The 72,089-nt window shown below is 44.6% G+C and overlaps 1 protein-coding gene across 1 annotated transcript; it reads right to left on the minus strand.

The window, feature by feature from the left end:
• Positions 1–9,726: 9,726 nt before the first annotated feature.
• Positions 9,727–41,376, minus strand: LOC309857486 (conserved oligomeric Golgi complex subunit 2-like; the record flags this gene model as incomplete). Its single annotated transcript, XM_082750167.1, has 5 exons — positions 41,246–41,376; positions 21,957–22,118; positions 20,738–20,800; positions 13,166–13,254; positions 9,727–9,730 (listed from the first exon to the last, which is right to left on the minus strand). The coding sequence occupies exons 1-5, from the start codon at positions 41,315–41,317 to the stop codon at positions 9,727–9,729; spliced, it is 390 nt and encodes a 129-aa protein (XP_082606293.1). The 5' UTR covers positions 41,318–41,376.
• Positions 41,377–72,089: the final 30,713 nt, after the last annotated feature.

Raw genomic sequence — 72,089 nt, forward strand, 5'->3', positions numbered from 1 at the left:
TGTCTTCAAACGATTGTCCTTCAGTCTGTACTGTCTGTGTCCTAATCTCTTCTTCCTGTAAGCACACCAGTCCTGTTGGCTTGTTGCCCACCCCCAGTGAGCTCGTTTTCCCTTTATCACCTCTTTAAAAATCCTGTCTCTGAATACTGCCACATTCTGAGATGCTGGGTGTTAGGACGTCAACGTAGGAATCTGGGGGCATCCAACTAAGCCCATAACAATAGTCAAAACTGGATCCGAAACTGAAATTTAGACACATTTTAAAATGCTAAAAGTGTATATATATATAATTTTTGTGGTAGGCCTGAGATGGTTGGTAGGCTGAGATGTATTTGTAACCTTTGAGGGAAACATCCTTTGGAATGATCAAAGAGAGCTTCTATGTAATTCCATACATCCACAAGTAAACCCCAGAGCTTTTTAATTTGGAATTTGGCTGTTTTGTGCTTGGTGGTAACCAAAACCAGCCTAGGGCTTTTTTTTTGTTTTGGCAGAAAAGTAGGAGGCCGAGGACTTGAGCATTTAGACATCTTGCTGCTCTTTGGTTTAATCATACTCTACTGAGTTGCCCGAAACTAATGAAGCTCTTGGCTCTGTAGAGGAGAGATGATGTTCATTACATGTCATTGGCCACAATGTTCCTTTTTTAAATTGTTGTTAACATTTGTGTTATTTTTCAGTATAAGAGACAAGCTTTATCTTAGTTTGGGCTGATGTAACAAGAGCACCATAAACTAGGTGCTTTAAAGACATACTTATTTCTCTTAGTTCTGGAAGCTGGGAAGTCTACGATCAAGACCCTGGAAGATTCCGTGTCTGTTCAAGTGCCCACTTCCTGGGTCACAGATGACCATCTTCTCCCTATAACCTCCAAGGTGGAGGAGGCGAGGGATCTCTTTGGGGTCTCTCTTATGGAGACACTAATCTCGCCCATGAGGACTCCACCCTCATGACCTAAACATCCCCCAAGGCCCCCATCTCCTAGTTATGTCCCTTTGGACATTGAGTTTTCAACTTATGAATCCTGGAGGGATACACTGTCTACAGTGAGCTTCGTCAAACATCTTTTATGTTCAAGGCACTGTTTTTTGGCAAAATTAATCATTTCCTACACATCCTTTGAAGCAAGAGTATTTCTGCACTTTGCCTTCCTTTAGAACCTTTCTCTAGAGAGGATCCTAAAAAGTTCAGAAAAGATGCAGAAGAAACCTGCTGGTTAGCTCGTTTTTCACAGTAGAGCAGAATTCATTTTGAAGTAGGTTAATCTTAGAAATCCAGGCAAAGACACTTCGCTTGAAAATCATCTCAAATGATCAGTTAGTTTTGTTAGTATGAGTAATAGTAACTATAAGATCAATAGAACAACTTTTTGTTCTACTGTGGGCCTACTGTGTGCTGGGTACCTCGGAGCACCTGAGTTGAACCATCTCGTGATCCTTTCAACAGCCCACTGAGGGTCACACTGTCTTCTCCTCCACGTTATGGATGAGCCTTAAGTCTGGGCCAGAAATGACACAACTTTCCCAAAGCCATATTGCTACTGAGGGGCCACCTTAGGGGACAGGCGCGTAGAATTCCAGTGGGATCCCGGAACAGAACCTAATTGGAGATTAGAGACCATTGCGGTGCAAAGCTTTTCTTTGAGATCGATAGAGGTGCATGTTATGCAAATATTAGCAAGTGTAAATTCACACTGTCTATTGAAAATTTATAGACTCATTATGGTCAAGAAGGCTGGAAGATAAGTAGATTTTGGGAAAGATTCAGGTAAATTCAGGGAGGTGGCAAATTACCCCAGGGAAAGTAGAATGGCTAAAGAGTATGGCCCAAACTTTTTAAAAAAATTTTATTCACTTATTTGACATACAGAGAGCCAGAAAGCACAAGTGGGGGGAATGGCAGAGGGAGAAGGGGAAGCAGGCTCCCCGCTGAGCAGGGAGGCAAATGTGTGGGACTCGATCCCAGGACCCTGGGATCATGACCTGAGCTGAAGGCAGACACTTAACCGACTGAGCCACCCAAACACCCCCTGGCTCCAACTTCCAAAGATGGTGTATGAGATACCTTTGGTGGGAAGGAATGAAGATCAGCAACTGTCCTTGATTCTGCTTCTCAGGAAGGCATTGTGATGTGGTGCCCAGGACTTTGGAGACACACACATGCTTGGTGCCCTCCGGCTCTGCCGCAAAAGCAACACCTTCCAGAGGGCAGCTGCAGGCACCGGGTGGCGTCACACAGGGTCAGACCCGGGAGGCACTCAGCCACGTACCCATTCCACCATCCTGCTGGGTTTGGAAGAGCGCTATCTAAGTCCCTGCTGCCGAAGGACCATCCAGAGTGACATGTCCCATGGGGCATGCCGGCATTCCTTTACCCCTTCAGGTTATTGGCAGCAAGGCTGTAAATTTTTTTAATTGCCTGGGAAAATGATAGCAAACAGCTCCAAAAAGGAGTTTCAGAACGCAGACTTCATACTATGTTTTGAGTACATTTCATTCATTTGGCAGGTACTGACAGGGTGCTTAAGTGCCAGGTGCTGCTGCATTAGAAACGGACTTGAGAAGTTAACAGGAGGGGGCTACAGCCCTCAACCAGCACAAAGTTGATCAATGGATGCATGTGACAGACAGAGCACTGTGACGGGGAGTACTAGGTGCTGTCATAAGAAGGGTATGCCTGGAGTTAAAGGAATACTCGGGGGGAGCCAGCACCAACACTCGGGGAGAGCTGTGGGAAATATGATGGATGCAGATGGCTCCAGGGGAAACCAGAGAACTGCTCAGATCCCTGCTTCTTAACAGCTCCAAGTGCCCGCTGCTTCAGAGTGGGGGCTGGGCGAGCAGGGAGCTGGGGTGGGCACAGCGATGCCTAAGTTCCGACCTCAAGCCCCTGCGCTGTTTCACCTGTCCCGTTAGGAGTACAATGACATAGGATGTCACCAACGGAGGATCTACCCCTGCATCCTGGTACTGGGAAAGCACGCGAGGGCTGTGGAGCTGAAAGCAAGAGTTGGTAGTTCCAGTAATGTGTGCAGGGTTTTAAAAAACTATATACTGGAAAATATCCGGTCTTATTTGCATGTGTTTGTATCATGCACAATTTTTAACTGCAATCCTCCTTTTACCTTCTTCCCTGTTGTTAAGACTCTCCTCTCCTCACCGCTGCCTTTGTCCCTATAATACCTGTTGACAGCCTGGTGCTCATCCATGAGCTCATTCGCCTCTATCCACGCACGCCTGGGGCTCTGTCACTGTTTAACAAATATGGGCTCATTTTATCTACCTCTTGATCTAGTGCTTCCCAGTTAATAATCCCTCCTGCATAACGTCCTTCTGTTTTTATCTTCATTTTTATAAAGAATGGCTGCTCACCTTTTATCAGGTGCCTTTATTTTTTTATCAAATGCATTTATTGCTATGGTCTTAAGAGTTTTTTCACAGTTAATTTAGTGATGAGGTAAATCTTATTGATTTTCTGGTCTTGAGCTCCCTTTATTTTCCTGGAATGAATCCAAGTTGGTCTCAGGATATAGTCCTTTGATAGATGCCTGACTTCTGTTATTTGCTAACATTAGTTCAGTTTCTGTTAACTAATCTGTCTTAAGCCAGATTTGTTAATAGCTTCCCCATTCCTCCCTCTCAGGTTTGGGTATTAAAATTGTGCTCAGCTTCATCAAGTGAATTGACTTATTATTGTTTAATTGCCTGTTGCCATTTAACAGTAGAATGACAGTTATCCAGCTGCAAACCTGTCTGATCTTGTAACTCATCTTCTTAATTTTCCATTCTTGAATCATTTGGATGATTTTGTTTTCCTAGGAAATCATCGTTTCTTCTAGGTTATCAAATTGATTAGTATAAAGTGCCTTGCAGTTTAGTGATTCTTTTATATTATGCATTTGCTTTTATATCTCTGTTCCCAATCCTTATCTGTTTTGCAACTCTCTCCCTCTCTCTGTCCCCTCCTCCCTGAAACCCCCTTTTGCCCATTCCTCTTCCCTCTCCCCACCTCCTCCCACATCCCATCTTCCCCCTCTCTTATCCTTAATAGCGCATGTGAAGTTTTTTTTTATTATTATTATTTCATTAGTTTTCATAGAAACAACTTTGAGTTTATTTGCCCCTGATATTTTTTATTAGTTTAAAAATTTATCTTTATTATAACTACTTCCTTTCTGTGGATTGAGCTGCCCTTTTCTGATGGGTTTAAATGAGTACTTTCTTTTATTTAAAAAAATGTTTGAAATTGAAGACATTTGACACTAAAGTCTCCTTAGAGTATAACTTCTGGTGTCTTCTGTAAGTTTTGGTATGAAATAGTCTCCTTTCCATTGCTTTCAAGATTTTCTTCAGTCGTCTTATGATTTCTTCTTTGACTGAAGACTGTATTTCTTAACTTGTATGTAGTTTCAATTTTTTGTTACCAGGTTATCTAATTCTGATTCTACCGGATTGTGATCAAAGAACTGTTCTTTAAATCTTTAATTTGGAAGGCTTGTAAAGGTTTCCTTTGTTGCCTAGTATGCAATTAATCTTTACAAATATGGCTTTCCTTATGTGTAAGAAAGAAATGTTTTCCGAGGGAAATAAGGATGTCTATTTTCTTTTTTTTTTAAAGATTTTATTTATTTATTTGACAGACAGAGATCACAAGTAGGCAAAGAGGCAGGCAGAGAGTGAGAGAGAGGAGGAAGCAGGCTCCCCGCGGAGCAGAGAGACCGATGTGGGGCTCGATCCTAGGACCCTGGGATCATGACCTGAGCCGAAGGCAGAGGCTTTAACCCACTGAGCCAACCAGGCGGCCCAGGATGTCTATTTTCTGTGTGTCCTTGTTTTTCCCTCCTTCTAGTAGATACTCCCTTTTGAAAAGCTAAAATTTTACCTTGTTATTGCATTTTTAGAGTCTTCAGGTATTATGTTGTTAGATGTATACCTGCTTATACCTTTTACATCTTCTTTCCAAACTCTGCCTTTAAAAATATCCCTCTTCATCTTAGTACCTATAACTTTAGTCCCAACTTGTCTGCGATGAATTTTGCCATTCCGGCTTTCTCTTTTGCATGGTATCTCCTCACCTGATACATTCTCAATCCCTTTTGCATTTTAAGTATGTTTCTTGAACAGCGTGGATCTGTAACCTCCTGATAGGCGCTTTAATAGAAAAAGTCAGTCTGTACACATTTAAATTAATGATAAACAGTCATAACTTTATTCCTCCCATCTTATTTTGTTTTTATTTTCCCCATTTTTGATGTTTTTAATCAAGTTCATTCTTTTTGTACTTGATAAAGAGAAGTTCTTTGCATTTTTCGATGACAGCTTAATTGAGATATAATTCACAGGCCATACCACTCACCGTCTAATGTGGACAATTTAATGGCTTTCACTATATTTAACTATACTATACTGAACTACCTACACATTTTCATCATCCTCAAAAGAAAACTTTAGCCATCACCACCAGTCTTAGGCAACCGCTAATCTACTTTCGGTCTCTGTAGATTTAGCTATTCTGGAAATTCCATATAAATCAAATTATGCAATACGTGGTCTTCTGTGACTGACTTCTCTCAATCAGCAGAATGTTTTCAAGGCTCCTCTGTGTCGTGGCACATATCAAAATTCTATTCCTTTTCAAGGCTGAATAATATTCCACAGGCTGGATGGATCACATTTTATTTATCTCTTCATCAGTTGATGAACATCAGGGTTGTTCTCACCTTTTCGCTATTACGAATAAACCCTAAACCTTCATGCACAAGTTTTTGTGTGGGCATAGTTTTTTTCTTGGCTCTATACACAGGAGTGATATTGGTGTGTCATATGGCAACTCTGTGTTCTGCATTTTGAGGAGCTACTAAACCATTTCTAATGTGGCTGCGCCATTTTCCAAGCCCACCAGCAATTTACAGGTTCCAGGTCTTCACATCCTTCCAACACCTGCTTTTGGGGTTTTTGATAGTAGCCATCCACGTGGGTGGGAGGTGGTATCTCACCATGGTTTTGATTTGCATTTCCCGAATGATTAGTGATGTTGAGCATATTTTCACGTGCTTATTGTCCCATATATTTTATATATACCTTATATGTATCTTTAAATATATATTATATATTTCATATTTTATTTATATTTAAATACATATTTAAGAATGTAAATATATTTACATAAATATGTTTATATAAATATATGATCATGTAAAATATATTTATATATACATTTATATATTAATGTATACATTTGAATATTAGAGAAATGTATATTCAAGTTCTTTGCTCATTTTTTAAGAGATTTTATTTATTTATTTGAGAGAGATTTATTGAGAGAGATCACAAGCAGGCAGAGAGGCAGGCAGAGAGAGAGGAAGAAGCAGGCTCCCTGCTGAGCAGAAAGCACGGGGCTCGATCCCAGGACTCTGAGTTCAAGACCTGAGCGGAAGGCAGCAGCTTAACCCGCTGAGCCACCCAGGTGCCCCTCTTTGCTCATTTCTTAACTTGGTTGTCTTTTTATTTGAGTTGTAAGAATTCTTCACACAGTCTGAATGCATGTTCCTTATATATGACCTGCAAATATTTTCTCCCATTTAGTGGCTTGTCTTTTGACTTTGTCAATGGGGTCCTTGGAAGCACAAAACTGCGATATTTTGGTTGAGTCCCATTTATTTGTTTATTATTTTTTTTAAGTTGCTTGTACTTTGGTGTTTGGCTGAGGAGCCGTTGTTAGATTCAAGACCACTAACATTTACCTTTGTGTTTTCTTCTGAAAACTTTATCATTTTACTTTATTTTTATTTTTTAAAAGATTTTATTTATTTGAGAAAGAGACAATGAGAGAGAGCATGAGCGAGGAGAAGGTCAGAGGGAGAAGCAAGCTCTGTGGAGCTTGGAGCCTGATGCAGGACTCAATCCGGGAACTCTGGGATCATGACCTGAGCAGAAGGCAGCCGTCCAACCAACTGAGCTACCCAGGCATCCCGAACTTTATCATTTTAATGCTTACACTTATGTCTTTGATGCATTTGAGGTTATTTTCTTTGTATGGTGTGAGGCAGGACTCCTGTTTCATTATTTGCATGTGGCTGCTTGGGAGTAAAATACTGTTCTTACCCCCATTGAATTGTTTGGCAGTCTTGTCAAACATTAGTTGACTGTAATTTATTTTCCTTTTTTTTTCCCCATTGAGGCATTTCACGTGCCATGTATATTATATTTCTAGGAAAAAGGAATCCCAGGATTTTCCCTCCTGCCTGGATTCTTCCTTCTTCATGGTGCATGATGCCAGAAGAATTTTTCCATGCAGTGAAACCAAACTGAGGGGATGGAAATCTTCTGCCACTTTTCTAGATCTTTCAGTTATACAAGTCTAGGGCTGGTCATGCCACACTTGTTTAACTTGCCCGTGAGGTTCACAGCAGTTTTCCCAGCTCTGTGGTCATCAATAATTTCAAATTTGCCAATGTACTCATGCTTCGTCATCACAGTGAGGAAACGGGACGATGACTTTGGTGCAGGGCCTCCTAAGAACCTGGCCTTCGCCCCCCCTTTCAGCAGTGTTAATGTTCTTGAGGGCATCTGTGGGACATTTGTTCACACTGTTACTGCGGCATGGAAAGATGGCAGAAAAAGCTTTTTTCCCTTTTATTAATATTTGGTCTTGTTCTCCTTCCCTTTCTCATAACCGAATGCGTATTTCCCCTTCGTCATTTGAAAACTGCATACTGTTCTCCAGCTGTTTTCCCCAGACGAGACCTTGTGTATCAAGAATCCTTATTTCACGGTTATTATACACAATCTTAAAGATTTATGACTGTCCGCTTATTTTACACATGCATACACACGAAGCACTAAATACGGACTTTATCTGAATGGCTAAATGTTGGCCAAGACAGAAGCCAGTTGTATTGGGAACTGATAGGATAAAGATATAGTCTGAAGTTTTTGTTCTTTAAAAAAAGCCTTCATGGGGCGCCTGGGTGGCTCAGTGGGTTAAGCCGCTGCCTTCGGCTCAGGTCATGATCTCAGGGTCCTGGGATCAAGTCCCATGTCGGGCTCTCTGCTCAGCGGGGAGCCTGCTTCCTCCTCTCTCTCTCTCTGCCTGCCTCTCTGCCTACTTGTGATCTCTCTGTCAAATAAATAGGTAAAATCTTTAAAAAAAAAAACAAACAAAAAAAGCCTTCATGGGGCACCTGGGTGGCTCAGTGGGCTAAAGCCTCTTGCCTTCAGCCCAGGTCATGATCCCAGGGTCCTGGGATCAAGTCCTGCATCGGATTCTCTGTTCAGTGGGGAGCCTGCTTCCCCCTCTCTGCCTACTTGTGATCTCTGTCTTTCAAATAAATAAAATCTTAAAAAAAAAAGGCCTTCATATTTTATTAAAAATTTTAGGTGTCCGAATTCAAAAGGTTAACAATATAGTACAATAATAATAATAATAATAATAATAATATATTATCTAATAATAAAATAATAATAATTTCTCCTGCATAGTCACTGCTGCACACTAGTAAAATGAGATGTTTCTTTTCTTTTTTAAAGAATTTATTTATTTTATTTATTTGACAGACAGAGATTACAAGTAGGCAGAGAGGCAGGCAGAGAGAGAAGGAGGGAAGTGGGCTCCCCGCTGAGCAAAGAGCCCGACGTGGGGCTCGATCCCAGCCAAAGGCAGAAGCTTAAACCACCCAGGCGCCCCGAGATGTTTATTTTCATTTGGGATTATGGAGGGGCAAGGTGTTTTTGGCTCTCCTGCTGAAGTAGGGACTCAGTCAGTATGGTCTCCACCTTTTTCCCTAATAGTAGCTCTGGAAGATGAAGACGTCCCTCCATCTCCCAGACATGAGGGTTTGACCAGGACATGGGATGGTATAAGCTCATTGACATAGTCTCATGAACTAAGCCCTGGTTTATTGGTCACAGTAGTTCTCCAAGTATTTTCAGGAATAAACTTCAGGTGTTGCCCTTACTCTAATTTTTCTTTCTGAGATTTCTGACTGCAATCGCTACTTCCTGCAGTCACTCAAGGAGAAACGAGGCATGTGGCAGCGCAACAGTGTGTTTTTCTTTCAAGATGACAGAATTACTCTTGATTTCTGTACGCATCTTGGATTTTCATATACGAACATGGATTTTGGTGTCTACCCTGAGGAGATAATACATATGGTGTGAGCTACACATGTATTCTCATGACACGTCACCTGGGTTACCCAGAACTTTCTGGGCCCGGCAGAAAGGCAGAAACCCAGGTGAATTCCTCATTGTTCCAGCAGGCTGTCAGCCCTCAAAGGCCTTCTGGATGTGTTTGTGCATCGCAGTGTCTGCTGTGTAAGATACAGAAAGAGCACAGTAGTTCAGGGGGAAAATATTTAGGAACACATTTTCCAGGAGGAACCAGGATTCAGTTTGGGTGACTCTTGACCATTTTTCATCTTCTGACGACTGAAAGTGGTAGTTAATCTACAGTCATGGTTTTAACATGCATTTCGAATGTAATGTGAGTTTCTATCAACATAAAACTATAAGAACTGTCTTCCTAAAGGGCATTCATGTAAGGCCCGTTATTTTCCAGCTTGATTAATGAAAACAAAATTTTTCTGTAATGCTTTCTTCCTACTCTGTATTAGTTTTCAGGACTGGATTGAAAGTGATTTATTGTGGATAGGGTTATACCTGCTCATGGAATTTTTTTCTGTTCCTGGGTTTTTAAAGGTGGCAGAGTCGACTTTCTGATTTTAATTCACCTTCACTAGATGAACAATTCACAAATAGGACTTTTTCTTGAAATAACCATAGCCTGGGGGCGCTTGGGTGGCTCAGGTCATGATCTCAGGGTCCTGGGATTGAGTCCCACATCGGGCTCCCTGCTCAGTGGGGAGCCTGCTTCACTCTTTGCCTCCCCCTCTGCTTATGCTTTCTCTAATAAGTAAATAAATAAATAACCTAAAAAAAAAAGAAGTTGTATTTGACTGGAGCTTCATGTGGAGTGACAGATCAACAGAAAGACAAAGGAATAAGAGACAGGAAGCAATGAAGGAAAACACAGAGGCGCACAGTATAGACAGATGTTCCTCGGCTTATGATGGCCTCGGCTTCTAATAAACCCATTGTTCAGCTGGAAATCTCTTTAGTTGAAAATGCATGGAAAACACCTAAGCGACTGAACATCAGAGCTTAGCCCCGCCAAACTTAAATGTCTTGAGAACACTTACAGTATTGCACAGTTGGGCAAAATCCTCTAACACAAAGCCTATTTCACAATAAAGTGTCTGGTATCTCATGTAACTTACTGAACACTGCACTGAAAGCCAGAGCAGGACGGTTCAAGTGTGTTGGTTGCTGACCCTCGTGATCACGTGGTTTGCCTGGGGCTGTGCTCGCTGCCCCTGCCCAGCATTACAAAAGAGGACCCTACTGTAGATCGCCAGCCTGGGAAAAGATCCAAACTAAATGCATATCACTTCTGCACTATTATAAAAAGTCAAAAAAACCATCAACTGAACCAAGGTGAGGTCAGGGATCTTCTGTACCAGGTTTGTTAGGGAAGGTCAAGTGCTCCTGTCTGGCCAGGAACCATAGTGGTATGGGGGAAAGTTCCACAGTAGAAAGTTCTACAGCGGAGAAACACTAGGACTCAAGCACCAACGGTCACAGGTTACACCATGAAGACTGGATGCTCTTCTGTGGGCGATGAGAAGCCACGAGCGACTCAGGAAGGCTGAAGAGCTCTGGGCAGGTGGGACAGCTGAGGGCTGCAATGAAGAGGGACAGGTGGAGCTGGGAGACCAGGTGGGGAGAGCCCGCTACCCTCGAACAAAAGGCAACAAAGGTCTGGACTGGGATGACGGAGATGGTGGAAGGTAATGGGATATTCATGAAACAGAACTGGAAAGCCATGGAAATGAAATAAGAGAGGGAGGGAAAACCGTTCATGACTTTAATTGCCATCAGTATAAAACATGTTGAATTAAAATGAATTGGTATTTCTAGACCGATGATGACATCACAATAATGGAAGGAAACCAATTTTGATTTTGAGCCTGGTTAAGGAGACAGTATAGACAAGAGAAAAGCAGAGGCTCTGGAGTCACACAAATGTCACCATTGAGATTCGTCCCCACTCTTCATTCCCTTCCCTGTAAACCCAGGCAAGTGACACCTGCCTCACAGCACTGGTAACAAATAGGGAAGAGCACACGTTCCCACGTTCCCGGGTCAGACAGGACAGCCAGGGATCAGCGGCACATGAGGAGGTGACAGGTGGTCACTAAACTGAGCTCAGGTGCATACACAGCATTTTACGTCACCTTGAGATGGCTCCTCTTGTGACCTCTCGAAGAAGGTGGCAGTGGTGAGGAACAAACTCCAGGAGCTTATTAGCATACATGATCTTCAGGCCGTCTGGATGAGACTCAACGATCTGCTCTACAATCACCTAGCAGAAGGAAGAGCGTTTTATTTTTATTTATTTATTTGTTTGTTTGTTTGTGTTTTTGTTTGTTTTTAAAGCACCTAAAAGAGAAGTATGAACTATACACTACAGAGAAAAGAATCGTGTAAACCTTAAAAATGCACTTCGTCCTTCCTCCTCCCCACTCAGTATGCTTTCTAAACAGGAGGTAAGTAACAATGGCATGAAAATCTAGGTCCCGGGATTTGGGAATACTGCTCCAACCCTGGGGGACACAGAGGCTGAGGGACAGAGACTGGCCTGAAGCTAAAACATCACACACACTCATCTGCTTCCCTTCTGAGCTTAAAAGCAAAATACTGTATCTGCAGACAACAGCTCTGTATCATCTTCACCCTGGCCTTATCCTCTACCGTCTCCAGAACAGGGAAAGGGCTGAGATGGAAAGTGATGGAAGAAAACACATCTTATTTTGCTTTAGTATTTAATTTTTTTTTGGTGAGGCTGAGTTGCAGGAGGTGAATGACAAGCATACAAACTTAAAATGCAAATGTGGCCACAGTTCATTTAATGACACGGAAACGTAAAGTACTTCCCTAATTTAGCATATTAGATTCAGTTCAATGAAAGGGGCATAAATTAAATAACTAAAATATTTTCATTTAGTGACAAAGAATAATGTGATCTTTTTCACCCCCACAGAGAGAGCTATGAACTATAATAGGATACATACAAAGAACTGACAGATCATTTACTTTTAGTAGTCTTAATGAAGCTGAGAAGATTACTAAAATTAATTCTTCAATTTCACTTCTATCACTGGGATACTGTCTCGTTTTAAAACTGGAAGCCTTTCATCCTGAAGTCATGGTGGGTAGCTTTATACTTACCAGACAGAAAGAACACTCGCACTGGCAGGTGACTGGAAGAAAGCCCTCAAACGCTGAGACTGGCTTCATGACTTCTGTCAGCTTGAACTAGATGAAACCGACGCTCTCTAAGTTGGAAGCTGCTGATTGCTGGCGGCCTCACATGGTGCAGCCCATACTCCGGCCGCTCAGAAGCAGGATACACTGACTCCCTGTATTTTACTGTATCATTATGGGTCAAGAACACTGGGTAACCAAGTTCTGGACTTAAGGTACTACCCCGCTAACTCGCCCTTCAAAGCCCTTTATCTTTGAATATTCCCTCCCTCCCACCTTCCTAGCCTGGCAAACTCCCCCATGGTCTTCAAGACTTAGGCCACATCAATTCTGCGAATACGCTTCCCCTCACAGACTTTCCCTGCGCACAGAGCTGTCTTCCAGCTCCTCCAGTGGGCACGGGCGCCTTGGTGGGGTCACGCTTTTCGGCAACTTTATTAACGTATAACTTATGGAAATGGAAATTGACCTGAAAATGTTCTGATCCGTACCTTCTTCCTAGGCAAGTCCCTCACCCCTACTAAATTAAGATGATCCCTGAGTTATGGCATCACTGGAAGAGACCAGAGCGCATGCCTGATTTCTGCCATGCTGATGGGCACCAAGCGGGACCAACCTTTTCTTACAACCAGAAGAGCAGGAACTAAGAGCATCTTCAAGGAAGAGCCCTGAGCTCTCTCGCACCCAGTCAAGAAACGAAGCCAGATTAGATGCTCTGTGTTTGTGGAATGAGGTGCATGGGGGCACAAACCTCATCCATGTATGGTTTCACCAGTACTTGACTGACTAACGCCTCTGCATCCCGTGTCTTGTCAATTGTAGCGTAAGTCTGGAGGCAGTGCCGTATGATGTCCACATTGGAAGTCTGAAGCCCTTCTAGCAGCAGGCCTCCCAGGGACTGCTGCAGCATGGCCGTAATGTGGGCTATACGCTGCAAGAACAGAGAGACCAGGAAAGAAGGTCCAGGTACCACAGTTTTAGAAAGCTCAAATATATGTGTATAATTTATATACATATGTGTTATATATATAAAGCGAGCCTCTAATTCTACCAGAATATATGTAAGATTAAAATCCCAACATTTCCTAGAGAATAACAATAAATCTCTTCTCCCCATGATTGCTTTCTTTCTTTTTTTTTTTAAAGGTTTTTATTTATTTATTTGTCGAGAGAGAGCACAAGCACACAAGGAGACACAGGCAGAAAGTGAAGCAGGCTTCCTGCCAAGAAGGAGCCCAAGGTGGGACTCAATCCCAGGACCCTGGGATCATGACCTAAGCCAGAGGCAGTGTCTTAACTGACTGAGCCACTGAGGCGTCCCCTCCCTATGATTTCTTTGAAAGTAAGTCGGCTTCATCAAAGTGAAGTTTAGACAATTACGGAATGACAAAAAGTTATTTGCCTCTTAAGCTACAGAGTAAATCTGACAAACGTGCATTTAAACCCAGTCAAGGGCTTTGGATAAATGAACTCTGACTACATCATATGATGTGTCAAGTTACATGAAATTCAGAATTAATTTTACTTGCATAGTTTGGAGACTACGCTTGTGTCTTTACACAAAATCTATCTAGTGTGACATAATGGAAGCAGGGTCCCAAGCAGGAGACACTGAAAAAAAAAAATTCAAAGCTAGCTTCAAAATCCTGTAGAGTAGCAATTATCAGGGGCAATGCTAGGTCAAGCCAAAATCATCCAGGAAATTTGCAAACAGCAAATTGAAAATCGAAACCAACACTTGCTGGTCTTACTTTGTCCAGAAGAGGCATGCCTTTGCTCTGAACAGCATGAAAGTGTAACTGGTTAAATTCTGTGGCAATTCTCTCTAAAATCTGTCTAGTCCAGAGAGGGCTAGTAGAGACAATTAGAGAAATGTAATTCCCAAAGTTAAAAACCTGCCACCCCCACCGCCCCACATGCCTTACAGCGCTCAGGCACCTGCACCTGAACGCCATCAATTTTCATAACAAACTGTCTGTGCAGCAGGCCCCAATGCAAGGGGTGAGGAGCGGGGAGGTCGTAGAAGCCACTGACGCAGCCTGGCCCGGGCCACAGGGCCCAGGCAAGGGGATGGAGCTATTTTAGGTCAGTGTGGGTACAACTGCATGATTCCTCCACGTTCCTCAGGCTCTCCCATTCGTGCCCTTCTTCTCCCTTCTTCTCCCATTCTCTAACCCCCTACTCTCTCTTGCCCTGTCCTACCGTTCATACCCGAAGCCCCCTCTTCTTCTCTGCCTGCCTCATTCTCCCTCCCAAGTACCTCCCCAGTACCAACTACTGCTGTCTCCTCAATCAGCTAAAACTGACCGCCTAGCAGCAACCTGGGAAATCGCTCAGAGCAGCGGACTCCAAGTTTAAATTTACCCAATGGCAGAAAGAGCAAGCTCGGTGCTCCGGGAGCTGGTGAGAAATCACTCACAGTGCATCTGCCATCAAGTGGACTGGATACACTTCCCTCTTGCCCCCCACATTAGAAAGCGTCAACCCCATTCAAAAGGAAGTCAAACAGTGAAAGAAAAAAAAACACACAACAAAGGCCCCAAAGCCCCTGCTGGGCTCTATGAGGCATCCCACATCTGAGGATGGGCAGTCAGGTAGTGAGGAAACACACTGTAAGAAAACCCAAAATCTCTGGAGACCTGCCATGGTGTGCCCCGTCCCAGAGCATCAGAACTGGTGTGGAGGGAAGGCAAGCGCTTGGCACGAACAGTGCCGAAGCCTAATTCCAACCTCTACTGACTGATCCCATGCGCATTTCCTATTTATCCTTTTCTTGGCATTTCTGGGACTGGCAGAGCATGATGGATTTACTGTGCGCTGACGCTGCTCTGGCTTTACTGACTCTAGAGCTCAGAGCTGCTCTTCTGGAGAAAAAAGTCCTCCAAGGTAATTTTGAGCAAGAAAGCGCACAATGTCTGTTTATCAAGGACAGTGTTGCAAAGGGACAGGATTGTAGACACAGAGCTCACTGAGGTGTTTCTATCCGATGAGCACAGCAGCAACAGCAAAGACGGGAAGAACACTGGAGGGCCAGCTCCCCAGGGGCCGAACGTGGACATGGCTGGAGGGGCTGCAGGCAATGCCAAGGGCCGCAGTGAAGCAGAGCCGCTGGAGACACACGGGCTGCAGAAGGGCCGTGTGCAGACTGTCTCCTAAGTGTGGACGAACGGAGCAGAAGCACAAGTGCAACGGGCTAGAGACACAAGCACAGTGGAGGCTGACCACTTAGTTGAATGCCTTGATGTGAAAGGGGACAGAGACCTAGGACCAGAGAATCGCTTCCTTTGGGAGGTGTCCATTCTTAATCTCCATCATGAGACATGTGGAGCATATGGTCTCTCAAGTTCCTTCCAAATCTAAAACCTTAATTCCTAAAATTTAGAAACCTAACTCTGCCTGCAAGGGGAGGGACTGTTAGCGTCACACAACAGAGCACTCAGGGCACCAGGCGACCTTGACGCAGGCAGCCCAGCTGGTATGTATAGGACCAGCCCAGGCTACTCCCAATGCACCACTGTGCGTCTCACAGTGCTGACAGGACCTAACTACTCATTTTCTGAGTCGCTCATCTACCCTGGCTGATTGAAAATTCACACCAGGAAGGGAACAAGACAATCACAGTATAACAAAGAGAGCCATCATCTTTTTCCTATTTCATAAGTTTTTCCTTTCCTGTTTGTAAATTTCAACTGGATATGTCCTATACTGTTTCATAATAATATAATGCTGGTGCAAAATACATCAATGGTAATACTCTGGGCATGTCTAGGGAAAAAAATGAGATGGAGAAAAACCAAGATGAATGGTAGGTATGCCTTAAAGATCAACAGGACTTTGCTAGTCCTCAGGGAAGGTGATTCCAAATATACTTTTACACTGCAAGCATAATGACGTGTTGGAACTGTGGTCTATAACCAAAGCGTTTATAGGAACGTGTTATAGATTTCACCATTTCATGCTCTCCACTCTCCTGGAGCTACATTCTAGCCACAAACCTGGATTTTCTTCTTGTTCAGAAATGAATTCTAACTAAGCTGTCCCCGCCTAATTAGATTGGATGTGAAGTATTAATTTATGTGCTACTTAGTTAAAAAAAAATGCTTACCTGCTTGCTTCTAGTGCAGAGGTTTCTTTCGAACTTTGTGAATTTAAGATTTTTTCAATCTTTTCCACTGATCAAATAACTTGTATAAGCCTCAACACACACATCTATAAAAATAAAAATTAAGCAAACAAAAAACGTCACCATCTTTACTCTTAATCATCTTTATTTCCCATGCTAAATGCAGGAAAATATAAGACCAAAAGTTAACTTCAAATATATAGGGCATGCTATATTCAAAATATAGCATGAAACACATGCTATGCTATGTGTGCTATGTGTTTCATAATTCTATGAAACACAGAATTCTCAAGAATGCAAATCTTAGTTCTAGAATAAGCATACTTCCATATTCTATTGCAAGTTTATAGAGGAAAAAAAAAAAACCCTATACTTTGCTTTCTCATATTCTATACTCTTATTTCTTTTTTTTTCCCATCCTGAATCTTTCTATGGGCATTTCTTTCCTATTTTTTTAAAAAAGATTTGTTTATTTGAGAGAGAGAGAGACTGCATGTGCGCGTGCAGGGGAGGGGCAGAGGGAGAGAGAGAATTTCGAGCAGACATCCTGCTGAGCACAGAGCTCAATGTGGGGCTCAATCTCATGATCCTGAGATCATGACCTGAGCCAAAATCAAGAGTCGGACGTTTAACCAACTGAGCCACCAGGCGCCCCTCCATTTGTTTTCTTATGGCCCTTTATTCATGTTTTAACTTTGGCTTCCGATTGTACTGGCCCTCTCAGTTTACATGTGCATATACCTATATGCCCAAGCACCAAATCATTAAAGACCTTTTACACTACAAATATTATCAAAGAGGTTGAGGGACATTATGAAAACTCTCATCCTTAAAGAACAAAAAAATACAAAGTCATCCATTCAATAAATAATAATAATAATGAACACCCCTGGGAGCTCGATATTCATTCCGACGGTGGGGTGGGGGGGGCACGAGAAAATAAAGCAAGAAATACACCCTGCTCTCACAAAGCTTACTGTTTTGTCTGGAAGCGCACGACAAGCATTCTTTGGACAAAAGCTGTGAGGAGATCCAGAGGCGAATTAAACAGAAGCCTGTCCCTCAAACAGGCTTCTCCCCACTGAGATTTTAACAAAAATGCTAATAATACACATAGAAAACATTGTACAGAGCAGCAGGCGAGAGTCAGAAGCCCAGACTCCCAATGCCCGCTGTGCCCCTATATTGTTATGATCATGAATGATCTCGGGGACACTTGGAACTGGAGATAGCACTAAGGGGCACACTCCCGGGGTGAGCCCTCAGATGTACAGAGCCGTTGCCTGTCTCACACACCTGAAACTAAGCCAACACCGCATGCTAACTACTGGGAATTGAAAAAATTAAAGTGAACACCAGAACATAAAGAACACAGGATCAGAAAATAACAGCAAACCTACGGCAGAATCCTGAGTTTGCTTTGGAAAGCCCACTTCTCCCCTAGTCTCTAATATAGGCCTATTTTCTTTACAGGGCCGCTGACAATTTATACAGTCGTTAACTGTCAAGCGCTGCACCGACAACAGTTATCACTGTTTCTTGTTCTGGAAAAAGTGGGTGATCTTGAGATCGTGTGGGTACCTCTGAAATTCTGTCTTCTTATTTCAGGTAGATAACATGACATAATGCATAAAATGCACATGCGTGAGAGCTTTGAAAAAAAGCTAAATTTAAAAAAAAAAGAAAAAAGCTGAATAGTGCTGACAAGTTCGCGGAGACAAGAGGAGAGGGCTTCAACTGGCATGCAGCATAAGAAATCTACTGGAGGGGGCACCTGGGTGGCTCAGTGGGTTAAGCCGCTGCCTTCGGCTCAGGTCATGGTCTCAGGGTCCTGGTATCGAGTCCCACATCGGGCTCTCTGCTCAGCGGAGAGCCTGTTTCCCTCTCTCTCTCTCTGCCTGCCTCTCCATCTACTTGTGATTTCTCTCTGTCAAATAAATAAATAAAATCTTTAAAAAAAAAAAAGAAATCTACTGGAGGGTACCTTTTTCTTCCTTATGTCCTCTTGTTTACACATTCGTTCATCTACTGCCCGAATTCCTTCACTGACTGATGACCTGAGACTCTTTAAAAGAATAATAAAGAAAATGTATTACAGACATTGTTTTGTCACATTATCAATTTCCTACATCTCATTCAATTCCACAGAAATTAATACCTGTGCACCTGTACTATGCAGATATTGACCAAAAAAAAAAAAAAAAACATGATATACCAGACACAGTTACTGTTGAGGGGACTCATGACCTGGGGGCAAAATGACACGAAGGCAGGGTCGCATGGCCAGAAGAAGAATGACATATACAGTGAAAGTTATGGGGATGAGGGGGCTTAGAATGGAGAACAGATAATATGAAGCAAAGTACAGGAGAGTCTGGAAATGCGACGGGGCTCAAATCGGACTCTGAAAGCCATGTGTACACAGCTGCCGAGGTGGGGAGGGGATGGGGAGCAGATGTAAGTGCACACACACTCAGGGGCAGGGTCAGACAGGCACACAGCCATGTGCACTGCAGGCTTCCTTCTGGAGAGAAGCAGAAATAGGAATGGAGGGCCAACTTCACTGAGATTAAGTCTTTAGATTCTGCATATTTTGGAGAACGAAAGAATGTCAAAGCACTGATGCATGATGATGAAATGTGGGTATGGAAATACCAGGAATCAAGAATGAAGAACAGAAGACCAGAAAAAGGCAGAGCACAGAGGTAGAGAAACATGTTCAGAAGCTAATGAATAAAGAGATAATTAGGAATTAGGGCCAAAACAAAGGTTAACAGAAACAACTAGAATGAAGTAGGCATATCACAAAAATTCCACAGGAAGGTGAATTAATTCACTACATCAACATTATGAAACACCTCCTGGACGTCAGTATTGTGGCAGCCTACAGGGATGCAATGAAGACAGATATAGTCGTATCCCTCAGTGGTCTGAGAATCTCACAGAACAGCTTCAGAGTTGGGACCAGAAAGGCAGGTCAGGCCTGTGGCTGAGCAGGACCAAAGTGGCCATAAAAACAGGCCATGGAAAAGGGAGGGGATATGGTGATGGCAGGGGGTGAGGCGGGACAGGAGCCTGTGTGAGTAGAGCAAATCTGCCTCCAGGGAGGGGGTTCGAGAGAAGAGTGGGAGGCCAAAGGAAGGCTAGGCTTGGGAAACAACACCACTATGAGGCCCCGGGAGGAAGAGGCACACCAAGGAGGCAGTGGGAGAGCCCCACAGCGGCTGGTGTGGAATCCAACAGCGGACCATGAAAATCCCTTCCATTCCAAGGAAAAGTATCTTTAACAAGATTTTGTGAAATTCAAATGAGACATAAACCATGGAAAGTATTGGCTTCCTCAAGGCACAACTCAAGATTTTTACCTGTTTCACGAACTCTTTCCTGCCTGCCCCTCCCCTAGGCTTCTCAGCACTGATATTTCCATCACTCCGCATTTTTCTTGGTTCTAATCATGTACTGTGTCTTCCCTTAAATTATGTTCTCCTTATATTCTCTCTAGGATGCAGGCACTGTCTTAGGGGAGGGACACAAGAGGCCACTCAAGCTAGAGGAGACACACAAGGAAGGATGGTGTCGTTTATGACAAGTTTACGACAGGGCATCAGAATGGACAGAGGCCGTAAGTCAGGGCAGCAGACACAGACGGGGGGGGGGGCGGGAGGGGAGACAGGGCAGCACAGTTTTCTGTAAGAAGTGATGCCACAACTGCCCCTCCACTGTTCACCCAGGTGGAGTTCCTATTCCCAATGGCTTAGAGGTGGGGAGTCCCATTCCCACAACAGAGATTTTTCTGAGAGAACATGCAAATGTAACATTTATTAAGTATTACATTTTATTTATATTATCCTTCAGTTCCATTAGGGATTACACAGTTTTTGTAGATCAGCCCAGGAACCTAACCACACGCAGATTACGTGGGGTGGGGGGGGGATATTTACAAGATTACAAACTGTTAAAATACAAGTCATTCATAAGTTAGAAACCACTTACATATGACCAAAGTGGCATTAATAAGTTGAATTTGGAAATATGCTTCCTCTCCCCTGACATTTTAAGGTTGTCTACTCTGAGAATATGTCTTCTTCAAATCGAACATGTTTTTTTAGGTTTTTAGCATATGCAAAAACAAAATCATTTACAACTCTTCTGAAGGTGAATATTATAATCATGAACCATTAAAATACAACCACCAGTACCACCAAACTAACAGATGAAAAGAATTCTTAGAGAAAAGCCGACGAGGACAACAGGCGTCACAGCAGACTGTTTTCATTAATTGGGGACTTACCAGAACTTCTCGTAACTGTCCCAAAGGCACAGAAAGTTGATTGAGGGCTTTGTCCATGCCAACCTAAAGGTAAAACCAGGTTGGCACAAACACATCACAATAAGGAGTAATAGTGACGTATCTATTTAACGATCAAAGCAGTACCAGATTTAAGTTATTTTTTTGGCACAACCGTATTTTGCTACATAACTAGCTAAACAACAGAAGTGTTATTTGGCCATTAATGTTGTTCATAGAATATGAAAAAAGTCTGTTGAAATACATGAAACTATAAAAATAAGGGAAGTCAGGAGAAACGAAAGTTTCCTTAAGAACAATTTGCCTTTAGATGACATTTTAAATGAATGTGAAAAATTTTCACAGAAGGTGAACAGTTCTCTGTCTGTAATTGATGATACTCAGCCAGCTGATGTGAAAGTCTGACGGGCTACGTCTCTCTTAAACATTATTATAAGCCTTGAGAAAAATAGAAATTAAACAGAAGTAAAATTATCTAGGTTTTTAATCCTATTGGGATATTTATCTTAGTGGTATATTTCCCAAAAGCAAATGTGCATCATTAATTTTAATGCTTCTTGAAATTCCCATGGAGCTGCAACTTTCTGTGCTTCTCTGGACAAACAGATTTAAAACAAAATGAAGCATCAACAAGGAGACTTTTCTGCCAAGTAACAAAATTCAACATTTCTAAATGGCTTTTACAAACAATTGATAAGCTCACTGCAAATCATTCTTATATTTTTATAAAACCAAACTTTTTAAATATCAATATTGGCCAATGTTCCCTCAACCTAGCTCTGGCTAACAGATATACCTGGGAGTAAATTAAACATTGTAAGAGTGGTGGACATTTGCTCCTACAAATTAGTCTAAATCAAGGAAGACTTCAGGGTAATCACTTAGCAACTAATAAAACAACCTCTTGGGTATTATTATCCTTTACTTTTCACTGTTGACTAATGAATTTGAAACATAATCAAACTAGAGCAACCTTAAATGAATAAAAACTAAAACAAAAAAATGTATTCCAAAAAGTTTAGTTCTTTTATTAATGAAATTGGTAATTTCTTCAAGTTTCTGGTGGGGTTGGTGGGGTAATCAACTGAAAGGTTTCTAAAAACTCTGCCCTTTTAATAAATATGAAGGAGAGAGAAAGTGTGTGTGTGTGTGTGTGTGTGTGTGTGTGTGTGTGTGTAGGACTTGTGAATTTCAGGTTTACCAAGTTTGTGGAAAGGTTGACAAAATCTGCATAATCCTTGTTGATGATCTCGACCATGGCTATTTTAAGAAGTTTATAGTAGAGTTCCAGATCTCCTCTTAGTTCCTCCAGCTGGACACGCTTCCTACAGTCAGACACAAAGTGATCGACGTCGAAATCTTCCTGAAAATCAAACCAGAAAGAAAAAATGATTGCACTGATACCACATTTTACATAGAAAAATAAGATCAGAGAAAGAATAAGAGGCTGTATTACTGCAGGGGAACACACACAGGACATCAGGGGGTCTGCTCACTTCCTAAGATTATGGGAAAGGGAGCCCCTCACCAAGACCATTCTCTCCTGTTGCCTAACTCTACAGGCATTTTATTTCTTTTAATTATACATTTCAAAGAGGCTCTTCTCAAAATAGAAACAGCTTTTTCTTCTTAATTTTAACACAGCGATTCACATCCTTCCAGACTTTGTTTTGGTCTCTTTACTTTTTTTTTTTTTTAAGATTTTATTTATTTGAGAGAGAGAGAAAGAGAGAACAAGTGGGAGGAGGGGCAGAGGGAGAAGCCGGCTCTCTGCTGAGCTGGGAGCCTGATGCCAGGGTTCATTCCAAGACCCTGAAATCAAGATCTCAACCGAAGGCAGACGCTTAACTGACTGAGCCACCCAGGTGCCATAGTCTTTCTCTTTAAAATATAAATTACTTTTGGGGAGCCTGGCTGGTTCAGTGGTTATGGGTTCAAGCCCACATTGGGCTTTCTGCTCAGCAGGGAGCCTGCTTCCCTGTCTCTCTCTCTGCCTGCCTCTCTGCCTAATTGTGATCTCTGTCTAATAAATAAATAATTTTTAAAAAAATAAAATATCAATTACTTTTTAAAGAAACTGACATATAATGGACACATGTTAGTTTCAGGCGTACAACATAAAAATTCCATATTTTTATCTGTTGTGAAATGATCACCCTAAGACTAGTTAACATCCATCACCAAACATACACATTTTTTTCTTGTGCTAAGAACTATTAAGCTTTAGCAACTTTAAATATATAATAATATATGGCACCTGGGTAGCTCAGTGAGTTAAGGCCTCTGCCTTCGGCTCAGGTCATGATTCTAGGGACCTTGGATCGAGCCCCACATCAGGTCTCTCCTCAGCAGGGAGCCTGTTTCCTCCTCTCTCTCTGCCTGCCTCTCTTCCTACTTGTGATCTCTGTCAAATAAATAAATAAAATCTTAAATATATATATATATATATATATGTATATATATATATATATATATATATAAAATAAACTATGCAGCCATCAAAAGAAATGAAATCTTGCCATGTGCAATGACGTGCATGGAACTAGAGGGTATGCTGAGTGAAATAATCAGAGAAAGACAATTATCATACAATCTCCCTGATATGAGGAATTTGAGAGGCAAAGTGGGGGGTGTGGGGGTAGGGAAGGAAAAATGAAACAAGATTGGATTCGGAGGGGGGCACCTGGGTGGCTCAGTGGGTTAAAGCCTCTGCCTTCGGCTCAGGTCATGATCACAGGGTCCTGGAATCGAGGCCACATCGGGCTCTCTGCTCAACGGGGATCCTGCTTTCTCCTCTCTCTCTGCCTACTTGTGATTTCTGTCTGTCCAATAAATAAATTAAATCTTAAAAAAAATATTGGATTGGGAGGGAGACAAACCATAAGAGACTCTTAATCTCACAAAACAAACTGAGGGTTGCTGGGGGGAGGGGTGTAGGGAGAGGGTCGTGGGGTTGTGGACATTGGGGAAGGTATGTACTACGGTGAGTGCTGGGAAGTGTGTAAGCCTGACAATTCACAGACCTGTAACCCTGGGGCTAATAATACATATTTCTAATAAAAAATAATAAAATTAATATACAATAATACACAGTATTATTTACTACAGTCACTATGATGTACATTACATCCCCAAGGCTTATCTTATTAACTGGAAGTTTATACCACTGGACCCCTTCATCTATTTCCTCTACAACCTCGCCTCTGGCAACCACCAATCTGTTCTCTATGACTTCATTTTGTTTTGTTTTTTAGATTCCACATGTGAGGGAGATCATACAGTATTTCTCTTTCTCTGTCTGACTTATTTCACTCAGCACAATATCCTCAAGGTCCATCCATGTTGTTGCAAATGGCAAGACTTCCTTCTTTTTATGGTTAATATTCCATCGTATACACACACATTGTCTTTATCCATTCACCCCATTGGTGGACACTTTAGTTATTTCCAAGTCTTGGTTGTTGTAAATACTGTGATACTCACTACCGTGAGTGTGAGTCTTGCTAGCCGCTAGAGCCAGGTGATCTAGAGGTATACCTGGGTAGCAACTGCAAACCTCGGGGCATCATACGAGCATTCAAGCTCCTTTCCAGGAGATACCAGAAAGCAGAAGTGAGGTAGAGGGACAGCGCAAAGATGGTACCCATCAGCTCCATCTTTGGAGAATACCTTACTAGGCTCCCAGATCCACGTTAAATTAGATGCCTGCCCCTCAGGGCTTTAAGATAAGCAAATGAGCCTCTTTCACAGAAATCTGATCCCATTTCAGTCTGCTGCTTCTGTGCTGAGTTCCAGGGTGGGTCAGTCTACTCGCAGGACTGCTTTAAGAACTGTTTCTCAGTTTGCTATAGCCTTGAGGGTCTCATGGGTGCAAGCTCTGATGGCTTTCAAAGCTGGATGTTTTGGGGTCTTGTCTCTTAGATGTACGTTTTGGAAGTTGGGGTGCCAGAAGTGGGGCTCAAACCCTTTGCTCCTCAGGGAGAAGCCTGGGGTTTTGAGTACCCTCCCAATCCCAGGTTGCTGTACCAGGGGTGGGGTTTATGGCAAGACTGATTCTTACTTCAACATAGGTTTTTTTTCCTTACTCACCTAATGTGTAGGAGTCACTCAGCTAGTTGTAGGGTTTTTTCCACAGGAAATTTTTCCATATGGAGCTATAGATTCAGTGTGTATTTCATAGAAGAGATGAGTTCAAGATCCTCCTATGCCACCATCTTGAATGGAAACCCCAGACCTTCTCTATGTATGTGTGTACACACACATATGTGTACACACACACACACACACACACACACACAAATATTCATGCTCTTCTAAACTATTTCCCATCTAGGGGCACCTGGGTGGCTCAGTGGGTTAAGCCTCTGCCTTCGGCTAAGGTCATATCTCAGGGTCCTGAGATCAAGCCTCACATCAGGCTCTCTGCTCAGCCGGGAGCCTACTTTCCCCCCTCTCTCTGCCTGTCTCTCTGCCTCCTTGTGACCTCTCTCTCTCTCTCTCTGTCAAATAAATAAATAAAATCTTAAAAAAAGAATAAAAAAATAAAAAATAAAAACCCATTCTATTAAAAAAAATTTCCCATCTAAAAATATAAGTTGAATGTCTTTACATAAAACACATACATTTCTATTAATATTTTATGTGCATGCTGAGTGTCCCATTGAACAAATGTTCCAAATCTTTCATAACCTATTTCCAAGTATTGGTCTCACAGGATTAGCTATCCTGTGTTTCCCCTTTACAATACTGTGATACCCTGGTAGGCTTATATGCTTAGAGGCAATAAATTACTATCTAATTCCCCTAACTCCATGACCTGTTTAGTCAGCAAGAATCAAATGTGATGATTCCCAAACTAGTTAAGGACACCTACACTTACTTTTCATTAAACACTATGTAAACCAACAAAATATGACTGCCAAAAAAAATCACTGTTCTTTTGAAAACTAACACAGCTACTTTGGAAAGATTTGATACAAAGAAATCAATAAGAAAATTTTCGCTAAGTTAGGTATGGGTGAGATGACCAAGTACCAGGCAGGGAGGGAGTGATCACAGGATTCTCACTCAATTCAGTTAAAGAAACTGAAACTGAATGCAAAAAAAGACAACATAGAAAGCTTTTTTAAAGATTCTTTTTATTTATTTGAGACACAGACAGACAGTATGAGCAGGGAAAGGGGCAATGGGAGGAGATTCCCTGCTGAACAGGGAGCCCAATGTGGGACTCCATCCCAGGACCCCGAGGTCATGACCTGAACCGAAGGTAGGAATGGTATTGAGCGACCCAAGTGCTGTGATAACTCAGAAATCTAATCTGCAGGCCAGTTTCCAGAGAAAAGACCTGGCACTGTTTCAATGGAGAATAAATGTACATATTTTTTTCCAAATAAAATGCTAAAAACTGTATGTACCATTCCCTAAGAGTACTTGTTTAAACTGACATTTTTAGTTAATCAACCAATGAGTGACCGTGCTAGTGTCAGAGAGAAGGACTTCATTTAAAACCGTAATTTCACAGTCATCTACAGAAAGCCACCTGCTCCTTACACTGGTGACCAAATTAGCCTGGACCTTTCTCTCCGGAGACAATTTCACACCTTACATCATAGTTATGTAGTACATCACGGGAGGGGGTCTCGGTTCATAATCCTGGCCATCCTACTCATCAACTGTATACCTTTAGGTCGATCACTTTCCCTGCCTCAGTTACACATTGTTGAAGTTCTTGAACTTCATGATGGCATTCTAAATTGTATAACTGGGGTGCCTATGTGCTTAAGCATCTGCCTTTGGCTCAGGTCATGATCCCAGTCTCTTGGGTTTGAGTTCCACATCAGGCGCTCTGCTGAGCAAGGAGCCTGCTTCTCCCTCTGTCCCTTCCTCCTGCTCCTGCACTCTCTCACTCTCAAATAAAATCTTAAATAAATAAATAAATAAGTAAATCATATAACTTAGCCTCAGTGAACAAATGCTATTAGGTAATATTAGTACTCAACTTACCATTTATGCATTTGTTCTCAGATAAACAAAAGTTGCATAACACATGACTAAATAACTTGGAACATCTGTGAATACTGGGTTAGGCAGCGTTTGCTGTGAAAAGCAAACCCAAACTCACAGTGCCATAATAGAGACCCATTTCACTTAACCAAGAATGGTTTTACTACTTTAGAAATGGTTTTTACTTTATAGTGTAGATTCCCCAAGTATTCAAAAAGAAAGTATTTACAACCCATACATTTATGGTCAACTGATTTTTCACAAGGATGCCAAGACCATTTAATGGGGGGCGGGGGGGAAACAGTCTTTTCGAGTGCCTACTACTGGGAAAAGTGAATATCTACATGCAAAAGAATGAACTTGGAACAGCAACGTCACACATACACAAAAATATAACTCAAAATGGATCAAAGATTTAAATGTAAGAGTCAAAACTGTAACACTCAGAGAAAACAGGTGAAAATCTGTATGACTTTGGATCGGGAAAAGCTTTCTTAGACATGATACACAAAGCAATAAGAAATATTAGATAAGCTGAACTTGATCAAAATAAAAACTTTCGTGTGTCAAAGGACACTACAGAGAACGTGAAAAGACAACCCACAGAATGGGAGAGAGTATCTGCAAATCATTTGTCTGACAAGGATCTAATAACCAGTATATGCAAATATACTCTCAGAACTCAACAACAAAAAGACAAATAACCTAATTTAAAAACAAGCCAAAGACTTTTGAATAGACATTTCTCCAAAGATGATACACAGACGGTCAAGAGCACATGTCGGGATGTTCGACATCCTTAGTCATTGGGGAAATGCGAATCAAAAGCACATGCAGATGCCACGTCACACCCACTAGGACAACTATGGTAAAATAAGAAAAAGAAAAAAAAAGAAGAAGAAAAGTGCTGGCAAGAAGGCGGAGAAGCTGGAACCCTCCTGTATTGTCGGTGAGAATGTAAAACAGTGTGGCTAAGGCAGCAAACAGCTCGGTAGCTCCTCAAGAAGTTACACACGTACAATTACCCAGCAGTTCTACGTCTAGGGGTATGACACCGACAGAACTGACAACAGATGTTCCTGCCACAACCTGTACATGAATGTGTACAGCAGCGCTGCTCGTAACAGCCAAAAGAGTATATACCCAACGTCCATCAACTGATGAATGGATACATAAAATGTGGAAGAGCCTCTTACACAACCATAAAAAGGAATAAACTGTTACATGCTACAACACGAGTGAAGTCTGAAAACATTCTACTCTCAGGTTAAAGGAAGCCAGACACAAAAGGTCACGTGTTATACAATTCCACTGATATGAGATGTTCCAGAAAAGGCAAATCCATAAAAACAGAAAGTAGATTCATGATTGCCAGGGAATAAGGGGAGGGGAGAATTGGAAGTAAGAGGTTTATTTTTCGGGTGATGGAAGCATTCTGGAATTAGACAGAAGTGACGTATGTACCATATACACAGTAAATATACTAAAAACCAGAGAAGAGTACACTTTAAAATGGCAACTATTATGCTTTGTGAATTATATTTTGATGAAAAATGAAACAACTTAAATATCAACAAGCTAAATGCTAGGATACATGAAAAAAAATCCAAAGTAACACTAATCACAGGAACAATGGCGAAGCTACATGAATTTCAGACAAAGCAGATTTCAGAGAAGGAAAATTATCAGGCATAAAGAGCAGCATTACATAATGATAAAGAAATCGACTGACCAAGAAGACACAATTATTCTTAAGGTATGTGTGCCTGATCAACACAGGTGAGACACAACCTAACAGAACTGCAGGGAGAAATAAACAATTCCATTATCACAGCTGGTGACTTCAACACTTCTCCATCATTAATGGGCCGATCCAGCAGAAGGGCAACAAGGATTCAGTCCAGACATGGCACACTTAACACCACCATCAATTACCGTACAACAGATGTACACAGACTATTTCGCCCAGTAATAGTGCAACACACATTCTTCTTAAGCTCATATGGAACACTCATCAAGACAGAATAATTCTGGGCCACAAAACACAACAAATTTTTAAAAATAAAAATTATACCAAGTATGTTCTCAGACCGCAATGGAATTAAAAATCAGTAACAGAAGATAGTTGAAGAAGTCCAAAATACATGGAGATTAAATGACACACTTCTAAATGACAGGAGACCAGTCTCAACAAAATACAATGTAGCAAAATGTGTGGAATGCTGCTTAAAGGGAAAATACAGTACTGAATGCAAATATTAGAAAAAAAAAGATTAAAGTCAATAATCTAAGCTTCCATTTTAGGCAACAACAACAAAATCAAATCTAAAGTAAGGAGGGGCTCCTGGGTGGTTCAGTTGGTTAATCATCTGCCTTTGGCTCAGGACATGGTCCTAGGGTCCTTCCTGCTCAGGGAGGCTGCTTCTCCATCTCCCATTCCTCCTGCCTGTATTCCCTCTCTCACTGATTCTCTCTGTGTCAAATAAAATCATTAAAAAAAACCTAAAGGAAGTAGAAAAAAAAATAAAAATTAGAGCAGAAATCAATGTAATTAAAACCAGTAATTTTTTTTTAAATCAATAAACCCCAAGTCTGTTTCTTTGAAAACATCAATAAAACAGATAGACCCTTAGCCAGTCAAACAAAGAAAAAAAGGTAGAAGACATAAATTACTAATATCAGATGAAAGAAGGGAGGGCTACTGATAACAATCCCAATCACTGTAAATTCAACCAAACATTTATGGAATACTACACAATTCTCTAAAATCTCTTCCAGAAAGTAAAACTAGAAGGAGTACTTCCTAAATCATTCCTAAATCATTCTAGGAGATCATTATTACCCTGACACCAAAACCAATACTACAAGAAAAGAAACTACAAACTAGTATCTCTCATGAACACAGACACAAAAATCATCAACAAAAATTAGCAAATAAAGCAAACACTGTATTAAAAAATTATAAACTAGGGTCATGTAGGATTTATTGCAGGTATGCAACATTAGAAAATGTTCAACATTAGAAAATCAATGTGATCCATCATATCAACAGAAAGAAAATCACATGATCATATCAATGAAGGGAGGAAAAAAAACATTTAACAAAATCCACACCTCTTCATTATTAACCCTCAGGAAACTAAGAATAGGAGGACTTCCTCAACTTGATAATGTTTCCAAAAATCCACAGCTAACATGATATTAATACTGAGAAAATAGAAGACAGGGAATCAAGGCAAGGATGTCCCTTCTACTACTACTATTCAATACTATACTGGAAGGCCAAACTAATGAAATAAGGTAAGAAAAGGAAACAAAAGGTATACAACCTGGGAAAGAATAAAACTTTGTTCACAGATGACATGACTGTCTACAGAAAATACAAAGACTTCACACCCCACACCCTCCTGAAACTAGTCAAGTGATTATAGCAAGTCTGCACAATACACAGTTAAAATACAGAAGTCAATTGCTTTCCAATGATGTATCAGACAAAGGGCCAGTATTCCAAATTTATAAAGAATTTATCAAACTCAACATCCAAAAAACAAAAAAATCCAGTCAAGAAATGGACAGAAGACATGAACAGACCAAAGAAGACATCCAAATGGCCAACAGACACATGAAAAAGGGCTCCACATCACTCAGCATCAGGGAAATACAAATCAAAACCACAATGAGACACCACCTTATATCAGTCAAAATGGCTAAAATTAACAAGTCAGGAAACAACAGATGTTGGCGAAGATGTGGAGAAAGGGGAATCCTCCTACACTGTTGGTGGGAATGCAACTCTGGAAAACAGTATGGAGGCTCCTCAAAAAGTTAAAAATGTAACAACCCAATGACTTAGCAATTGCCCTATTAGATGTTTATCCAAAGTACACAAAGTGATTTGAAGGGGCAAAAGCACCCCGATGTTTATAGTCAAACTATTGAAAGATCCCAGATGTCCATCAACAGATGAATGGATAAAGATGTGGTATACAAACATACACACACACACACACACACACACACACATTACTCAGCCATCAAAAAGAACAAAATCTTGCCATTTGCAAGGACATGGATAGAACTAGAGGAAGACAAATACCATATAGTTTCAGTCACATGTGGAACTTAAGAAACAACAGATGAATATAGGAGAAGGGAAGGAAAAATAGAAACAGACAGGGAGGCAAATCACAAGAGACTTAACTACAGGAAACAAACTGAGGGTTACTGGAGAGGGGAAAGTTGGGGTAACTGGGTGAGGGGTATTAAGGAGGGCACTTGTTGGGATGAGCTCTGGGTGTTGTATGCAACCAATGAATCATGAAATTCTAACCATGAAACTAAAAGTACACTGTATGTTAACGAGATTGAATTTTAATTAAAAAATTTAAAAAGTCAATTGCTTTTATATATACCAGCAATGTACAAGTGGAATTTGAAGTTAAAAACACAAGACCATTTACATTAGCATACCAAAAAAATTAATACTTAGGTGCAAATCTAACGAAATATGCACAAGATCTATATGAGAAAAAGTATAAAATTCTGATGAAAGATAACAAGCAAGGTAAGATGTGAAGTGGAAAGAAAGTCCATAATCTTGGGTAAGAACACTCAATACTGTTAAGAGGTCAGTTCTTCCCAAACTGATCGACAGACTCAATGCAATCCCAATCAAAATGCCAGGAAGTTATTCTGTGGATAACAACATGTTGACTCTAAAATTTGGATGGAAAACTGGAAAACCAAGAGTCCCAGAGTAGTCAACAAAATATTAAAGAGCGGGGAAAAAAAGGAAATTGAGGATTGCCACCACCCAATCTCAAGACTTACTATTAAAGCTATAGTGATTAAGACAGAAGGTGCCTGGCAAAAGAGACAGGTGCTTGGAACAGAGTGGAGAGCCCAGAACAACATCCACACACACAGGCAAAGGCAACTCAATGGCAAGGACAGTTTTCAACAAATGGAACCGAACAATGGGACATTGATAAGAAAAAACAAACAAATGAAAAGAATAAAAACAAACTTTTCACACCTTTCACAAAACCTAAACGTAAAATGCAAAACTTCTTAAAGATGACATAAGAAAAAATGTAGGGATCCTTGGATTTGGCAATGACTTTTCAGATATAAAACCAAAAGCATGATCTACGAAAGAAAAAAATTGATGAGAGGGACTTTGTTAAAATTAAACTTCTCTGTAAAAGACACTGTTAAGAGAATGAAAAGACAGGACAACTGGGTGGCTCAGTTGGTTAAGCAGCTGCCTTTGGCTCAGGTCATGATCCCAGCGTCCTGGGATCGAGTCCCACATTGGGATCCTTGCTCCGCAGGGAGCCTGCTTCACCCTCTGACTCTGCCTTCCACTCTGTCTGCCTGTGCTCACTCTCGCTCGCTCTTTCTCTGACAAATAAATAAATAAAATCTTAAAAAAAAAAAAAAAAAGAGAGAGAATGAAAAGACCAGTCACAGAGTAGAGAAAATATCTGCAAAACACAGCCATGGTAAAGGACTTAAAATAAGAAATATAATATAAAGATGTCTTAGTAGCAACAAGAAATCAAACCTAATTTAAAAATGTGAAAAGAGCGGTGGCTAGGAAACCCAGTCAGTTAAGCATCTGCCTTTAGCTCAGGTCCTGGGACTGAAATCCACACTGGGCCCCCGGCTCAGCGAGGAGCCTGCTTTTTTCCCTCTCCTGCTGCCTGCTGCTACCTCTCCGTATGCTTGTGCTGTTAATAAATAAATAGAATCTTTAAAAACGAAAAAAATAAAGGATCTGAAAAGATGCTCAACTTTGTATGTCATTAAGAAATTGCAAATTTAAACAAGGTACTATTACATATCACGTAGAATATAAAAAATCCAAAGCACTAGTAATACCAAATGCTAGCAAGGATGTGGGACAACCGAACTCTCATTCACTGTTTGGTCAGAATGCAAATTGGAAGGCACTGTGTGAGACAGCTTGGCAGTTTCTCACAGAGCTAAACACATTCTCACTATAAGATCAGTAATTGTGCTCCTTTGTATTTACCCAAAAGAGCTTAAAACTAGTGTCCACACAAAAACCTGCACACGGATATTTACAGCAGCTTTATTTTCTGAAGTGCCAAAACTTTGAAGCAATCCAATCTCCTTCAGTAGGTGAACAGGTACACTGTGCCACACCCACACAACGGATTATTCAACAATTAAAAGATGAATTATTAAGCCACAAGACTTCGAAGAACCTTAAATGCATATTGCTAAGTGAAGGACCAGTCTCAAAGGCTAAATACTATATGATTCCAACTCTATGGCATTCTGGAAAAGGTAAAAATTAACCAACATTTTAATTTTTATTTATTTTTTAGGTCATCTCTATACCCAATGTGGTGGCTAGAACTCACAACCCTGAGATCAAGAGTCAGATGCCCTAGCAACTAAGCCAGCCAGGTGCCTCTAAAAAGGTAAAACTCTAGACAGTAAAAAGATCCCGGGCTGAGGGGTGAGCAAGGAGGGTGCAGAGAGAGGAGAAGAAACAAATAGATGAGGTACAGGGTTTTTCAAGGCAATGAAACGAGGCTGTAAGATACCAACAGTAGGTAAATAACATTATACATTTGTCAAGACCCACAGAACTATAGAAAGAGGAGTGAACCCTAATGTAAACCATGGATTTTAATTAATACTGTATCAATGCTGGTTCATCAGTTGTAACACATGTAGCACAACAATGTAATACATTAATAATAGGAGATAGTGAAGTTAGAAGAAAAATATCTGTACTCAGGGGTATTTCCTATCTGAACCCAGTTAAAGTACAAATCCCCCAAAAGGCCAGAAGTTGGGAGATCACAAGAGGTGTTGGAACACAGAAAAATAAATGAGCAAACCAGACAAGCTGCAGGTAATTAAGAACCATTAACCATGAGAGAAGCAGTGACATCACTCAAAATTAAAACCAAGTAGAGTTTAAAAGTTTAGCTACTTTACTAACTAGCTGCAATCAGGGACGGCAAACAAAGACTAATTCAAAGTAACCTGGGAATTAATCATTTAAAACTCACCAATAATCTGAAATTAGTAGCTTTAATGCTATGAAAATTACATAGAATTTGGAAAGATAGAAGTTCTCTAAGCTGCCAAGAAGTAAAACACTCCTTCCCAGATACATGGACTTATAAAATCACTATATACTATCTCCACGAGAAGCAGAATCCCCAAGAACCATCACTCTGTAATGATGAGAAGTACTAAGAGGGCATATGAAATTTATGAAACATGTCCCATTTCATCGAGACAAAAAACCAAAATAGTTAAGCACTAATCTGCACACTACATAGGGGTTGAAAGACATAGAAAGTTTGTGTGAGCTCACGTATGTGTGTGTTTCCAACCATTCTTGAAAACAATGGACAACAGAGATGAATAAATGTCCCTGTATATCCCATAAATATTCCTCAAATATTTATCATGCAACTCCAGCTCTGCTCTAAGACCTAGGGACACAGTCATGAAAAGAAAAGACAAGGTCTCTGCTTTTAAGGAGCAGATATTCTAATGCAGAAATGAGAAAATAAATATGTAAACAAACATTATATTATTGAACAGTGATCAAATAGTGTTTAATGAATAGTGATCACAGCTAAAAAGAAAACAGGACACAGTAAAGGTTGAGTGACAAATGGGATGTATTTTAACTTGGATGAACCAGGAAATATAGAACAATGAGTTGAGATCCAAATGACACAAAAGAGCTAGCCACCGGAAGTGTGGGAAGAGTGTTCCCACCCAAGGTATCAGCATGTATACAAAAATGTCCTTGGAGCTCTTCCCTCCAGCCCCTGCTCTCAAATCTCTGACCCAGCTAGGTGGGGACATAATCTAGGACTTGTGTCTCCCAAAACTCATTCTAAATCTTTGTTCGGTGAATAAATTATTCAAGCTTGAGAAATTAAAAACATATGCTAACAAGATCTTCCCACCATCTACAGAGAAATCATCTTAAAAGCATCATGAAATAGTAACACTAAAATTCTAAAAAACTTCTGTTCTAATATTTTAATCAATTTTATATCAAACTCCTTTCTTGAATTTATATACCCATTTGACATATTTATGAAGAGACAAAAAAAACCAACAAACCCTACATTCCGTAATGTATTTATCCATCTAACAAATATATGAGTACCTAATTACACTCTGTTCCAGCTGATTTCTTCTCTTTATCTCTTTTTTCCCCTCAATTTAACACCAATCATAATCTATGTAGGCTTTTAGTTCGCTTTTCAAAATTAACTTCTTGAGCTATTTAAAGGAATTATCCAGTGCTAGAGTTCTCAACACTGGTCACACATTAGAATCACTTAAGGAACTTTTTTTTTAAAGATTTTATTTATTTATTTGACACAGAGAGAGAGATCACAAGTAGGCAGAGAGGGAGGGAATCATGCTCCATGCTGAGCAGAGTGTCCCATGCAGGGCTCGACCCAAGGACCCTGAGACCATGACCTGAGCTGAAGGCAGAAGCTTAAACCTCTGAGCCACTAAGGCACCCCCTCACCTGAGGAACTTAAAAACAAAAAGCCCAAAGGGCACCTGGCTTGTTCAGTCACTGGAGTGTGCAGGTCTTGATCTCAGGGTTGTGAGTTCAAGTCCCATGTTGGGTATAGAGATTACTTAAAAAAAAAAAGAAAGAAAGAGCCCAAGCCCCAGTTTGTGATTAATTTGTTTAAATGTTTCAAGAAATTTGATGCTAAATGTTGTAAGACTAGTTAAATAACAAAAAGATATATTTACATAATACTTCTTTTGAACAAAGAACTTACTAATAATCAATGACTTAGTAGGCCAACATTTTATTTAAATAAGTTTTATGGTACTACAAAGAGTGAATTAGAAAATCAAAAGCAAGGAGAAATGGGCATGATGTGAACATGGGGAAGCAAGAGAAAGCAAGAAAGTATGTGACCGGGAAGCGAATGCTTAACTCTGAGATCCTTCTCTGAGAGAAGGACAGATTAAAACCTAAAAAGAAAGAAAAGAAGGATCCCATGCACTCAAGGAAAGAGAAGTCCCCCAACATCCCTCCTGCTTTTTCCAATATAAACACACAGCTGGGCCGACTTACCACATCCTGGTTGGTACCGACTTTATCAACTTTTCTATTTAAGCCAAACTTGACCGGTCAATGATGGATGGGCTGTGTGCCAAGTTTACCAGTTGTACAACTGACTGTGTAATGGCTGAAACTGAGAAACCGGGGTGAAAGTATCAAGAGGCTCTAAAGATTGCGAAAGAGCCAAGATTCAAATGATTACCACATACACACAAGACAAACTATGCAGATGACTGCTCAGTATGGAAGTACTTCAGAGTGTTACACTGTGGCATCAGCTGACCCAGACCCAGAAGATTGCTGGAGTTCCCATCATGGACATCTCTAACCATATAGACGACACTGAGCAAATGCCAGATGATGATGGAGCCCCTCACTCCTATGTCTTAATAGAGTTCCTCAGCTCTCCTTTACCAACTTTTCCTGTTGCCAGTTCATACAAGCAATTCTCCTTACCCAGTTCCTCTGTTCTGAGCTATGGCTAAAGACACTCACTTTTTTATGTTTTGAAACTGATTATCTTGTACCATTTTACTTTTTGTTGCATCTTTTTATAAATCAGATGACCACTCACAAGACAAAAAAAAAAAAAAAAAAAGGAATGGAAAGGAAAGATCAAAAGATCAAAGGGAGTTCTTTTTTGCCGGGAACCCTTCTTACAAGTGCCAATCAGATAAACTTTATCTGATGTTACATCGTCACAACTCCTCTATCATCAGGGAAAGTAGTTCACATAAGAAAATTTCTCTATAAAATGAGTCCCAGGCTTACATTCCATATTTGGCTAATTAGAATTTCATTACGATGTCTGTCTCACACTGATGCGGAAGAGAATGGAATCTTGTCATCAAGACGTGACATCGAACTAAGAACCCACAGGGTAAGCACTCAGCTCCTGTGATACGAAGTCGGCTCCTGGGGATGGGCGACCCTGGGCAACAGTGGCTGACCTGCGGGCCTGCGGCTATCTGCCGTCTGTCACTCTTCCCTCTTCCTCCTCTGTCAGCTGCTAACTCCAGCTGCTGTCAACAAAGTCCACCTCAAACAGCCATCACTTCCCTCTGGTCCCATTTACCATAGCTAAGCTCTAGGCCAGGCATCCAGATCACGAGCCCTGTGGGAACTTCTTCTAAGGTAAGAGGTGGCCCTATTGGTGAAATGCAGGTGCCAAGGCATGCGGACATTGTGCCATCTTCTGCGCTATTCTTAATGTTCTCGATTGTCCCACTTCCCTCAGTTCCCACCTGTGGCCTCTGGAAAGGAACATATTACAGTAGGATTTCCAAGGACTGATGCGTGGGGGTCAGGAGATCTGGCCTGTGATTGGCCCCAACTAGCTGTGTGGCTTTAAAGGAAGTCATCACACCTCAGGCCTCAGTTTCCTTATCTGCAAGCCAGGATGGACTAGAGTCTTTTCAGAGGAGCCCGCAAAGATCACATAGATAAGCACCACCTCATTATACTAACAAGCAAACAGAAGGCCGGAGGCGAGTGATTTGCCCCAAGTCAGACATAAGCAGGCAGAGAGCAGAGCCGAGGATGGGACCCACATCTGCAGGTCACAGCTAATCAGCCAGCACAGTACAAACAGATCTGAGCAGCTGCTCATTCTTCCCCTTTTCCGTTTTGTCCATCAGAATGCATGCTCCCTGCAAACAAGGACACACAGGACCTGCTTCCTGCCTCAAAATTCCCAGTTCACCCAATTAGAACAGGGAGGAGCCTCAAGGACTTACCCCCCCACCCCCACACACACGGTTCTTTTACCTATGAAACATGAGGGTACATACATTCACCGTCCAGAGGCCTCCTGCCTTCACTTCTCATAGAAAAGGTCATCATGTGCCTACCCGGGGTGCCAACGAAGCCACAGGTTCCAGAGAGGAACTGACACAGAGAAGTTCGAAGGAGGCAGATGGCTCATTGCAGAAACAAACTGTCTACCAAGGAAAACTACCCCATGGGGGACTGATTCTCTTTGAAATACGTTCGAGTGCGTGGGAAAATGGTTTTTCAAGAGCTGGTGGACTGACCAGTCACCTGGTACATACAAGATCACATCCGCATTCTGACAAGAGTGGCTTGCCTGCAGTGTAGACCAGGGGCCAGAAAGACAAGGAAGGCATATGGAGACTGGGTGAGAAGCTTCTACGGTGTGATGGCAAGGGCGCACTGCAAAGGTACGAGAAGAGATGGAAAGAAGTATATGGACTCAAGAGGTTTAGTAAGCAAAATCCACAGGACTTGGTGTAACAGACTAGATTTTGGAAAGGTGACAGAGTAGGAGTTGACTTCTGGTTTCCCGACTCCAGGCTAAACGGATGAAGTGTTTACCGAGAGAGGCAATAGAATAAGAAAGGTGGTTTTCCGTGGAGGAGGTGCTCATGAATTCCGTCTTGAACCTGATGAGTCTGAGGGGCCACAGACACATCCGAGAAGAAAGGTCAGCAAGTCCGATACACAGAACTGGTGCTCAGGAGGCGTGTGGACCAGAGACAGGAATCTGCCTTACCTGCTGATAGGTGGTCATGAAGCTGCACAAAAGGTCATCTAGGGAAAGAAAGGAACACGGGGCTGAGCCCATAATCAGCATTCAGTGGCTACCAGGAGCATGACTTTGCACAGGAGACACATCAGAGAGGTAGAAGAAAGACAGGAAGCAATGCAGAGCATTTGGTCTACTGCGATGTCGAGTAAGGAGACAGAGAAAGGTCAGGTGCGCTGACTTAGAAACAGTTTTGGTAAGAACTCTTTAGTGGAACGACAGGGCCTGAAGTGTGGAAGGTGGGAAAGTCAAGTCAACCCCTGAGCACTGGCTGTGATGCGCGACAGTGACAGGGCAATACCCAGAGGTGGGGCAGTCGCGACAGTGACAGGGCAATACCTAGAGGTGGGGCAGTCAAGTGGGAGAGGATCAAACAGGAGCGCATGATGGGAAGGAGTGCAGGGGAGATGATCCTTGCAGGCTCCTGGAAGGGCGGGAGGGCATGGACTCCGAGCCAGAGTGGAGACTGAACCCGAGGAGGAAGGAGAGCCCCTCCCCGTACCAGGCAAAGAGGAGAAGGGGACAAATACAAGAATGGGATCATGATCAGCAGGATGGAAGAGGTCCCGTGGGATGGCTGCTAATTTTTCTGTACGACTGGAGATGAAAGAGGAAGGCTACTTGTGGTGTCAATAGCACACCCATGTAAATGGTCTAATTTATCTGTTATGCCACTTTCTCCCCCTACTACCAATACCTTATGTCCTGCTCATCTATTAGTTGGATGTCAACCCAAAGGATTTTCGGATTTCTAAGCCGACAAAGTATGATGTTGCCAGTGCCTCTGCCCCAGGTGACCCTTCCCCATCTGCCATTCCTGCACTTTGATCACCTACCTCTTTTGCATACCTTTCCCCTTCTATTTCTTATTAGATCTCATAAACATGACTTTTTAAGTAGTCTCCTGCCACCAGTCAGCTCGAACTCAACAGATATGACCATGCAACTTCCTGCTGTAAACCTGACTGCAGCTATACCATGAAGACTGCATCAACGTGGACCCCTCAATGTATGCAGTGTCCAAGGTGCAACCCGCAGCCCCACCCCATCTCCCTTTCTACCATCCCAGTCTCATTCCAAAATGTGCCAAACAAGACACCTATGTAGAAATACAACCCCGACAGCAAGCTCTCCGCTCATTTCTGCCTCGGAACTGTAACTTAACAAAACATCTCTCTGATGGAAACAGAAATTGCAAATAACCTTTATCTCCAGCTCCCACATAGAAGATCAATACCACTTTACACAGAACAGCTGTTCCATGTATTTTCCTTCTATGTATGAAGGGGTCATGTTCATTAACACTACAAATTGTACATTATATTCAGAAATTTCAGAGCTTTGAAAGAATATGGAATTGCTGGCATTCTAGCCACTTTCCCAGTTTGCTCTCTTCCTACCTCTAAGTCCTACTTTAGAACTGCTATTTTGAGATTTCTGTTTTCCGAAGCTGCTTTGACCAAAGGCATTCTGTCAGCTCAGAGTGAGAAAGATGGCAGGGCTAGGAAGTGTTAGAAAATGCTAGTGTTAGGCCCAAAGAAAGCCTGACGAAGTCCAAAGACAGACAAGCTAAAGAGACTTCCGTGCTTTGAGATTCTTTAAGTCTATGTGTGTGCCTTTTCTTCTTCCAATGACCTCTCTCCTCATCACGTGTCCTTCATTAACAAAAGGTTTCTGGATCAGAGAATTCACTCTGTGCTCTCCTTCAGACACTCCATTCACTTTACACCTTTTATTACAGTGGCTTAACATCACCATACAAGAACAAGAGTACAATATACCTTCGTCTAGACATCCCTACATATTAAAAATTATATGGCCACACCGCAGAGGATCCAGACATAAGCACTTTTAAAGCCAGAGTTTGGGAGATGTGATCTGAATGCAAGTATCAAAAAGGAACTAGCTGGTTAACCCAAAAAAGAAAAAAACATATTATGACTTGAAGCCATAAAAAAGTAAGAAATTCAAACTCTTCAGAATTTTAGGTACCTACAGAGCCAAAACTTTTTAACACTGAAACCAGCTACTAAATCCCAATCCTTAGAAATTAAACATATACGTTTTGATAGTTTAAGTACAGACCCAGAGGGATACAGAAAACAGATAAAGCTCCTCCTGGCTCTGATTCAAACCTTGGGACATTTTCAAGGCTATGTCTGATGAACCTTTCCTGTCAGTAAAGTCTTTTCAGTTTAAATTTCTATTCTGTAAGTTTATGTCCTACAGTTATCTGCTGCCAGCTTGAGGCTGACTTCACCAAGAGAAGTAAGGCAACATTAGAAAAGGAGCTTGGTATGCTTTGTAGTACTGGACCAGAACCAGTAAGGACAGTACAGTCTTTCAGATTTCTCATTCTGAGCTTAAGACGAAAGTCAGGCATAAACGTTAGCTTAAGTGCCTTTTTGACCCGATTCCTGGTAAGTACGTGTGTTCAGAGATGTGTTCAACGCACAGTCGCTGAGCTTCTAGGCACAAGGCACTGGGAGGCTTCTGTCAGGCTGGGGTAGCGGCGGTCTTACTGTGCCGCACGGTACCAGAGGCGGGGGGTCCTACGGGTCCGGGGCTTTTACGTTTAGCTCAAAACCACTTGCCCTGAACTTTCAGGCCTTTTCATTCAATGTGCACGATTTCACAGGAGTGCTTTCTCCAGGTTGCACCTAGCCCACCCGAGGCCAAGAGACTCACTGCGAAGTGCAGTGAGGTCCCTGCCGAGGACCCGTCCGGGGCGGGGACGGCCCAGGAAGCCCGCAGGAGAAGCCCGAGGAGAGGCCCCGGAGGGCCAAGGAGGGCAGGCCACCCACGGCCCAGCTCCGGGGAGCAGAGCCCAGGCGCGCACCTTCATGAACACGTCCTTGTTGAAGCAGAGCCTGTCCAGCCCCTTGGGCAGGTTCATCCTACTTCTCTCCATTCCGCCGGACGCCGCCTCTCAGCACTGACACTCGAGCGAGAAGGAAAGGTAGGAGGCTGCGCTCCTACCAACGCTACCGGTGAAGCCACGGCGTTTCCACCGAACAGAAGGCACTGCTTCCTCCAACATGGCAGCGTCTGTGCCCCGGCCAATGAAAGAGGACTCCGCAGGCCCGCCTCCGCCTGCCTCCGCCAAGAGAGGGGTGCGGACGGCTAACGCCGAGCCAGCAGGTGATGCGGCCCCCATGCGGCGGAGGGCGACACTACAACCTCGAGTAAGTTTCTGCGGAGCAGCCCCTCCGCTGGTGATGCGGGGTGAGCGGGAGAGGGGAGGGCGGGTAGGGTCAGGGGCGCTCCCTCCCCACCTCGCCGTTTCCCTCGGAAAATCGGCCTGCGAGCCTCTTCCAGGACCTTCTCCCGAGATTGTCCCGTGGGAAGCATAGCTGTGGCGGGATGCTGGCCCTTTACTTCTGCGGCCGGTTGTCCAGAGTGGGGGGCGCATCCCGGTGTCAGGCCTCCCGTCCCCTTGCGCCGCCGCTGCAGCCGCCTGGGCGCGGAGTCCTCTGTGGGAACCCGGCTTCCGCCCTTAGCCCCCGCACCCACCCGCGAGCGTGGCTTCTCCCCCGCCAAGCTTGGCTCCAGCGATCAGTAGGGAGGAAGGTGGTCAGCTGGCAGCCTCGGGTCGTCTGGGCAGCTCCCAGCTCCACTTCGGCTCAGCTGCTGGGAGGCCACAAGTTTGGGTTCTCAGAGCTCTTAAAGAATCACCTCGCTACTGGCTGACAAAACGCAGCCGACAAGTAGATGTGGGAGCATGTTTATGTCCAGTCCGCTCTAGAATGGGCGGAATCGTGTGTTTGGCTAGCGTTGGTTCAATCGCCACACCTGCCCCCCCTCCTCCTGCCTTCCACCCCACATTTATTTTGAGAGTTTTCTTTCCTCTTACCTTGCTCTTTCTCCCACTGTCCTCCCCTTTAGTGGGAATGTCATGGTCAAATGATGATTCATTTCTCTTTTTTTTCTCCGTGAGACTCTGACAGCTCAAACCACAGATCTCACGCGTGCCCTTCAGGCTGCAGCTTTGCTGTAATAGCCCAGGCCTGGGCTGCCCCTCCCAATGCTGTGATCTCCCAGAGATAGCAAAAGCAGTCCTTAGAAAGGGATGGGACACAGCAAGACAACGGCTTACAGTGAGTCTTGCATTCGAGTCACTCCAAACGGGAAACTGGTCACTTTTTTTAAAACGTGAGTACAGGGACGCCTGGGTTGCTCAGTTGGTTAAGCAGCTGCCTTTGGCTCAGGTCATGATCCCAGCATCCTCGGATGGAGTCCCACAAAGGCTCCTTGCTCGGCAGGGAGCCTGCTTCTCCCTCTTCCTCTGCCTGCCATTCTTTCTGCCTGTGCTCGCTCTCCCCCTCCTCTGATAAATAAATAAAAAAAAATCTTTAAAACCTGAGTACAGAATCTGAAACAATACATTCCCTAGCAGTGGGCCTGGCAAGGCCTTGTTGAGGAAAACGTTCCCAGTCAATATCCAGAGACTATGACAGGTAGAATGAGAGCTGGAATCTTATTTGGAGAATCAGAATAAATTGCCAGGGGAACAACTATGAAATTGCATTCTATGCCCTGTTGTGGTCATTTGGATATAGGGAATGAAAGCCTCATTATTTGGTCTTTGTTTGTTTACTCTTATTATGAAAATTCTCAAGCATACACCAAAATGTGTAGAGCAGAAGGATCCCGCCCCTTCTGAGTACTTATCACTCTGCTTCCCCAACTGTTTCATAGGCCCTCCTCCTTCTACTGCCCCCGAAGTGCCTGTATTTTTGTTTTGGGGGAGGGGGGAGGTCTGGAATATATTTTAAAGTAAATCCCAAACATCACATCATTCCCTGCTCCCCAAATACCTTGGTTTACACATCAAAGAAGGAGGAGGAAGAGGTGGAGGAGGGGAAGACTGAGAAGGAGGAGGGATGAAGAAGAGAGATTTCCGCACAGGCCCACTATGCCAGAATCAATAGGTGTAATAAGCTATTCCGATTGGCTCTGAGAGGCATGACTTTTAGCCCAGGGCCACAGTACTAATAAGCGACAAGGGCAAATTCAGGCAGCGCAAACAGCAAGGCCCACACTCATCACCAAGGCACCGAGACGGGGGGCAAGGGTGCCAGACCAATGGAATAAAGTTGTCTGGGAACCCCACCTGCCCTAGAAGTCCAGATGAGCGAGTAGTTGAACTGTTTTTTACCTTCATTGTCATTCCTTTCTGAAATTATTGCCGGCCTTTGGTAAAGACATGAACCTGAGCTTGTGCAGCCTGGGGTACTGATCTTGGGGTTGCTGAAGAGAGTAGGTGCCAACAAAGAATGAAAATCCCTGCTGCCTGTTCTCCTTCCAAGAGTAAGGAGGGAACAGTCAAGAGCCCATACAGTGCACTGCCACTTGGAGCCCTGGCTGTGGCAGTGGCGTGGCCCACCAAAGCCAGGAGCAACAGGCAAGACCCCAGACCCCAAATGCTAATGGAACACCCTGGGGAGGATGAAGGAAAGGCAGAGAGTCAGCGGAAACCTTCCCAAAGTACATTTCCCTCAGTTTCATCTGGGAGCTGACATTCAGCTGGTACACACCCCTTCAGCCACACAAAGTTTGGTGACTAGTCTCTGGCCAGAACCTGCTGTGTGTCTCCCTACCCTAAACCCTTCCCAAGATCCCTACCATGGCCTCGTGATCCAGGCACTGGGCGTGTAACACTTGACTCTGCAGGGGTCCCCGGGCCAGCTTTTGGTTGGTTAGTTGTCCGCGCTGTTAAAGATTTGACTACTGTTACATGTTTGACTCTCGTCTTTGGTGATTGTACCTATTTCATAGGAAATAGAAGCTGGAATCCAGGAAACAGGCTGGAAGATTAAATTAAAAAGTGGATACAAAGCTTCTAATCAGAGCCAGACACAATCGGCGATCAACTATATCCCAGTCTCTCCCCTCTTCTCTGATACGTACTTTCCTTAATGAGGAATGAGACTTTAAGTTGACTTTTTTTTATCTTCAAGTCTCTCTCTCTCTCTCGATTCCCTAACTTCCCTCTCTTGCCTTCATTTCATCCTAGAACTTGTGCCCACGACTTCTTTTCTAAGTAAATATTAACCCCCTTTGACTCTGAATCTCTGGAAGATTCTCAGTTCCCTATTTTCACTGGCACTGTGACAGGTCCTCATTTCTCCTTCCCACTCCTCTCTATTTATAGTTTTCACATTTTTTGGCAGGTTGGCTACAGAACACTCAAAAATTGCAAAGAGAAATATTGTGTTCTGGAAATTCGTCCGAGCATTTTTTTCCAATATCGTCCTTATGCTCTTCTGATCCTCTCTTGAACTGTTGGACTAAAGCAGCTGACGCTTCCACCAGCAACCAGAGTCATCCTGTCCACTACTGTGGGAACAGAGGGTTTCCATTTGGAACTGCAGACTGAGCCTAAAGTCTGATGGCCCTTTGGTGCCAGGATAGCAGGTATGGGACGGGTGGGACATGGAGGACAAGCATCATGGTAGAGGTCTCCATTCGACCAGGAAAGCTCACAATGAGCCAACAGGTCCATTTCAACATCTTCTGTATTTTCCTTATAACCTGTTTCATTCCAGAGTGGATTTGAGATCATTTAATTTGATTCTTAAATATTTCCCATTCCAACCGGAAACAGACTCATTCTAGGGGCTCCCAAATTCTGCCTCATCTTCCTAATCAGTTCGTACCCCAAATTGGGTATGATAGTGCCAGAACATTCTTCCATGTGTATTTTATAACAGACTAGTATTTTATTAGTTTTTTTTTCAAACTAATAAGAATAAGGGTAACTTTTTTTTTTTTAAAGCATAGGCAAAATCACGAAAGACATTGAAATGAACCTAAAAGATTAGTGTCTTCCAAGGGAAAACACGTGTTGTCTCATGTAACCTTCTGGGATGACCAATTCTATGGGATATTCTGTGCCTTTCTTGTCTTTGAGCTATTTTGCAACTCTATAGATTGTACATAATTGATGTGGATGCAGATGATCTTGTCTAGTTGTCTAGTACAGTTGACCCCTTTTCCTTTGGTAGAAGGCAGTTTTGCATTCATTTGCATTCTATTTGCATATCTATTTGCATCTATCAAAGCAAATTCGTTTAAGTATTACTGATTGTATATGTGTCTGCCTGGAGATTTTTGCTTGAAATGGTGGTAACATCTTAGTGGTTCCCGAGCTAATGAATGAATTAAACAAAATCCCTTCAGGCATTCATCTCATATTTGTAAAATGGTCCTTACTTAATCTTTTTGAGAAAATGATACACTAGCAAACCATGACAAGATTCTAGTAAATGAGAAGTGCAATGAAATCAAATCAGAATGAATTTTAGAATTACCTTTAATGTGGCCCATGCTATGCCAGAGGCAGAGAATGAATGAGTCTCAAAGCCATGGCTTCTGGCCTCCAGAAGTTACAATAATATGTGTCAACATTGGCATGCCTGAGAAATGCATGTGACTTTCCCATCAGGGTTTCCCCGGGGGTTCAGTTAACCTTTCTCTTCCAAGCTACCCTCTCTTGTAGTGATATCAACTGTGCCCTTGGTTTCAGCTCCCATTCCCTAGCCAACATCTCTCCCACTGATACATGACCATCTGTTTCTTTTCTACCCACCAGGCCCGTGTAACTGACTACCTACTCATGCTATTTCACTGATATCCCACCTGTGCCTCAAAACCCAGCATGTTCAAAACTTGATTCATCGTCATTTCTGAAAGAATGGCTTATCCTCTTTTGTTTTGTTTCTTTAGAAATGATTCTACCAATGCCAGCGGCATGCACCAGAAACCAGGAAGGAATCATACAGCTGAGCCAACCTGCTGTACTTTAAAACACTTGACCACAATTCTACAGTGGATACTCAACTCTGGCTTCAAACTCCCTTGTCTCTCTGGTGAGTTTGCTTTCCCTCTAATGGATGACCGTTTCACACCTTCAAGACTTGCCTCAACAATCCCTACCCCTACCTCTTCTGAACTATTTCACCTCACTCCCAGCTCCTGTCCTAAGGATGAGGGAGCAGAAGGCAAGCTGAGGACAAAGCAGCAGCTGGCGCCCTACACCCTCTCCCCATGCCATATGTGTAACATTCCTCATGCACTCCCGGCTGCCCTAAAGGAAAAACGATTCTTAACTGATAGAGATCCCAGTCTTGCAGGACAGGAGTTTCCCTCCATCTACAAATGTCCTAGCGACTTACAAGGAAGGAAGAAGCTTTCTCATCAATAGTCTGACTTTCAGACACCCACACCTCAGTTTCCGGAAGCCCTAACATCACCCTCCCCTCCATAAAATTGAGGGAGGCTAAGGGGGAGGGAAGTGTAATAAAACTGAATTTCTTCTAAGCCCAAAGCCCACTGACAAGGATGTGTGATAGGAGGAATGTAACATATCTCCAGGAAACTCCCAGCTGTCTTCATGCTTTCCCTCATTAGAGGCAAAAACAGCCTTGACTTGACAATAACCAGGTCTCCCTTATCCTGAAATTCTTCTTTAGCATATGACAGTCCTTCTGGACACCCCCTTTGTCCTCACCTTCCTCAGCTCCCAGTCAACCATGCCTCTGTCTGAGCAGCTCTTTCTGACCCTGGGTCCTGTCCCTGTGTTTTAATAAAATCACCATTTGCACCTAAGACGTCTCAAGAATCCTTTCTTGGTCATAGGCTCTGGACCTCACCCCACCAAACCTCACCTGTGTTCCAAAACTTCATCACTAGTGTCACACTTCAAGAAAATAAAAGCCCCTTGTGCAGGAATTCCCTTATCTTACCACCACCCAATCAAATCTATACCTACATTTGTATTCATTTTTAATTTGTTTTTAGACATTTACTCAACAAATATTTAGTCGGTACCTACTGCACACACTGCCCTGAGTGTTTGTAAATCTGTGGCGAACGACACAGAAAAGTCCCTGGCATCATGGAATTTACATGGTAATTGGAGAAATGTACAAGAAACACAGAAAGAGTTGAAGACAGAGCAGGTTTATTGAGAAGAGCAGACATCCCCAGCTGGTGTTTGTTCTTCCTTGTGCCTGGGATTTGTTCCCTCCAACCCTCTCCAGGACTCCACTCCCAGGGTCAATATCAAGTTCTTGTCCCAATGGATCCTTCCAGTCAGAATACAAATGATCTTTTTCTTAAAAACAAAAGGTAAAAGCCCAAAACAAAGACTTCCTTTAACCTTCTACATTCCTATAACAACCTCCATATTTCTCTCCCCACCTCATTCCCAGCATAGCTTGTAAAATATTTGTCTACACCTGTGGGTGTAGGGTACCGTGTCCCCAAGGGTAGTTGAAAAATCTCTATAAAGAATCCTTATGTGCAGATCATTTTAAGGGAGTCCATTTCCAGATTCAAACTCCATGTGTGCTCTGTAGGATAGGTCATATGCCCATTCTTGGGTCTGATATCAGGATACTCCTCTACTTCCTGGAAGATCAAGACACTCCTCTCAGATCTTATTAGAGTGTATGACTTGGGCTGATACCAAAGTTGAAATACCAGTTTTGTTTCAAATAATGCCCTTCTGTGGGCAGTCCTGGGGCTCCGCCTTTAGAGCTTCCTCTCCTTATTAAGGGTAAAGGTTAACATCGGAAAGGGGATTAGGGCAGATGTTGGAAGTGCTCTGACATCAGAATAACAATCAGTTTTGGTTAGTGACACTCATTCCTTCATATTTAAATTAAACTACATATTTTTAGGGCCATAATAGGAAAAAGCACAAGTAAGGATTATAATGGTTTCATTCCATTCCAGTGTGGTTTGGGAAATAAAATAACAGGAAATGAGACTGTTCTGCTTTAAAAAAAAAACAACTTGTAGCAGGCAAATGTTATTCCAATGAAGTCGATCCTTTCTTATCTCATTTTCTTTTTAAAGATTTATTTATTTATTTGGTAGACACACACACACACACACAGAGAACACAAGTAGGGAGAGCGGGGGAGGGAGAAGCAGGCTTCCTGCTGATCAGGAATGTGGGCCTTCATCCCAGGCCCCTGGGATCATGACCTGAGCCAAAGGCAGCTGCTTAGTGACTGAGCAACCCAGGTGCCCTCTATCTCATTTTTTAAATGTTTAATATATTCAACACCTAGTTAATAAAATATACATATATTGTGATGAAAAGTTTATGATTAAAAAGTTTCAGAAGTCAAATTAAAAATGTGCAAGGTGTGTGAATTCTCATAGGTGGTCCATGCAAGGAACACGCCTATCACTAGCAAACATGGATGTACTCGGTGTCTCTAGGTTCCCGCTTCCTTAGTGCCCTCTTAATCACATGGTTTCTCTTCCTACCATCCTGGACCTGTATTCTCAATTTGCTTCTTTATTTCATCTCTGCCCCTTTGAAGAGCTTGATTCTGGGTCTTCTGTAGCTATGCGTTCGCTCTCTCTCTCTCTCTCCCTCCATCAGGCTTTCGCAACCTAGCACTATTGATACCTGGTGGGTGATTCTCTGCTGTGGGGATGTCCTGTGCCATGCAAGACAGTTATCAGCATCTCTGGTCTCTAGCCACTAGATGCCAGCAGCACCCCCCCAAGTGGTGAGCACCAAAAATGTCGCCAGATATTGTTCAATCGGCCCTGGGAGCAAAACTCCTTGCCTCCCAGCCCCAGTTTTAAAATCACTGCTTTGGCCGATTCCATTCAGCATCATTGATTTAAGTTCTTTGTAGAAGCTGAAGGCTCTGAAGTTAACGTCTTTAATCCTAACCCGCCCTTGGAGCTGAGATTCACATGGCCAACTGCCTGCAGCATATTTCTCCATGAATATGTAACAGGAGTCTTATTTTCACCATGATTTCTATCCTGCTCCCTCCTCAACCTGCTCCTGTCCCAATCTCCCCATCTTAGTAAACAGCATCCCCACCTCCTACTGGCTAAAGCCTCAGCCCCTGGGATAAATTCCCACTTTCCCTTTTCTCGTATCTAATCCATCAGCAAAACCAACTGATTTGACCTCCAAAACAGAAGTCAGACTTGCTCACTGCTCTTTATATCCACTGCTCCCATTTGAATCCAAACCCTGAATTTTTTTTTGCACTTCAGACACTGTTAGCAGCCACGACTACACCTACACAGATATTTTACAAGATTGCTAATCACCGCCAAGTTGCCAAATCCAATGATTAACTTTCAGATCCAAATGACTCAACCTGTCAGTCCTATAGACATAGAACTCCCTCCACTTCTCTGGAAATATTCTATCTTTTTCATCGTGATGTTGGCTCTCCCTTCCTCTTCCACACTGGTCAGTGATGATGGCTCCTTTCCTGGCTGGGTTTTGTTGAGCTTCCTGACCTTTAGACATCAGTCCTGTGCTCTGGGACTCGGACCTTCTGCTTGAGTTTTCTGTTGTGTTAAAAAAAAAAATTCAGCTGAGTACATTTTAAAGAACCTATTGGCTTTATTCAATGATTCACGAAATGGGCAGCATCCTGCTTGCAGACTGAAAGGAGCTCAGAGGAGCAGTACAAAATGAAAGACTTTTATAGGCAGAAGAGAGGAGGATCAAGGAAGTCACGTCAGGCAAACAAGGCAGGTTGGTTATGGCCAGGTGACTTGGCTTATGGGGATGGCAGGGGTCCGAGGGAGTGGGGATCAGGTGGTGTCTGCTTGCCTGGGCTCAGATTCCATTTCTGGGACAGCTGAAATCATAATTAAGTCTGGTTTGGGGGACATGGGGCTTAGCATAAGCAACTCCATTTTGGGCCTCTTGTTTTGTTTTTAATAGTTACTTCATAACAAATAATAACAAGTTTAGTAACTTTAAACAGCTCAGTTTACTATCCTACCATCTCTAGCTGTCAGGAGGCCAGACACAGCTTAACCAGGGTCCTCGGCTCTGGGTCTCACTCAAAGGAGGAGAGAAGGCGCCCACCAAGCTGTGTTCTCACCTGCAGGTTCCACTAGGGAAGGCTCTGCTTCTAAACTCACTCGGGTTGTTGGAAGAACTCATTTCCTTGTAGTTGTGTGATTTGGGGGGCAGCCCATGCTGGGGCGGGCCAGGGAGATTCTCCAGGCTGTTAACTGGAAACCATCCTCAGCCCCCAGAGTCTTCTTGCGGTTTCCTGCCATATAACTCTCTCCACAGGTGATTCTGAACTTGGCTCTTTGCTTCTTCAAGTCCAGGACAGCCTCTCACTCCAATCCGTAAAACAGTCTGATTTAATATAATGAGATCATAATAGTGACATCTTCTTACCTTGCCAAATTCTACTGGTTAAAAGCAAGTCCTAAGTCCCATACACACTCCCATCCATACTCACAGGACAAATACCAGGGGACAGATATCATGAAGCTGCCTTATCATGTTGCCAAACACACCTCTGTCCATACTCACTGCGTAGGTAAGCCCACTTCTTCTCAGAGCTTGAACCCTAAGTCTTAACGGTGCTCATATTTGTGCCTCCAGCCTGGACCTCACCCATGAATGCCAGACTCGTGTGTTCAGCTGCTGGTTGGGCATCCCCATGTGGATTCAGCCACCATCTCCAGAACCAAACACCTGTTGCCCATCAAACTTGCTTCTCCCGTCGTCTTTCCCATCTTAGCAAGTGGTAACGTCACTGTTCCATGGCCTCGGGCCCCCAAAATTGTAAAATCATCCAAACTCTTGTCTTTTCCGCACACTCCACACTTAATATGTTTACAAATCCTGCATGTTTTGTCTTCAATATACACCCAGAATCTCCCCCCTTCTCCCCACCCCTGCATTTACTGCTCTGGTCTGGGCCAATACCCCTTCTCACCCAAATCAGTGGTCCTCAACCAGGAGAGTTTTGTGTACCTGTTCCCCCCCAGGGGATTTTGACAGGGTCTGGACACACTTTTCGTTGTCACAACTTGAGAGTGGGAAAGGGCGCTCCTGCGATCTAGTGGTCAGTGCACAGGACAGCTCCCCATAACAAAAATTAATGTGGCCCCAAATGTCAGCAGTATAGAAATCTCAGTCTACATTAATGCAAGTAGCATCCCCACCCCACAACCCCACAAGTCCGTTCTGCACACAGCAGCCTGAGTGATTCTTTTCTTTTCTCTTTAAGATTTTATTTATTTATTTGACAGAGTGAGAGAGATATCCATGTAGGCAGAGAGGCAGGCAGTGGGAAAGGGAGAATAGGCTCCCTGATGAGCAGAGAGCCCAATGCAGGGCTCGATGCCAGGACCCCGAGACCATGACCTGAGCTGAAGGCAGAGGCTTAACCCACTGAGCCACCCAGGCACCCCGATCCTTTTCTAATCTAAATCAAGTCAAGCCTCTTCAAAACCATCCAAGCTCTTCTCATCTGGCACAAAGTTAAAGGCAAATCTTTACAATGGCCTTGAATACTTTATGTGATCTGACCCCACTACCTTCCTTACCTACCTCCTACTGAAAGGCCCCTCTCCCCTTGCTAAAGGCTTGTTTAAGTAACCTGATGTCCCCACAGCACCCCCTCTCCCCTTGCTGAAGGCTTGATGGTCCCCATAGCCGGATGGCAACACATACCAGGATGTCTATTGTCCGTGATCACCCGGTCTGTCAAAAGAAAAGACAAATGAGGAATAGAGTGTACCTGGGACTTTCCAGAGTGCTGAGGCAAGGCCCGCCAGAACAAACAGCTGTGTCCTTGCCTTAAACCCAACGCCTGACTAATTAACCAATCAGATCCCTGTAACCATGCATCTGCTTCTGTAAGCTTGCTTCCCGCCACCCCAACCCTGCCCTATATAATCTGCTCCCCAACTTAGCCCGGCACGCTCAACTCACAAAGGCTGTAGCATCCGCAGGCGCCTGTGTAACTAATAAACCTCTTGCAATTTGCATCCAGTGGAGGCGTGCTGTTTGATTCTTGGGTGCGGCTCCAGGGTCTTTCACTACCACTTGCCGTCTTGCTCATTTTTTGCCCAGCATTATTGGTCGCCGTGTCATTCTTTAAACACACCAGATGTGCTCCCACCTTGGGCTTACTGTTTGCTTTGTATGGGATGCTCTTCTCCAAACAGCACAACCGCTTGTTCCTTAATTTCCTCCAAGTCTTTTCTCAAATGAGGGAGACTTCCCTGACACAGTCCCATAGAAAATACTAACCTGCTCCCCTAAACCCCACACCCCATGTCCACTCACTCAGCTTAGTTTCCTTCCTACCCCACATCAACCCCTGATATGTATGTATATTTATTTGCTTCATTTCTCACTCAACAACTAAAATGAAAACTCCAAGAGGACATCAAGTTTATTTTGTCTCTTGTTAACTATTCTGTCTTTAGGGTTTAGAACAGTACCTGACACATAGTAGATGTTCCGTAAATATTGGAGAATGATTTGTTACTATTTTTGCCTTTTCTCTATCTATTCTTTACACAGCAGCCAAAAATGACATTTTAAAAATGCAAAAGGAATCCCATGACCACCCTCCACCCACCAGTGTAAAACCCTTCAACGGCTTTTTGTTGTGCTCAAGCCACAGCTGACATTCTACAGCCCAGGCCAGATTAAGATTTCAGAGTTCTTAATCACTGGAAAGACGATGGTGTTGTCACCACCAGAGATATTTAAATATTTTTGAAGATTAGATCCCAAAGTTAGTGTGCTAAAAGCCTAACAATATCCGATTTCACAAACTCAGATTTCATAAAGTCTCATTAGTCTTCTCACCTTGTGTAAGTTTAATCTTTCCTCGGCCCCCTTTTCTCTTCTGTTTCAGGCACTCACCATACTTTGCCAGAATGACCATAACGGCCTTCCAAGCTGTCATCTCATCTTCAGGAATATGCCCCTTTCCCTCCCCTCCTCACACCAATTCATCCTCTAAACTTATTCTAAGATGATCACTCTAAAATGTGCATCTCACTGTGTCCTTCCCCTACAGGAACTTACTCAATAGCTCCTAAGGACGTGTGAATTTCCTTGGTGTGGTATTTTTACAAGACCCTTTGCTTGCAAGTGGCAGCAATCCAAAGAAAACTGGAGGAACCAAAAGGGAAAAGCAAGCAAACAAACAAAAAACAAAGGAATGTCCAGGTTCCTGTAGGGATGGATACCACAGAAGTTCATAAAAATCCAAAAGAAGATGGGGCACCTGGGTGGCTCAGTGGGTGAAGCCTCTGCCTTTGGCTCAGGTCATGATCCCAGGGTCCTGGGATCGAGCCCCACATCGGGCTCTCTGCTCTGCAGGGAGCCTGCTTCCTCCTCTCTCTCTGCTTGCCTCTCTGCCTACTTGTGATCTCTGTCAGATAAATTAAAAAAAATCTTTATAAAAAATCAAAAGAAGAGCTGCAGAACTAAAATTTCAGAATCAAGAACAGGGACTGGAAACCGGCAAAACAGTTTTCTATTTCTCCATGTCTCATGTTTACTCGTCTCCATATGGCTGCTTTCTCTTCTTCAAGTGTCCAGGAAGATGGCCATGGCCAGCTCCTGAATCCCATCCAGCAAGGCCAGTCACTCGCCTAAAGAGAGAACCTCGTCTTCCTGTCATTTACATATCAATCCCAGGGAGACTCTGATTGGTCCTATTGGTGTCAGGTGGACTAGTCACTATATGGGTTTATATGTGTGCCCATCCTCCTCCAGACTGCATAAAGCACAGGTAAATTTTCTTAAATTAACATATAATGTATTATTTGCCCCAAGGGTACAGGTCTGTGATTCATCTGTGTTACACATTTCACAGAACTCACCGTATCACATAACCTCCCCAATGTTCATAACCCAGCCACCCACTCCATACCCCCTCCATCCCCGCAAACCTCAGTTTGTTTTGTGAGATTAAGTCTGTTATGGTTTGTCTCTCTCCCAATCCCATCTTGTTTCATTTTTTCCCTCCCTACCTACCATGACCCCCTACCCCACCTTTCAAATTCCTCATATCAGACAGATCATATGATAATTGCCTTTCTCTGATTGACTTACTTTACTTAGCATAATACCCTCTAGTTCCATACAAGTCATTACAAAAGGCAAGATTTCATTTTTGATGGCTGCATAGTATTCCTGTGTGTGTGTGTGTGTGTGTGTGTGTGTGTATGTGTGTGTGTGTGTGCGCCTCTGTGTGTCTGTGTTTCTCTGTGTAAAGAGGACCTGGCCATGCCATCGTGGGTGGAGATGCCACAAGCAGGATCAGGCTGATGGGGGTTAGACGTCTGGTGGGCAAGTCATGTTCACAAACCAGTTTAAGGCTGGTTAAGTGGGATCGGGTGAGGGTCTACACCCTTCTGCCCAGGTTTTATCCTGAGACCCGGAACGGATGGGTACATACCCAGGAGTGGGGCTAACAATAACAGTAAGAACTAACCCTGACCCTGACACTGACTGTGAGCCAGCCCCAAAAGCTAACCCAAGCCCTGACCCGACCCTGACCCTGACCCTGACTGTGATCCTGACCTGAAACCTAAACCTAAACCTAAGCCTGAAACTGACCATGATGTGGACCCTGAACCTAAACCTAAATCTGACATTACCGTAACCATGACTCATACCTACCCATGACCCTGACCCTGACCCTAATCCTAAACCTGACTCTGACCTAACACTGACCTAACCCTAACCCTGATCGTAACTGTGAGTCTAACCCTAACCCTAAACCTAAAGGTAACTCTAACCATGACCCGAATACGGACCCTGAACATAAAACTAATGCTGACCCTGACCCTAACACTAACCCCTACCATAAACCAAACCCTAACCCTGACCTTACGCTGTCTAACCCTAACCCTAAACATAACCCTACTTCTAACTCTAACCCTAACACAAATCCCAACCCTACCGCCAAAACCTAACTGTGACACTGAACAGAATATTGACCCTAAACCAAAGCCTGACGCTAAACCAGACCATGTCCATGACCTTCACCTGACCCTGACCCTGCCCTAATCCTAACCATGACACTATACTGACCACTACATAATCCTGTCCCATACCAGAATGTGGACTTTAAACCAATACCTGAACCTGACCCTAAACCGGACACTGGCGCTAAACTTCACCCTGACCCTGACCCAGACCAAGACCATAAACCTAACCCTGACACTAACAGTGACCCCAACCCTGACCTGACACTAAACCTGACCCTAACTCTAACCCTAAATGTAGACCTGACCCTGACACTAACACGGACCCTACCCCGAATCCTATCACTGAACCTAACCCTAACACTAACCCCTAACCCTACCACGGACCCTGATCCTAACAAGATCTAACCCTAACCATCAACCAAACGCTAACCGTAACATTAAACCTAAACTTTAACAATAACCCTGACCCTATACCTGACTATGATCATAACCCTAACCCTGAACTTTGCCTATACCAGACCCTGAGCAAATACCTGACCCTGGTCCTGAGCCCAAACCTAACCATGACCTAACACTGACCACTAAATAACCCTGTCGCTGACCCGAAAGTGGACTTTAAACCAATACCTGATCCTGACCCTAAACCTGACACTGGCCCAAGCCTTCACCCTGACCTGACCCAGGTAAAGACCATAAACCTAACCCTGACCCTAAAAGTGACCCTGACCCTGACCCTATCACTAACCCTGACACTGAATGTGAGCCTGACTCTAACTCTAACCCTAAACGTAACCCTGACCCTGACACTAACACGGGCCCTGACCCAAAACCTAACACTGAACCTAACCCTAAATCTAACCCCTAACATTATCGCTGACACTGACCCTAACCCGGTCTAACCCTAACCCTCAACCTACCTCTAACCCTAACCCCACGTTAACAATAATCCTGACCCTCTCCCTGACCCTGATCATAACCCTAACTCTGAACTTTGCCTATGTCAGACCTTAACTTTAAACCTGACCCTGGCCTTGACCTTAAAACTGACCCTAACCCTGACTGTAAACCTAACTCTGACCCAATCCATGATCCTGAACAGAATCGTAACCCAAAAGCTAACCCTGATCCTGAACCTACGCATAAAACAGAACCTAAACATAAAGCTGACCTTACCATAACCATGAACCTAACCCAGACCCGGACCCTAACACTGACACTAAACCTGTCCCAAACCTAACCCTGACCCTGACATGAACCTTGCCACCAAACCTAAACTTGAACCTGAATCTAAATCTGACCATGACCCTGAACCTGACCCTAAACCTTAACTTCACCCTAACACTGACCCTGACCCTGACTCAGACCATAACGCTAACCCTGACCCTACTGTGAGCCTGACCCTAAACCTAACCATGAACCTAAACCTAACCCTGAAACCTTCCCTAAGCCTTACACCAACCCTGGTCCCAATGACGTCTAACCCTAACCCTGACCCTAAGTCTTTCTTAACCCTAACCCTAACACTAACCTAGTCTAAACCCAGCTCTGTTCCCTCCAGCTGGGACAACAGCTGCAGCCAGGCCTCCCAGGGCTTGGGGGAGGCTGTATGGGGGTCACTGGATGGGCACTGCATTGAGTGGAGTGTGAGTCTTGAGCAGCATGGGGATCGGCGGCTCAGGGAGCTCTGGTGCAGCAGGAAGTTCGTAAGAGGCCCCCAGGCAGTGGAGACATCAATTCCCTGACGACAGAGCCCAACAGAATTGGAACCCATGTATCCAGGCAACCAATTACAGAGAAAACACCCCTGCCCAGCTCATTTCTAGGCACATCCTAAAGGAAGCGATATGTTCTTCTGCTGTACTGAAGCCGAGAGGATGCAGGGAGAAGAGAGCTCGCCTGCCAGACACGTCCCCTCCCTGGCAGGTCATATCAGGTTTCCCCAACGCCTCAGGGCCTTTGGCTAATAAACTCAAAAGGTGACACAAGGGGGCTCAGAGTCATAGAGTCCCACACCTTCTGTTCAACACGGGTGTAGCCCTAGGTCTCCTCCCAGTCTCTGTGTGTGTGTGTGTGTGTGTGTGTGCGTGTGTTCCTCTGGGTGTCTGTGTGTCTGTGTGTAAAAGAGCACCTAACCATGCCATCATGAGTGGCGATGCCCCAAGAAGGATCAGGCTGATGATGGTTTAGGTGTCTGGTGGGCAAGTCATGTTCACACCCCAGTTTATTCTGGTTAAGAGGGATCGGGTGTAGGGTCTACACCCTTCTGCCCAGGGTTTATCCTGAGACCCTGAAGGGATGGGTCCATGACCAAGGAGCGGGACTAACCCTAACATTAACCACTAACCGTGACCCTGACACTGACTGTGAAACTGCCCTAAACCCTAAAGCAAGCCATGAACATGACCCTGAACCTGACCTTGACTTTTATCCTGACCTGAACCCTAAACCTAAATCTAAGCCTGAAACTGACCCTGATGTGGACCTTGAACCTAAACCTAACTCTGACATTACCGTAAACATGACTCATACCTAACATTGACCTGACCCTGACCCTAATCCTAACCCTGATGCTGACATAACACTGACCTTAACCATTACCTTGACCATGACTGTGAGCCTACCATAACCTTAAAAGTAATGGTAACTCTAACCCTGACCCTAATACGGACCCTGAACGTACACCTCATGCAGACCCTGACCCTAACACTAGACCCTACCCTAAACCAAATCCTAACCCTGACCTTACGCTGTCTAACCCTAACCGTAACCATACCCTACTTCTAACTCTAACCCTAACCCCAATCCCAAACCCTACCACCACAATCTAACTGTGACACTGAACCAAACATCGACCCTAAACCAAAGCCTGGCCCTAAACCTGAGCCTGGCCCTGAGCTTCACCTGACCCGGACCCTGACCCTAATCCAATCCATTACTCTAACACTGACTACTACATAACCCTGTTGTTGACACTAATGTGGACTTTAAACCAATACCAGATCCTGACCGTAAACCGGACACTGGCCCTAGACTTCACCCTGACCCTGACTCAGGCAAACACCAGAAACCTAACCCTGAACCTAAAAGTGACCCTGACCCTGACCCTAACCATAACCCTGACACTGAATGTGAGCCTGACCCTAACTCTAACCCTAAACCTAACCCTCCCTGACACTAACACGGGCCCTGACCCGAAACCTAACGCTGAACCTAACCCTAAAACTAACCCCTAACATTATCCCTGACACTGACCCTAACCCGGTCTAACCCTAACCCTCAACCTACCTCTACCTAACCCCAACCACACTTTAACAATAATCCCGAACCTCTCCCTGATCATGATCATAACCCTAACTCTGAAATTTGCCTTTGTCAGACCTTATACTTAAACCTGACCCTGGCCTTGACCTTAACACTGACCCTAACCAAGACTGTAAACCTAACTCTGACGCAAACCGAGATCCTGAACAGAATCGTAACCCTAAAGCTAACCCTGATCCTGAACCTACTCAGAAAACAGAACCTAAAAATAAAGCTGACCTTACCATAACCATGAACCTAACCCTGACCCTGACCCTACCATGACACTAAACCTGTCCTAAACCTAACCCTGAACTGACATGACCTTGCCCCCAAACAAAAACTTGAACCTGACCCTAAATCTGACCATCATCCTGAACCTGACATTAAACCTAACAGTCACCCTAACACTGACCCTGACCCTGACTCTGACCGTAACCCTAACCCTGACCCTACTGTGAGCCTGACCCTAAACCTAACCATGAACCTAACCCTAATCCTGACCCCTACCCTAAGCCTCGCTAACCCTGACCCCAACGAGGTCTAAACCTAACCCTGACCCTAAGTCTTTCTTCTCCCTAACCCTAACACTAACCTGGTCTAAACCCAGCTCTGTTCCCTACAGTGGGGACAACAGCTGCACCCAGGCCTCCCAAGGGCTGGGGGAAGGCTGTATGGGGGTCACTAGAAGGGCACTGCATTGAGTGGAGTGTGAGCCTTGAGCAGCTTGGGGACCAGTGGCTCAGGGAGTTCGGGTGGAACAGAAAGTTTGGTAAGGAGCCCCCAGGCAGTGGTGACCTCACTTCCCTGACGACAGAGCCCAACAGAATTGGAACCCACGTATCCAGGCACCCCATAAAGAGAAAACCCTCCTGCCCAGCTCATTTCTAGGCACATCCTAAAGGAAGCGACATGTTCTTCTGCTGTACTGAAGCCGAGAGGATGCACGGAGAAGAGAGCTCACCGCCTGACACGTCCCCTCCCTGGCAGGTCATATCAGGTTTCCCCAATGCCTCAGGCCCTTTAGCTAATAAAATCAAAAGGTGACACCAGGGGGCTCAGAGTCAGAGAGTCCCACACCTTCTGATCCACTGGTGTAGCCCTAGGTCTCTTCGCAGTCTCTCTCTCACTGTGTGTGTGTGTGTGTGTGTGTGTGTGTGTGTGTGTATGCGCCTCTGAGTGTCTGTGTCTTTGTGTGTATAGAGGACCTGGCCATGCCATCATGGGTGGAGATGCCACAAGCAGGATCAGGCTGATGAGGGGTTAGATGTCTGGTGGGCAAGTCATGTTCACACCCCAGTTTAAGGCTGGTTAAGTGGGATCGGGTGGAGGGTCTACACCCTTCTGCCCAGGGTTTATCTTGAGACCTTGAAGAGATGGGTCCATACCCAGGAGCGGGGCTAACCCAAACAGTAACCACTAACCCTGACGCTGACACTGACTGTGAGCCTACACCAAACCCTACCCCAAGCCCTGATCTGACCCTGACTGTGATCCTGACCTGAACCCTAAACCTAAACCTAAGCCTGACACTCACCCTGATGTGGACCCTGAACTTTAACTTAAATCTGACTTTACCGTAACCATGACTCAAACCTAATCATGACACAGACCCTGACTCTAATCCTAACCCTGACGCTGACCTAACCCTTACCCTAACCCTAACTTAGACCGTGACTGTGAGCCTGACTCTAACCCTAAACCTAAAGGTAACTCTAACCATGACCCTAATACGGACCCTGAACCTAAACCTAACGCTGACGGTGACCCTAACACTAACCCCTACCGTAAACCAAACCCTAACCTTGACCTTACGCTGTCTAACCCTAACCCTACCCCTAACCCTACTTCTAACTCTAACCCTAACCCCAATCCCAAACCCTACCGCCAAAACCTAACTGTGACACTGAACCGAACATTGAACCTACACCAAAGCCTGACCCTATACTTGACCCAGTCCCTGACCTTCACCTGACCCTGACCCTGACCCTAATCCTAACCATGACACTAACACTGACCACTACATAATCCTGTCCCTGACTTGAATGTGGACTTTAAACCAATACCTGAACCTGACCCTAAACCTGTCACTGGCGCTAAACTTCACCCTGACCCTGACCCAGACCATGACCATAAACCTAACCCTGACCCTAACAGTAACCCTGACCCTGACCTGAACAACAACCTGACCCTGACTGTGAGCCTGACCCTAACTCTAACCCTAAATGTAGACCTGACCCTGACACTAACACGGGCCCTCCCCCGAATCCTATCGCTGACCTATCCCTAACACTAACCCCTAAACCTACCACGGACCCTGATCTTAACAAGTTCTAACCCTAACCATCAACCAAACGCTAACCCTAACACAAACCCTAAACTTTAACAATAACCCTGACTCTATACCTGACTATGATCATAAGCCTAACCCTGAACTTTGCCTATACCAGACCCTGACCCTAAACCTGACCCTGGCCCTGAGCCTAAACCTAACCATGACCCTAACACTGACCACTACATAACCCTGTCGCTGACCCGAATGTGGACTTTAAACCAATATCTTGTCCTAACCGGAAACTGACCCTGGCCCTAGACTTCACCTCGACCCTGATCCTGTCAAAGACCATAAACCTAACCCTGACCCTAAGACTGACCCTGACCCTGACCCTAACACTAACCCTGATACTGAATGTGAGCCTGACCCTAACTCTAACCCTAAATGTAACCCTGACCCTGACACTAACATAGGCCCTGACCCGAAACCTAACGCTGAACCTAACCCGAAAACTACCAACCTAACATTGTCCCTGACACTGATCCTAACCCGGTCTAACCCTAACCCTCAACTTACCTCTAACCCTAACCCTAACCCCACTTTAACAATAATCCTGACCCTCTCCCTGACCCATATCATAACCCTAACTCTGACCCAATCCGTGATCCTGAACAGAATCGTAACCCTAAAACTAAGCCTGATCCAGAGCCTACTCATAAAACAGAACCTAAACATAAAGCTGACCATGAACCTAACCCTGACTCTGACCCTAACCCTGACACTAAAACTGTCCCAAATCTATCCCTGACCCTGACATGAATCTTGCCCCCAAACAAAAACTTGAACCTGACCCTAAATCTGACCATGACCCTGAACCTGACCCTAAACCTAACCGTCACCCTAACACTGAGCCTGACCCTGACTGTGACCATAACGCTAACCCTGACCCTACTGTGAGCCTGACCCTAAACCTAACCATGAACCTAACCCTAACCCTGACCCCTAAACTAAGCCTTATGCTAGCCCTGACCCCAACGACGTCTAACCCTAACCCTGACCCTAAGGCTTTCTAAGCCTAATCCTAACACTAACCTGATATAAACCCAGCTCTGTTCCCTCCAGCGGGGACAACAGCTGCACCCAGGCCTCTCAGGGTTGGGGGGAGGCTGTATGGGGGTCAATGTATGGGCACTGCATTGTGTGGAGTGTGAGCCTTGAGCAGCTCAGGGCCCAGGGACTCAGGGAGCACTGGTGGAGCAGGAAGGTCGGTAAGGAGCGCCCAGGACGTGGTGATTTGGCTTCCCTGACGACAGAGCCCAACGGAATAGGAACCCATGTATCCAGGCACCCCTTTACAGAGAAAATCCCCCTGCCCAGCTCATTTCTAGGCACATCCTAAAGGAAGCGACATGTTCTTCTGCTGTACTGAAACCGAGAGGATGCAGGGAGAAGAGAGCTAGCCGCCAGACACGTCCCCTCCCTGGCAGGTCATGTCAGGTTTCCCCAGTGCCTCAGGCCCTTTAGCTAATAAAATCAAAAGGTGACACCAGGGAGCTCAGAGTCAGAGAGTCCCACACCTTCTGATCCACGGATGTAGCCCTAGTTCTCCTCCCCGTCTCTGTGTGTGTGTGTGTGTGTGTGTGTGTGTGTGTGTGTGTGTATATGCGTGTGTGCCTCTGGGTGTTTGTGACGGTGTGTGTAAAGAAGAGCTGGCCATGCCATCGTGGGTGGAGATGCCCCAGGCATGATCAGGCTGATGAGGGGTTAGATGTCTGGTGGGCAACTCATGATCTTACCCTAGTTTAAGGCTGGTTAAGTGGGTTGGGTGGAGGGTCTACACCCGTCCGCCCAGGGTTTATCCTGAGACCCTGAAGGGTAGGGTCCATAAACAGGAGCGGGTCTAACCCCAAAAGTAACCAATAACCCTGACCCTGACCCTGTCTGTGATTCTGACCTGAACCCTAAACCTAAACCTAAGCCTGACACTGACCCTGAATTGGTCCCTGAACTGAAACCTAACGCTGATATTACTGTAACCAAGACTCATATATAACCATGACCCTGATCCTGACCCTAATACTAACCCTGACGCTGACCTAACCCTGACCCTAACCCTACCCATGACCGTGACAGTGAGCCTGACCCTTACCCTAAACCTAAAGGAAACTCTAACCATGACCCTAATACGGACCAGGAACCTAAACCTAACACTGACCCTGACCCTAACACTAACCCCTACCCTAAACCAAACCCTAACCCTGACCTTACGCTGTTTAACCCTAACCCTAAGCATAAGCCTACTTCTAACTCTAACGCTAACCCCAATAGCAAACCCTACCGCCAAAACCTAACTGTGACACTGAACCGAACATTGACCCTAAACCAAAGCCTGACCCTAAACCTGACCCTGTCCCTGACCTTCACCTGACCCAGACCCTGACCCTAATCCTAACCATGACACTAACACTGACCACTACATAATCCTGTCCCTGACCCGAATGTGGACTTTAAACCAATACCTATACCTGACCCTAAACATGACACTGGCGCTAAACTTCACCCTGACCCTGACCCAGACCATGACCATAAACCTAACCCTGACCCTTACAGTGACCCCGACCCTGACCTGAACAACAAACCTGACCCTGACTGTGAGCCTGACCCTAACACTAACCCTAAATGTAACCCTGACCCTGACACTAACACGAGCCCTCCCCCGAATCCTATCGCTGAACCCAACCCTAACACTAACCACTAACCCTACCACGGACCCTGATCCTAACAAGATCTAACCCTTAACGTCAACCAAACGCTAACCCTAACACTAACCCTAACTTTAACAATAACCCTGACCCTATACCTGACTATGATCATAACCCTAACCCTGAACTTTGCCTATACCAGACTCTGACCCTATACGTGACCCTGGCCCTGAGCCTAAACCTAACCATGACCCTAACACTGACCACTAAATAACCCTGTCGCTGACCCGAAAGTGGACTTTAAACCAATACCTGATCCTGACTGTAACCCTGACACTGGCCCAAGCCTTCACCCTGACCTGACCCAGGCAAAGACCATAAACCTAACCCTGACCCTAAAAGTGACCCTGACCCTGACCCTATCACTAACCCTGACACTGAATGTGAGCCTGACTCTAACTCTAACCCTAAACGTAACCCTGACCCTGACACTAACACGGGCCCTGACCCAAAACCTAACGCTGAACTTAACCCTAAATCTAACCCCTAACATTATCGCTGACACTGACCCTAACCCGGTCTAACCCTAACCCTCAACCTACCTCTAACCCTAACCCCACGTTAACAATAATCCTGACCCTCTCCCTGACCCTGATCATAACCCTAACTCTGAACTTTGCCTATGTCAGACCTTAACCTTAAACCTGACCTTGGACTTGACCTTAAAACTGACCCTAACCCTGACTGTAAACCTAACTCTGACCCAATCCATGATCCTGAACAGAATCGTAACCCAAAACCTAACCCTTATCCTGAACCTACGCATAAAACAGCACCTAAACATAAAGCTGACCTTACCATAACCATGAACCTAACCCAGACCCGGACCCTAACACTGACACTAAACCTGTCCCAAACCTAACCCTGACCCTGACATGAACCTTGCCACGAAACCTAAACTTGAACCTGAATCTAAATCTGACCATGACCCTGAACCTGACCCTAAACCTTAACTTCACCCTAACACTGACCCTGACCCTGACTCAGACCATAACGCTAACCCTGACCCTACTGTGAGCCTGACACTAAACCTAACCATGAACCTAAACCTAACCCTGAAACTTTCCCTAAGCCTTACACCAACCCTGGTCCCAATGACGTCTAACCCTAACCCTGACCCTAAGTCTTTCTTAACCCTAACCCTAACACTAACCTAGTCTAAACCCAGCTCTGTTCCCTCCAGCTGGGACAACAGCTGCAGCCAGGCCTCCCAGGGCTTGGGGGAGGCTGTATGGGGGTCACTGGATGGGCACTGCATTGAGTGGAGTGTGAGTCTTGAGCAGCTTGGGGATCGGCGGCTCAGGGAGCTCTGGTGCAGCAGGAAATTCGTAAGAGGCCCCCAGGCAGTGGAGACCTCAATTCCCTGACGACAGAGCCCAACAGAATTGGAACCCACGTATCCAGGCAACCCATTACAGAGAAAACACCCCTGCCCAGCTCATTTCTAGGCACATCCTAAAGGAAGCGATATGTTCTTCTGCTGCACTGAAGCCGAGAGGATGCAGGGAGAAGAGAGCTCGCCTGCCAGACACGTCCCCTCCCTGGCAGGTCATAGCAGGTTTCCCCAACGCCTCAGGGCCTTTGGCTAATAAACTCAAAAGGTGACACGAGGGGGCTCAGAGTCATAGAGTCCCACACCTTCTGATCAACACGGGTGTAGCCCTAGGTCTCCTCCAAGTCTCTGTGAGTGTGTGTGTGTGTGTGTGTGTGTGTGTGTGTGTGTGTGTGCCTTTGGGTGTCTGTGTGTCTGTGTGTAAAAGAGGACCTGACCATGCCATCATGAGTGGCGATGCCCCAAGAAGGATCAGGCTGATGATGGTTTAGGTGTCTGGTGGGCAAGTCATGTTCACACCCCAGTTTAGTCTGGTTAAGAGGGATCGGGTGTAGGGTCTACACCCTTCTGCCCAGGGTTTATCTTGAGACCCTGAAGGGATGGGTCCATGACCAAGGAGCGGGGCTAACCCTAACAGTAACCACTAACCGTGACCCTGACACTGACTGTGAAACTGCCCTAAACCCTAAAGCAAGCCATGAACATGACCCTGAACCTGACCTTGACTTTTATCCTGACCTGAACCCTAAACCTAAATCTAAGCCTGAAACTGACCCTGATGTGGACCTTGAACCTAAACCTAACTCTGACATTACCGTAAACATGACTCATACCTAACATTGACCTGACCCTGACCCTAATCCTAACCCTGATGCTGACATAACACTGACCTTAACCATTACCTTGACCATGACTGTGAGCCTACCATAACCTTAAAAGTAATGGTAACTCTAACCCTGACCCTAATACGGACCCTGAACGTACACCTCATGCAGACCCTGACCCTAACACTAGACCCTACCCTAAACCAAATCCTAACCCTGACCTTACGCTGTCTAACCCTAACCCTAACCATACCCTACTTCTAACTCTAACCCTAACCCCAATCCCAAACCCTACCACCACAATCTAACTGTGACACTGAACCAAACATCGACCCTAAACCAAAGCCTGGCCCTAAACCTGAGCCTGGCCCTGAGCTTCACCTGACCCGGACCTTGACCCTAATCCAATCCATTACTCTAACACTGACTACTACATAACCCTGTTGTTGACACTAATGTGGACTTTAAACCAATACCTGATCCTGACCGTAAACCGGACACTGGCCCTAGACTTCACCCTGACCCTGACTCAGGCAAACACCAGAAACCTAACCCTGAACATAAAAGTGACCCTGACCCTAACTCTAACCCTAAACTTAACCCTCCCTGACACTAACACGGGCCCTGACCCGAAACATAACGCTGAATCTAACCCTAAAACTAACCCCTAACATTATCCCTGACACTGACCCTAACCCGGTCTAACCCTAACCCTCAACCTACCTCTACCTAACCCCAACCACACTTTAACAATAATCCTGAACATCTCCCTGACCATGATCATAACCCTAACTCTGAAATTTGCCTTTGTCGGACCTTAAACTTAAACCTGACCCTGGCCTTGACCTTAAGACTGACCCTAACCCAGACTGTAAACCTAACTCTGACGCAAACCGAGATCCTGAACAGAATCGTAACCCTAAAGCTAACCCTGATCCTGAACCTACTCAGAAAACAGAACCTAAAAATAAAGCTGACCTTACCATAACCATGAACCTAACCCTGACCCTACCATGACACTAAACCTGTCCTAAACCTAACCCTGAACTGACATGACCTTGCCCCCAAACAAAAACTTGAACCTGACCCTAAATCTGACCATCATCCTGAACCTGACATTAAACCTAACAGTCACCCTAACACTGACCCTGACCCTGACTCTGACCGTAACCCTAACCCTGACCCTACTGTGAGCCTGACCCTAAACCTAACCATGAACCTAACCCTAATCCTGACCCCTACCCTAAGCCTCGCTAACCCTGACCCCAACGAGGTCTAAACCTAACCCTGACCCTAAGTCTTTCTTCTCCCTAACCCTAACACTAACCTGGTCTAAACCCAGCTCTGTTCCCTACAGTGGGGACAACAGCTGCACCCAGGCCTCCCAAGGGCTGGGGGAAGGCTGTATGGGGGTCACTAGAAGGGCACTGCATTGAGTGGAGTGTGAGCCTTGAGCAGCTTGGGGACCAGTGGCTCAGGGAGTTCGGGTGGAACAGAAAGTTTGGTAAGGAGCCCCCAGGCAGTGGTGACCTCACTTCCCTGACGACAGAGCCCAACAGAATTGGAACCCACGTATCCAGGCACCCTATAAAGAGAAAACCCTCCTGCCCAGCTCATTTCTAGGCACATCCTAAAGGAAGCGACATGTTCTTCTGCTGTACTGAAGCCGAGAGGATGCACGGAGAAGAGAGGTCACCGCCTGACACGTCCCCTCCCTGGCAGGTCATATCAGGTTTCCCCAATGCCTCAGGCCCTTTAGCTAATAAAATCAAAAGGTGACACCAGGGGGCTCAGAGTCAGAGAGTCCCACACCTTCTGATCCACTGGTGTAGCCCTTGGTCTCTTCGCAGTCTCTCTCTCACTGTGTGTGTGTGTGTGTGTGTGTGTGTGTGTGTGTGTGTGTGTGTATGCGCCTCTGAGTGTCTGTGTCTTTGTGTGTATAGAGGACCTGGCCATGCCATCATGGGTGGAGATGCCCCAAGCAGGATCAGGCTGATGAGGGGTTAGATGTCTGGTGGGCAAGTCATGTTCACACCCCAGTTTAAGGCTGGTTAAGTGGGATCGGGTGGAGGGTCTACACCCTTCTGCCCAGGGTTTATCCTGAGACCTTGAAGAGATGGGTCCATACCCAGGAGCGGGGCTAACCCAAACAGTAACCACTAACCCTGACGCTGACACTGACTGTGAGCCTACACCAAACCCTAACCCAAGCCCTGATCTGACCCTGACTGTGATCCTGACCTGAACCCTAAACCTAAACCTAAGCCTGACACTCACCCTGATGTGGACCCTGAACTTTAACTTAAATCTGACCTTACCGTGACCATGACTCAAACCTAATCATGACACAGACCCTGACCCTAATCCTAACCCTGACGCTGACCTAACCCTTACCCTAACCCTAACTTAGACCGTGACTGTGAGCCTGACTCTAACCCTAAACCTAAAGGTAACTCTAACCATGACCCTAATACGGACCCTGAACCTAAACCTAACGCTGACGGTGACCCTAACACTAACCCCTACCGTAAACCAAACCCTAACCTTGACCTTACGCTGTCTAACCCTAACCCTACCCCTAACCCTACTTCTAACTCTAACCCTAACCCCAATCCCAAACCCTACCGCCAAAACCTAACTGTGACACTGAACCGAACATTGAACCTACACCAAAGCCTGACGCTATACTTGACCCAGTCCCTGACCTTCACCTGACCCTGACCCTGACCCTAATCCTAACCATGACACTAACACTGACCACTACATAATCCTGTCCCTGACTTGAATGTGGACTTTAAACCAATACCTGAACCTGACCCTAAACCTGTCACTGGCGCTAAACTTCACCCTGACCCTGACCCAGACCATGACCATAAACCTAACCCTGACCCTAACAGTAACCCTGACCCTGACCTGAACAACAACCTGACCCTGACTGTGAGCCTGACCCTAACTCTAACCCTAAATGTAGACCTGACCCTGACACTAACACGGGCCCTCCCCCGAATCCTATCGCTGACCTAACCCTAACACTAACCCCTAAACCTACCACGGACCCTGATCTTAACAAGTTCTAACCCTAACCATCAACCAAACGCTAACCCTAACACAAACCCTAAACTTTAACAATAACCCTGACTCTATACCTGACTATGATCATAAGCCTAACCCTGAAATTTGCCTATACCAGACCCTGACCCTAAACCTGACCCTGGCCCTGAGCCTAAATCTAACCATGACCCTAACACTTACCACTACATAACCCTGTCGCTGACCCGAATGTGGACTTTAAACCAATATCTTGTCCTAACCGGAAACTGACCCTGGCCCTAGACTTCACCTCGACCCTGATCCTGTCAAAGACCATAAACCTAACCCTGACCCTAAGACTGACCCTGACCCTGACCCTAACACTAACCCTGATACTGAATGTGAGCCTGACCCTAACTCTAACCCTAAATGTAACCCTGACCCTGACACTAACATAGGCCCTGACCCGAAACCTAACGCTGAACCTAACCCTAAAACTACCAACCTAACATTGTCCCTGACACTGATCCTAACCCGGTCTAACCCTAACCCTCAACTTACCTCTAACCCTAACCCTAACCCCACTTTAACAATAATCCTGACCCTCTCCCTGACCCATATCATAACCCTAACTCTGACCCAATCCGTGATCCTGAACAGAATCGTAACCCTAAAACTAAGCCTGATCCAGAGCCTACTCATAAAACAGAACCTAAACATAAAGCTGACCATGAACCTAACCCTGACTCTGACCCTAACCCTGACACTAAAACTGTCCCAAATCTATCCCTGACCCTGACATGAATCTTGCCCCCGAACAAAAACTTGAACCTGACCCTAAATCTGACCATGACCCTGAACCTGACCCTAAACCTAACCGTCACCCTAACACTGAGCCTGACCCTGACTGTGACCATAACGCTAACCCTGACCCTACTGTGAGCCTGACCCTAAACCTAACCATGAACCTAACCCTAACCCTGACCCCTAAACTAAGCCTTATGCTAGCCCTGACCCCAACGACGTCTAACCCTAACCCTGACCCTAAGGCTTTCTAAGCCTAATCCTAACACTAACCTGATATAAACCCAGCTCTGTTCCCTCCAGCGGGGACAACAGCTGCACCCAGGCCTCTCAGGGTTGGGGGGAGGCTGTATGGGGGTCACTGTATGGGCACTGCATTGTGTGGAGTGTGAGCCTTGAGCAGCTCAGGGCCCGGGGACTCAGGGAGCACTGGTGGAGCAGGAAGGTCGGTAAGGAGCGCCCAGGACGTGGTGATTTGGCTTCCCTGACGACAGAGCCCAACGGAATAGGAACCCATGTATCCAGGCACCCCTTTACAGAGAAAATCCCCCTGCCCAGCTCATTTCTAGGCACATCCTAAAGGAAGCGACATGTTCTTCTGCTGTACTGAAACCGAGAGGATGCAGGGAGAAGAGAGCTAGCCGCCAGACACGTCCCCTCCCTGGCAGGTCATGTCAGGTTTCCCCAGTGCCTCAGGCCCTTTAGCTAATAAAATCAAAAGGTGACACCAGGGAGCTCAGAGTCAGAGAGTCCCACACCTTCTGATCCACGGATGTAGCCCTAGTTCTCCTCCCCGTCTCTGTGTGTGTGTGTGTGTGTGTGTGTGTGTGTGTGTGTGTGTGTGTATGTGCGTGTGTGCCTCTGGGTGTTTGTGTCGGTGTGTGTAAAGAAGAGCTGGCCATGCCATCGTGGGTGGAGATGCCCCAGGCATGATCAGGCTGATGAGGGGTTAGATGTCTGGTGGGCAACTCATGATCTTACCCTAGTTTAAGGCTGGTTAAGTGGGTTGGGTGGAGGGTCTACACCCGTCCGCCCAGGGTTTATCCTGAGACCCTGAAGGGTAGGGTCCATAAACAGGAGCGGGTCTAACCCCAAAAGTAACCAATAACCCTGACCCTGACCCTGTCTGTGATTCTGACCTGAACCCTAAACCTAAACCTAAGCCTGACACTGACCCTGAATTGGTCCCTGAACTGAAACCTAACGCTGATATTACTGTAACCAAGACTCATATATAACCATGACCCTGATCCTGACCCTAATACTAACCCTGACGCTGACCTAACCCTGACCCTAACCCTACCCAGGACCGTGACTGTGAGCCTGACCCTTACCCTAAACCTAAAGGAAACTCTAACCATGACCCTAATACGGACCAGGAACCTAAACCTAACACTGACCCTGACCCTAACACTAACCCCTACCCTAAACCAAACCCTAACCCTGACCTTACGCTGTTTAACCCTAACCCTAAGCATAAGCCTACTTCTAACTCTAACACTAACCCCAATAGCAAACCCTACCGCCAAAACCTAACTGTGACACTGAACCGAACATTGACCCTAAACCAAAGCCTGACCCTAAACCTGACCCTGTCCCTGACCTTCACCTGACCCAGACCCTGACCCTAATCCTAACCATGACACTAACACTGACCACTACATAATCCTGTCCCTGACCCGAATGTGGACTTTAAACCAATACCTATACCTGACCCTAAACATGACACTGGCGCTAAACTTCACCCTGACCCTGACCCAGACCATGACCATAAACCTAACCCTGACCCTTACAGTGACCCCGACCCTGACCTGAACAACAAACCTGACCCTGACTGTGAGCCTGACCCTAACACTAACCCTAAATGTAACCCTGACCCTGACACTAACACGAGCCCTCCCCCGAATCCTATCGCTGAACCCAACCCTAACACTAACCACTAACCCTACCACGGACCCTGATCCTAACAAGATCTAACCCTTAACGTCAACCAAACGCTAACCCTAACACTAACCCTAACTTTAACAATAACCCTGACCCTATACCTGACTATGATCATATCCCTAACCCTGAACTTTGCCTATACCAGACTCTGACCCTATACGTGACCCTGGCCCTGAGCCTAAACCTAACCATGACCCTAACACTGACCACTAAATAACCCTGTCGCTGACCCGAAAGTGGACTTTAAACCAATACCTGATCCTGACTGTAACCCTGACACTGGCCCAAGCCTTCACCCTGACCTGACCCAGGCAAAGACCATAAACCTAACCCTGACCCTAAAAGTGACCCTGACCCTGACCCTATCACTAACCCTGACACTGAATGTGAGCCTGACTCTAACTCTAACCCTAAACGTAACCCTGACCCTGACACTAACACGGGCCCTGACCCAAAACCTAACGCTGAACTTAACCCTAAATCTAACCCCTAACATTATCGCTGACACTGACCCTAACCCGGTCTAACCCTAACCCTCAACCTACCTCTAACCCTAACCCCACGTTAACAATAATCCTGACCCTCTCCCTGACCCTGATCATAACCCTAACTCTGAACTTTGCCTATGTCAGACCTTAACCTTA

This window comes from Mustela nivalis, assembly GCF_964662115.1.
Source record: "Mustela nivalis genome assembly, contig: HAP1_SCAFFOLD_768, whole genome shotgun sequence".
Lineage (NCBI taxonomy): Eukaryota > Metazoa > Chordata > Mammalia > Carnivora > Mustelidae > Mustela > Mustela nivalis.